Consider the following 72,089-nt stretch of genomic DNA (forward strand, 5'->3'; position numbering starts at 1 on the left):
CAGTTAATGCATGAACTGGTGCTGTGTCAATATTGCTGTCCCATTCAGAGAGGGAGCAAGAGCCTTCCAGACTCTCAGACTTTAGGCTTATCCTTCTCAACTGAGTATCCCATTGGAGAAATATAACTTGGAGCTAAATTATTTTTGGGGAGTAGCTTACTTCTCACTGAGCACCTTCCCCTAGTTTTCTCTTTTTATATCTTTTAAACTGTACTTCAAAGCAGGATCAGAGCGATTTCTTTGCTCCTACTTTCAATAATTGCATGCGTATCAGAGTACTATTTCTATTCTGTTCTATTACTGTGTAAAGAATAGGCACACCTTGTCTTCAATAAAATCCTTAATTCTGACATACTCCCTGCCAATGACAATGAAGAAATAACCACTAGCAACTTGTCTAGTTGTCTATATTCATATCCACAAACAGTTGCATACAACTACAGTTGCTGCAACAGCTAATCTGTGCTTCTGGTTGATTTTGCCTTGGGTATTTCCCAAGTATGAAAGATGTAAAGGTTAAGTAAAAAGAAATCCATGTTGTTCACAAATCTCATTTTCCTTCATGAAGCTGACAATGGAAACTACTGAAACCTGGAACCAACTCTTCCCGTGTAATATTTCCCATATATCTCTTATTGAAAAGTCCATAGATCTCTACATATTAAAGAATTAAAGATTAAAAATAGGAAATGCCACACCCAAAGGATACCTTTCCTCCCAGTCACTCATCTTTGCACTCTAAATAGCTTGCCTTTGTCTCTATTGTGTTCCTTTTTGTGAATTAGTCTTCACAAGTTCGTAACATTTTCCTAAATTTCAATTAGCTGCTGTACGGACGGTGCTTCTTGTTTTGCAAAATACATTGGGTTTTGCCATCTTTGTTAGATGTAGTTGTATGGCAAGAGTAGCTATCCATACCGCAGTTTACTTAAGTAAGAGAAAACATATGTAGAGGCTCTAATTAGAGATCCTGTGGTGAAGCACACTATTAAATAGAAAATTCTTGCCAACAGAGACTTTGTTGCAGGAAGAATTAAACAAAAGTGAACTATCAAACAAGTTTTTGTCTTTACTGAATGAAGTCAACCTTTTTTGTGGCTAAATAAGCTTTTCGTATTCAATGAATCTTAAAGAAGAGAGAATTGCCTTCTCAGATATATTATATAAATAAACACTTCAGTAGCCCAGGAGGGGGGTTTTCATCCATGAGGTGTTTAAAAAAGACCAAGTGGGTTTGTTTAGCTATTTTCACTTGATAACCTGTAGTTTCACTATTGCTTCCATTAATATTGTCTATCAGTCCTGGCTCTTCTTTAAACCTTAGTTCTGTAAACCTTGGCACAGACCTCTGTCAGTCTGTTTTTTCATCTTGGCTTCCAAAAATTATCTGTTTACCTTGTTTATGTGTGCCACAAATGCAGCTCTTATTGACCATCTCCACATATCACAAGACCATCATCAGGTGAGGGTATGGAGAAGCAGCAGCATAGAGGATATTGTGGATCTAATCTCTGCTATGTAGAAGGTAACAGAAAAATCTTTGTGTATATCTGTAATTATTTTAGATATTTTCTTCACTTAATTCTTAACAGACCCTCTATTCTCTTGCATATTTTTATTTAGTTTGATGAGCACTGTTGGCTCTGTTTTCTGATCTTAGTGTCTCAAATACTGAAACAGAAAAAAAGTTAATGATAAAAAACTTGTTCCCTATCAAAAACAGAATCTTTTCTGCCTCTGGCTAATGGATACACTAGAAAGACCTACACGTCCACCTTTTCTTTATGGACTCATTAGTTCAACCTTACTGCTATGTATTTCAAGAACACAAAGACAACATCAACTCAAATGACTTTGTCCGAAGAGCAAAACTCTCAGTGCTACAGATGAAACACTTGAAACTGGAGACTATACAGAGGATCAGATACAATCCTGTGATCTCTTCTTTATCAATGGAGTTCAGTTAGGATTCACCTGAAAGGAACACAGTAAAGATCCAAAAATTTGGCCTTGTGTTGCAAAAATGGCTAAGCACACTGGGAACATTGCCAAAATTAAAGAAGGTACGAGAGTCTGGGGGACTAGTCTATCGCTTGTCACTTGCATGTTTTATAGAGCTTACGATTTTAAAGTTTCTATCTGAATAATTTTCAGTCACATAACTTACAGGAAAAGAATAGTCTGGGGAAGAAAAGTCTTATAAACTTTAAGTACAATTATGGGTTATTCAGTGGATGCTATGCTAGAGAATGGCATCTAGGTGGGAAAGCTCAGTATTGCCTGCCTGCTTAAGTGTTACTAGCATTTTTCAACTTAGAAAAAATGACAGAGCTGATGAAGGACCGAAAGAAACAAATGCATCCTACTGCTAAATCTTGTAGTGGGAAGAACATATGCAATTTAATAAGCTGAGGTTTGAAACTGAGACTAGAAGAAGGTCAAAAGACTGGCTTCCTGCAGAGATGAATAAGTTTTTGTACAAAGCAGAAGGACTAAATAAATTGCTTGGAAAGATAGCAGTGTGCATGCTTGGTAGGAAGGAAAAAAAGGTACAAATAGGGTCACAAAGGTGCATTGAAATAAATATAAAGGCTCACATCTACACTCTGAAATAAGCCTGAGTGTTGAGCCTGTTTTTACACTGAGTCATCTCTGATCCACATCATTTATCCTCAGGTGGTTCAGAGGAGATTTAGAACTCTTTTGGAAGGGTTTCACACAAACAGATGTAAGTTTCTTACAACTTAGGTAACAAGCTGATGGCCTAGCTTGATTCTTTCTGAGCAAAATCTGTAGGTTATGACTGTGGGCACGAGCCAGGCTAGCAGTCAGCAAGGTGGCTGGAAAACATATATGATCTCTGACTACAATGTAGGTTTTCAGCAATTTCCCCACTTTGCAGTCTCAGACTAGCCAGAATGCCAGAGGAATAAGCTGAAAGCATTCTAAAGCAGTTTTGCTCCAGTGTCTGTTCAGTGTAGTAGAGGAAGTGAGAGAGGCAGAGTGAAGGAACCCTGAAGTCTCAATGCTGTTATCCAGGTAAGACTAAAAAAAACATTGAAGCTTAACCTTGTCTACACAGGTGTTTACAATGCATTACAATAGGTCACTTTGCAATAACTGCTAGTTTTGCTCTTTGTAACAAAATTTAAATTTCCCATGTGGAATAATGAGAATTTGAACTCAGTTATTGATTCCAAGTATAAGAACATGATTTATACTTTGACAGTAAAATGGTTAAATTACACTTCTGATACGAAGAAAGGTAGTGCCCTTCTTCCTTTAAAAGGCTGAAAGGTAACCTCAAGCTGGAGTTGACAAAAGGCAGTAGTTAAGTATAGCAAAACCAGCACACGTCTTGTGACATCAAGTTCATGCGTGGAACGCCTGCCCTACTGTGTTGTTTGGTGTAAGGATATCCGAACTGGCCATGCTATGGCCTGTCAGGAGATATCAGCATTGATTTGAACTGTATATATTCAGGACACACAGGACAACTTTCAATGATTGGATGTGGTGCTCTGTCATTGTTCTCAATCTGTAAATTTCTCTCCTACATGACTTGAATATAAAAATGGCAAATGAGAATTTGAACATTTTAAAGTGTAAAAACCTGAATGAAAGTCATCTATTTCTCAAGATTTTTTTAATCCTGCAGAGGAAGGGTGTTTTCATACCAAACTGACTTTAATGTTGGAATTTTGTCCTTTGTTCTACGGAGACATCAGCATTCATCCTGTCCACTGCAATCAGTGCTTTCTGTTATGAGCTGTCAGATGGTTGCAATTTCATGTGCACAAGCCCTTCCTTCCAAAGAGAAGTCAGGCTGCATTTTACATTGGTAATAAATGAGAAATTTAATTGCTACAGGAGACGTCTTGGCTAAGGACATGCTGGCGTTAAAGCAAAACATTTTGTCTTTACTCCCCCTTCATATCTTCACAGCCAACAATGCTGAATCTGAGTCACCAGCTGTTACTCTCTGTGTTGTTATTGCTACCTTTTGATTGCCCTTTCTGCCTAGTTTGTCTACATCTTTAATAAAAATTAGCCTAAACGTTAATTTTCAGATATACTGTCTCCTTTATATGTTACTGCCATTCTCTCCTTCTCTGCAATTATATCAGCTGATTTCACTGAAAGAATTAGTGACTAGACAATTTTCAAATGGTATTATAGCCTTCTTTTGCCAACATTTATATGATGGCAACAGGAAGACTCATTGAACATAATCCTAAGAAATACACATTTGAAATTGGACTTTGATATCCAGATATAAACTTAATTTTAAAAATCTTAGGATTTTTGGATTTGTTCTTGAGAAATATACTAACCTAGATCTAAGTTTTCAGTTCAAGCTTGACTTTAAAATGTGAAAATCAAAGTTTGCAGACAGAATAATCATGGTGCAATAGGATGTACAAATTACCTCCCATTTTATGACAGGCAGACAGCTGGCATGGTGCTATTTGTTACATGTGAAGACTGTGCTTGGGATCCTGTGGAGCACAGATGTGAATTGTCCCTGTTCCTGAGATCTCACAGTGAAATAAAACAAACTGTGAAAGCCACATATAAAAAAATTTAGAGTAACGGGGTCATTCAAAATGCTGTTGGGGAGGATGAGGAAAACCTGGCATGTTAGATTTGCACTGCATTTTATAAATTCTCAATTTTTTTTTTCTTTTGGAAGATACAGTGCTGTGTTTCTGTCTCATTCAGAAGACTTACTGAGCTAAATTGAAACTGTGACAAATCATAGTCATCCACCATCTTATTTCAAAAATCTGCACACACATTCGTGGCAGAAGAGTATTCTTTGAGAACTGGTCCTGATATTTCACTTTTGACTGCAGTATCTAGTGTAAATGCTGTCAACAGAAATCTCATGTCCTTCAGCAAAAAGAAAAATAAAGTTAATTTGTGATTGTACATAGTCACAAACTTATATGGTATAGCATTGTATAGATGCTAGGTATGCTGACCTTCAATCACCATGAGAGAGATTTTTCAAACAAAGATTGATATTAAATACAGACTATTAAATATCATTAAGTAGTTGTGGTTTTTATTAAAGTATGATTGAGTGAGTAAGATGCTAGTGACTGTCCTACTTGGAGGGCTTGATTCCAATTCTGAAATGTAACTCAGCTTCAGGGAGAAGATATATTTTTTCTTTTTCTGAAAGTGAAAGAAACTTGAAATTTGATAGCAGTACAATATAAAAACTCTATTAATAAAAGCTTGTAAAGGAATATTTTGAGTTAGTATAATCCTGACGAGGTCGTTCTTTGGGTCCAGTGTTTCCTATCCAGTCCTAACCAGTCAGTTCCATGTTAATTTTTTACCAAGCTTGCACAGCTTCTGCCTGAAGGAGCTGAGTTGAGGTCAGGGATGGTTTGCAGTCTATTAAGGCAGACACAGGTCTACATTTTCAGTCTATCTGGAACATTTTCTCTGAATGCTTACTGCACATTTTATAAAAAAGGAAAAAATATTTGAGTGAAGTTAAGTGAAAGACTGGAGTTTCTAGTGGGAGGCAAGACCTAATAAAAGCTAGCAGAAAATCACGTGTGACTAATCAGTGACTGAAAGTATGGTGCTAACATTGAATGTCTATCTTATCTTCCTGCTGTTCTCAATCTTCTTGCGTTGCTGGGAAGGGTCATGTCAATCTCCAGTAATGCGAATTTATAACACCTTGCAAGTTTCAAGAAATTCTGCTAAAGGTAATTAGGATAGTTTGCTGTGCCTTGAACTCATCCTCAGTTTTGCAAGCAAATGTGTTGCAGATCTTCACTTGCTAGTGCTTAATTAAAAAGAAAAAAAAATGTCCAATAAGTTAAAATTATGGTATGAATATCATTATTGCTAATGAGATTTACTTGATATTGAATGCTTGAGGCTTTATGATGATGAGATTTTCACATCAACATCCCCCCATATATTTTAAATCATTTAAATTTCTTTTCTATTCTGATGTAGACATGAACATATCTATGGGTACACCAGTGCTGAAACAGTCTTTCAAAGACACCTTTATTATGGCAACTCCTTGCAAAGTTTTGTTTTGGATCACATATTTTTTAAGACTGAATATATTTGCTACAAGCAAACTGTTAAGGAAATAATTGAAACAACACAGAGCCAGATGGCTGGTTTTGCAATGATTTCTGATTTTTTGTACCCATAAAGATTTGGGTTGTTTTTTGAAAGCTCTATGAAACACCTGTTCCAGTTTTGTCAGAAGCTCAAATTGCACCCATATGAATAGTGTAATCCTCTACCACAAAAAAATAAGGTAGTGGGTTTCCCTGCATGCAGTAATTTCTGAATTGCCTTCTTGGAATAGCCTAATGAGAATGGTTGCAATCAGAGTTTTCTACAATTATTACACAAAAGAAAAAAAAATAGGAAAAAAGAATTAAACAAAACAGATTATGCTTAAAATAGTCAATTGATACTAGTATATTTTTTTCAGCTAGGAAGTATTGCATTTATAAAATGAATGGAAGTAACAAATGATCTTGCAGACTTAACAGAAGGAATTAAGATTCTTGATTTAGTAAAGGCAATGAGAAATATATGGGCAGGAAAGGGCCTGAGGCACTTGATGGTATGACAAATAAGACCTAAATAAGGCAGTGTTTTCTCAGCTGTAAATGCAGGTGTTTGCAGAAGCAGCACAGATGCTCATCCTTCTGGATGCAGGATTTCCTGCAGTGACATATCTGAATAAAGATTCTTTTATCAGCTATTTATCTCTAATGTGCTCAGAGAAGCAAGTCTTTCTATTTATTTCCACACTCCCTTCACTCCAATATAAAAGGATATTTAAGAATAAATTCTACTTTATCAGTTGTCTCCAGTCTAACAGGGAAAATCCTCTGAAGGCAAGAAGGTTTTGTTTAAGTCATACTCTTCATGACAGTGGCTTTTTCAGCCTGTGTAAATTGGCATGCTAAAAATAAGACTCACTTCTCTACACATGTGGATGAGATTTGAGTGCATGTGTGCATCACTGGGGAGGATTTGATAATGTGCATGGAAACATCACTGGGGAAGCATTATTCCTGTCTTCTTTCCTACTTTCAAACTACTTTCTCTTTTCCCTGTCTGGCAGAGACAGCAGTATTGCGTACTGGCTATCTCCTAGCTCTTACTTCTAACAGGCACCTCTCATCAAGAAAAAGGGGGCAACCTACCCCCCTGCCTCAAACCAAAAACCCCACAAGAGACTAAGTATTGTGTTTTCACAGTTATATAGAAAACCTTGAAAACATGATGGAGGGTAACTGGATGTTATAATTCACTTGGTAATGCTGCTCAAGGTCTGAAAATAACTGGTTTGAGTTATGTAAACTGACGTACACACTGTTGTGTACCAACTTTGACACCAGCAATGACATATTCAGCATCATTGTTGTTCTTGTTTTCCTGGTTACTAGAACATTTAGGAAAAAAGGGGCAGCATTTTACTGTGACTCGCTGTTTTAGGTTAGTTCCTCTCCAGCAAGACTATGAGAGTCCCTCTTATCTATTTTAAAGAATTTATATGAAAAGAGCCAGATGGTGCACCAGGGCTGCAAAGCATGGCAGCCCAGGAGGCCATACACATGAACAGCAGTGCCCTGTGTGGTGGTGTTTCAGATATGATGTAATACTTCTGCAGGGTTCCAAACAAATAAAAGAGAAACAGCTGGATTAATTCCTTGCATAAATATTACAAACATGCATAAAGTATAACAGGTGGTGGAGCCTTTTAGCTGCAATTAGAGTAGCACACAAAAACTTGTTAGAAAATTTTCAGGGAAGGAGAACATAATTGAAACAGACTGTTCCAAAACAAGAATATTTTTCAGAGAAATTATTTTGGAGTAAATTCTTCTCCAGGACTGAAGAGGAGGTTTGTGCCCTATGGCATGGGAGCTAGATGATTTTAAGACATTTGAGTTGTCTTGTTTTACCCATAAAAATGGTAGAATAATAGAATGAATGGGGCTGAAAAGTTGTGGGCATATACTGTGGGGTCTATGGGTCCCCTGGAACCAGAGGGACCATCTAACAGCTGACCACCACTGCAGAAGACACCTTTGGAAACTTGCTCATTGTAATAAATTCCTAATAGGTCACTGTGGGTCCTGAAAGTTGAATATATTGTCTTTAAGAGAACTTAGGTCCCATACAAGCTCACTATTTTCAGTCTCTTTTTGGAGAGCTTGTAACTTCTCCTTTCTAAAAATGGTACTCCATAAAACTTCTGGCATTCTGTGAAGGCATTAGCTTAGAAGTATTAGCTTGCAGTGAGAATTACATTATCTAATTATGGATGCAGTGTGTTCTTTGCAACTGTTTATCATGAGTGTTGTTTGTTTGGATGACAAGAATAACTGTCTAAAAGGTGAGACAAAGTTGGAATACACTTCTAGAAAATGGCAAAGCCACCTACCAGGCACTAGAAGAGGTGATTCTGCTCCCAGCCCTTCCACTGCACTAGATCTCTCACTCAAGGAGTGCCAGGAGTTTCCTCAACTCAGAAAGTTCAAATGCGTTATTCAGTCCTGCTCCTACATTTCTAGTGAGTGATCGACTGGTGCAAGGGATCAGACAGTAGGAACTGAGACAGAAATTGAACTTTTGGAGGATGGCCTGTTTTCCTCCATCCAGAGTGAAAGGAAATTTGTTTCATTCCTCTTCAGAAATGTTACAATTACATTCTGGTAAATTATCCATTTGCCTGTTGCAGCATCATATCTATCTTGTCCTGGCACAGCTGATGTGCTAGAACTGCATCCCTGTTTTAAACTTACTTTTCTGGCTCAGTTTTGTCTTAGATGTTCCACTATGTGTCTGTAACATCATCTGGTATAGCACAAATGAAATGTGATGGAGGAGTAGGATAAGGGGTGTGTGTAAGAATGGGGTCTATATGACAGAGGCTGATTAAGCTGCCTGAACTAAGGTTTTCTAAGTTTAGTAGGATTTCAGTGGTATTTTAGCATCTACAAATGTCATTAATAGGAGCTTGCTATCTCAACAACTTTAAAATCACATGCCAAGGCTCTCAATTTTTTAGCGATACAATATTTTTTTTTTCCTAGACACCTTCCACTGACCTGTGTCCTCCTTCTTACGTCTATCCTACAGCAGTACCTCAAACAACTGACCCTTACCACAGATATTAATGTAAAGAAAATTCTGGACTACTATCTACTCTACTGCTTGGGATGAAATTTTACTCACCTCATTTTTCTTCAAATTTTCTTTCTAATTAAGTGTCTTATTTCATAGTCTTGTTTCATCACTTTTTTTTTTGTTCCAGTCCGTTTCGTGAATTTGGAGTGCTGGTGGCATTTTCTGTAGTTAAAATTTTTTTTCTGACCTAAATATTTTAAATCTCCCATGTCGGTCTTCCTCGCCCCCCCCTTTCTTTTCTCCTTTTAAATTATATTTTTGCCTATTGTTCTTTCCTGTATTTTCTTTGTTCATTTCCTGCTTTTTGTCTCTCTTTATATTCTATAATTGTCTGGCCCCCTAACAGGTTTTTATTCTTTGCAACATTTAAATGCAGAAAAGATGTGTTCTGTAGTGTTCAAAGCTGTAAGATAAGCTCTGATTCTAATGTTCTTGTCCTGGGTACAAAGACTTGTTTACACAAGGGAATGACTCATTCACCACTGCATTTAAATCTAGGAAGTTTAAATTACACTAATAGTTGAGCTGGAGATTAACTACTCATAAAGGAGTCAGAATAGACTCCCTATCAGCTTTGCAAAATATCTTTCTAAGATCCTTTACATTTCTACTTCAGATTAGATAGTAGTATATTCACACAAAGGTGGTATATTCTAGACCTGTCCTGTGATTGATGCCTAAATCTCTGAAGTTTAATTGTGTTTATCAAATTACCTTGAAAACTGTTAAGTGTTAGTAAAACAGTTAAGCTTTATTGATTCCAGAGTTGCCAGTCACATCATGCATTGAATGAAGAACAGCTTTTTCCCTATTTTCTGTTCTCCATACCACTCCCCCTCTCTCACTCCCCTACTGTACATATTGATAAGATCCCCCTGAGACTTCTCTTCTATGGGCTAAGTGGCCTCTGCTCTCTTGAATTCTCCTCATGTGAGGGATGTTCCAAGCTCTTACCTTATTCATCTTCGTGGCCCTTCACTGGACTCTCTCCAGTGAACTGGACTCTCCCTATATGTCTTTCTTGTTCTGGGGAGCCCAGAACTCCAAAAGTGTCTCGCTAGTGCTGAGCAGAGAAGCACCTTCTCCCTCAACCTTCTGGCAATGCTTTTCCTATTCCAACCCAGGATGCTGTTGGCCTTCCTTGCCATGAAGGTGCATTGCTGGCTTGTGGTCAGCTTGTTGTCCACCCACTGGTTTGTTTTGGCAAAGGTGCTTTTATATGATCACACTTTTCTTAACAGAGTGGTTCAGCTTATCAAATGGAAGCTTATCAGACAGGAACACAACTTGGATGTTGCCTAAACAAGGTAGGAATAGTTCATAAAATTTATTTATAATCCCTTTCTGGGGAAAGGATTACAGAGAAAAACTTCCCAACAAATATTTTAAATTATCTTTAGACACGTCTACACCCTCACAGCTGCAGCAAAACATTGTTACATTGATTGATATAACTTCTACAATGTTGTCTATAAAAGTAAAATGAAGTTTGTCTTGAAGGAAAGAAAATAGACACATTGCTGATCTGCAATTTTTTTTTACCTCTAAGGTAATTAATTTCAAAAAAATCAGCCTAGGAATTTTATCTCTGCAAATACGCTTAATAATTTCTTTACTAAGTTCTTAATTTTTCTTTAGTTAATTAAATGAAATGGTGCTGTAGAGTCTGTTATGTTATGGAGCACACCTAATTGGTCTTATTCCAGCTCCAAGCCGAGGTTAAGAAAATGATTTTTAAATTTGAATGGATAAATTTTCACTTTGAGGCTGTCATTTCAATCTTCCATATTTGTTTTTAAGACAATGAGATGGCAGGTACATCTTTCTTGTAAAACATTTTTGCAAATCACAATTTAGTATCCACACTTATTTTACACAATTATTGAAATGTGAATACAGGAACCTTAGGAAGAAGCTACAAATTAGAACATTCTTATAAAACATTTGTCATTAGGAGTTGGTGAGTATAGAGTACCCATTTTGAAGTACAAATGGAAAGTGACTCACACAAAAAGTGTGTTCAGAGGGAGATCAATGAATACAAAGTACACATATGACAAGCATGAATTGTCATGCAGTCCTCCCACTCTTCACCAGAGATTTCTTTCTCTTGATGCTGCTCAAGACATAGACCCAGGAGCCTGGAATAGCCAGTCTGCCCGTGCAGTGGGTAAGGAAATGCCAAAGAAGAGAAATCCATTGGATGGTGAATAATTGCTTGAGGCTCTGCTAGATTTTTGTGAGGATGTGGCTGGCATCAGCTTGGTTGTCTTTCACAGAATTGATTTTGATCCCTCTGTGCTGTCATGGAAACATAAGCCTCCTATCAAATGAACCTTTGTTGAGTTAGAAGTCAACTTCCCTTCCCCACAGGAAATAACACAGGAGAAGAGGAGTATTTTTTTCCACACAGAAAAGTTCAGATGATTCCCTTGACCACTCCATGTCAATTTTCAAATCTCCTCTGTGCAGTTTGGTGTTGTAATATTTCAAACATTTGGGCATATGCAGAGGGAAAGTTTTAGAAGAGTGTTTGCTGTACAGGAAAATGCACAATAGTAAGCACATAAAAAAACTCTAGTTAAACTGTATAAATAGTATATTGCATATGAATGGATATTCTTCAGAGTGCAATACTTATCAGATTTGCAATAGGTTTAAGATATTAATTAATTTTATAGCAGTTGTGAGCGTGCTATGTTCTTCTGGACACAAGGACATTATAAGAACATGTATTAAGGGCTATTATAGCACAAAGGGCTAACAGATTTTATCAAGGTGATGCTGCATCAGCCTTTTTGTTCATGTAACTACATTACGAAAACCAGAGATTTTATAGTCTGAACCAACTTTGTTATGGCAGAATGGAGTACCATGCTGTTTTTTGACATTATAAGTTACCCTGTATAGGTAACTTACATGTTAGGGCAGATGTGTCTCATCTGCCCTAGGGTAGCAAAAATACTTCTGGTTTATAAGCTATTATGTTTGAAGTTATCTCTTGTATCTATAATAGATACACAGAGGACTTTCATAAACGAGAAAATATTTAGTAAACACTGGGAATGACTGAAAAGATGAGTTTTCAGGAATAATTCTGGGCTGGTATTCATTTTCTTAAAGATAGCACAGTAAAATGAATATGAGAGCGCGGAACAACTTGATGGAAATCCAGCTAATGCGTGAAACTTGGCCATCACAGTGGTGAGTTAGCTGATGACAGCCAAATCTGTGTGTGAAATAAATATGTAAGAGAAAGACATATACTGAGGAAGAGATACAATTTCTGAGATTAAAAATGATGACTCCCTTATCTAATCAATGGAAAGATAAGGGAAGAAACAATTGAAGACTTCAGGGATCCTTGATAAGAGGGTGAGCCTCTGCAGAGGAGGTGTGAAGGACAGCAGACTCAAAGAAGAAAGATTCTGTTTTCTTTAATGTAGATATAAAGGAGAAATCACAGAAAAAATAGTCACAAGACTTGTTCATTTAAAAGATAAAATAAAATGAAATAAAGAGTCAGTAGAGCCTGTCTTTCTACCCAAGCCAAAAAGCTATGTAAGCTGAAACAAGGTGGGACTATTTTTAATGCTTTCTTCATGGAAAATGTCACATGATGGTGGAGCACAGGCAGTTGCTGTAGAAAACTAGAATTTATGTTTGGCAAATATACCATCTCCTTTAATACATTTCTATCAACTGTCATTTAATGTTAAAGGCATTTTTGTCTCCAGCAGAGCATGTCTAAATGGTGCATTGCAGCTAGAGGCTTTCTTTTTGAAAAAAAAAAATCTGTCTGGCAATTTCTGTCTAAAAAAAAAGCTGTCTGGCATTTTCTGTCTATTACTTGGTTATAGAAAAATAGAGGGGATGAAGCAAAATGTGATAAATAAAACATTCAGTAAACTAATATGACAGCTGTGAAATCAAGATTCCCTTTATGTTGTTACAGTTGCTGTAAAGGAAATAAAATTAATACCTTAAATAATTTAAACTATGGATAATTAAAATATTAACGTACCCCTTTTAGATACAACTTCTGTGCAAGTTTGTTGATTAACAACTTGAAGCTTATGTGTGAAAAGTTCTACATCAACAGGATCTTGCTGTGGATTCTTTTTTTTTATATTATCATTACTGTGTGAGCTGAGGAGGGACAGAGCTGTTAAACAGCACTGGTCCTAACGCCAATCCTTGCAGAATGCCACTCATCATGGATCCCTACTTGGACATAGATCAGTTGACTGTAACTCTTCTAGTTCAACCATCCAGCCAATTCCCTAACCATCAAGTGGTCCATTCATCAAAATCCATGTGTCTCATGACAAGAATGTTGTGTGTGGCAGCATCAAATGCTTTGCACAAGTTCAGGTATGTGACATCAGCTGCTCTTCCCTTATCCACCAATGCTGATGTAGAAGGCCCCCAAGTTTGTCATGCATGATTTGCAATTATTGAAGGGCAATCACATCCTTATTTTTCATGTGAATTATCATAGTTTCCAGAAGGATCTGCTCCATGATCTAGCCAGGCACAGAGTTGAGACTGACTGGCCTGTAGTTCCCTACGTCTTCCTTCTTTCCCTTTTTAAAAAATGGGAGTAATGTTTCCCCTTTTCCAGTCAGTGGGAACTCCACCAGACCGCCATGCCTTCTCAAACCTGATGGACAGTGGCTTAACAACTTTCTCTGCAAGTTCCATCAGGACCCGAGGATTCATCTCATCAGGTCTCACAGACTTCTGCACCTTCAGGTTGCTTAGGTGGTCTCAAATATGATCCTCTTCTACAAGTGGGTGGTATTTCTTTCTCCCAGTCCCCGCCTTTGTCTTCTGTGACTTGGGCGGTGTGGCTAGAGCACTTGCTGGTGAAGACCGAGTTAAAAAAGTTGTCAAGTACCTCTGCCTTCTCCATATCTTAGGTAACAAGATCTCCTGTCTCCTTCTGGAGAGGGCCCTCATTCTCCCTAGTCTTTCTTTTATCACCAATGTGCCTATAGAAGCTTTTCTTGCACCCCTTAAAGTTCTTGGCCAGATTTAATTCTATCAGGGCTTTAGCTTTCCTAACCTGATCCCTGGAGGCTTGGGCAATTTCTTTGCCTTCCTTTCTTTGCATTCCAAGGCTACTTGTCCTTGCCTCCGCCTTCTGTGGGCTTCCTTTTTGTGCTTAATTTTGTCCAAGAGTTTGTTGTTCATACAAGCAGGTCTCCTGATTTTTTTGCCTGACTTCCCCTTTGTTGGGACGCATCACTCCTCAGCTTGGAGGAGGTGATCCTTGAATATTAACTAGCTTTCTTGGGCTCCTCTTCCCTCCAGGACTTTATCCCGTGATGTTCTACCAAGCAGATCCCTGAAGAGGCTGACATCTGTTATCATGAAGTCCAGGGCAGTGAGCTTGTGGTATGCCTTCCTTGCTGCTCTAAGGAGCCTAAACTCCATCATTTAATGGTCACTGCAGCCAGGGCTGTCTTTGAGTTTCACATTTTCCAACAGCCTCTCCTTGGTGAGAACAAGGTTTAGCACAGCATCTCTCCTCATTTTCTCCTCTATTGCTTGGAAGTGGAAGTTCTTATCAAAGCATTCCAGGAACCTCCTGGATTGCGTTTGCTTCACTGTGTGAACATATGAGGGTGGTTGAAGTGTCCCATAAGGAACAAGGCTTGTGAGTATGAGGCTACTCCTATCTTACTATAGAGGGCCTCATCTGGTTAGTCTTCCTGGCTGGGTGTTCTGTAGCAGATTCCCACTATAATGTCACCTGACCCTGCCCTCCCTTTAATCCTGACCCATAAGATCTCAGCTAGCACCTCATCTATCCCCAGGTGGAGCTCCATGCTCTCCCGTTCACCGTTGACATAGAGGGCAACACCTCCTCCTGATCTCCCCTGCCTATTATAGAAGCATAGAGTCATAGAATAGTTTGGGTTGAAAGGGACATTAAAGATCATCCAGTTCCAACCTGCTTGCCAAGGGCAGGGACACATCCCACTAGATCAGGCTGCTCAAGGCCCCATCCAACCTGACCTTGAACACTTCCAGGGAGAAGACATCAAGAACTTCCCTAGACAACCTGTTCTAGTGCCTCACCACTCTCATTGTGAGAATTTCTTCCTAATATCTGATCTAAATCTTTCACCTTCCAGTCTAAAGTCATCACCCCTCATCCTATTACTACATGCCCAGCTTTCTTTTATGTCCCCTTTAGGTACTGGAAGGTTCTATAAGATCTCCTCAGAGCCTTCTCTTCTCCAGGCTGCACAACCCCAACTCTCTCAGCCTATCTTCATATGGGAGGTGTTCCAGCCCTCTGATCATCTTTGTCGCCCTCCTCTGGACCTGTTTCAACAATTCCATATCCTTACATTGAAAATTCCAGAACTGGACACAGTACTCCAGGTGGGATCTCATGAGAGCAGAGTAGAGGGGGAGAACCATCTCCCTCGACCCGCCGGCCACGCTTTTGATGCAGCCTGAGATACAGCTAGTCTTCTGGGCTGCGACCATACATTGCCAGCTCATGTTGAGCTTCTCATCAATCACCCCTTCCAAGTTCTTCTCCACAGGGCTGCTCTCAATCACATTGTCCCCCATTCTGTTTTGAAACCACGGAATGCCCTGACCCAGGTGTAGGATATTGCACTTGGCCATATTGAACCTCATGATGTTCACGCAGGACAGCTTCTCCAGCATGTCTAGGTGCCTCTGGATGACATCCCATCCTTCTGGTTTGCCAACTTCACCACTCAGCTTAGTGTCATCTGCAAACTTGCTGAGGGTACACTCAATTTTGCTGTCTGTATAATCAATATTAAGCAGCACTGTCCTTCCTAAAGACTCTATATCCTTTCATATCAACCCTCCAGTCATAGCAGCCATTCCACCAAGTCTCTGTGATGCCAATAGGATCATTGCTGTGAAGGCACGCTTGCATCTTTAAGTCCTCCTGCTAATTTCCCATGCTATGTGCATCTGCATAGAGACATTTCAGTTGGACACCCAGTGAAGATGACTTATTGGCTGGAACAGCCAGATTTCTTTTGTGCTGCTCTTCAGGTGCTCTTCTGTTCACCTGTGTTCCTTCTCCAGGCTTTGGGCATTTGTTTTGGCACTGGTACCATACAGGTAGGAGTGGGATGGATTGAGGTTCCCCTTTCCAGCAACTGTAGTTTAAAGCCCTCTTCACCAGCTTGCAAGCATCTGACCAAAGATGTTCTTCCCCTTCTCTCACAGACAGACCTCACGAGCTCCTAGAGTCCCATGGTCTTAGTAGCTGAATCCCTGGCTGTGGCACAAGTCATGTAACTGTTTGTTGATTCACTAGATTCAACTGTCCCTTTTAAACTCCCTTCTTTTGACTAGCAGAATTGATTAAAAAATAATGCCCATGTTCCAGAGTCCTTTACCACTGCTCCCAGGGCTCTGTAATCCTTCTTGATACACCTCAGACTGCTCCTGGCTGTATCACTGGTGTTTATGCGAAACAACAGCAGCAGAAAATAGCCAGTGGGCTCTACCAGGCTTGGTAGTCTTTCAGTGATATCCTTGGTATGAGCGCCCAGTAAGTAGCACACATCTCTAGGGAGTGCATCAGGTCAACAGGTGGGTGCTTCAATGACTCTCAGAGGAGAGTCACCCAGTACTATCACCCATCATCTTTTTTCACTTGTACTGGTTGTTATATGGGGAGCAGACTGGTCTGCCTTAGCCCCAGAGTCTCTGATGTGAAATATCAACAGAGTTTTTTGTTTTAATTAATATTTATAAAGCAATTTGGGCACAATGAACTGCAATGAAGTTTCAAATGCAGTCAAGTTCATCAATTTTAGGGCTATTTTATTATGGGTTAAATCCTGCATCTTTAGTACGTGTTAATGGAACCCTGATCAGTAACTAGCACATTTATGATATGGACCACTGATATTTCCAGAAGTTTCCAGACGTTGTGCTGAAAGTGTGGAAGAACGGCTGACTGGCCCAAATTTTCAAAATTGTCACACTATGCTTGAAATACGGAATGGAGAGTGAACTCACAGATTTCGCTCAGTTTCAGTCAAGATGCCTTATGAGCAGTATCCAACAAAAGCAGAAGAATATGTGACATCCTTATAAAAGAGTTTCCCTAAGGCTGTTTTGAAAGCAGCAAGTTTAATAATTGAAGACGTCATTCATTCTCTACCCCTTCCTCCCTTCCAGTTTGATAAGCAGAGGGGATGTACCAAAAGAAGCCTCAAAGGATGAATAAGCATGTTTAAGGTCAGTGTGATCTAGCTAATTTGGATAACGTCTGAGCTCAGATGCCTGTGTCCACTACATGGTCCAACGCTGTCATCTCAAATGGCTAAAGAGATCAGCAGGCTGTGCTGAAGCTAGGCTGCAGCAATAGCATGAGCCAGCCCATGTAAAACGTGTAAACAGCTACAGTTAGGGTGCGCACATAGTTAGGGACACATACAGCTGGGATCTGAAAGGGTTTGGGTGGCAAGAACTGGGGCTGCACATTCATATGTTGTGCCCATTGACTGGACTAGAGTACTGTCAAGAAAAAGTAAAAGTATTTTGAATTTAGATAGTATGTATTATGTTTGCTTGGGCTTTATTTCTGCTCCTTCTACGCTGGCTTTCAGTCAAGAAAATTTTTAATAAGAACTCTTTAATAAGAGTAAGAGTTTTCAATGGGATACTCCTTTGCCAGTGTGTTAGATATTTGCCTTAATAGTGTGGTTGAAATAAATTTAACTAATTTTAACCTTTACAGACATTCCTTTCATTAACAGTAGCAGTGAACAAATTATTCTGTTCTAACTCTAATTTGACTTCATTGTTCTAGGCAGCTGACCCCTTGATGGAGGCATGAACATTCCCAAGAATACCACCTGAATCACTGGAAAAGTAAACACAAATTTAATTAGGAAAAGATAGAACTGTTTTGACTTCAGAACTTGCGAAGGTCTTTCTATTCTATGCTTGACTACCAGGTTCAAATATACTGTGTCTGATAATACCACTTAAAGCATACCTTATAAAAAGAAAGCTGGTTTTTTTTTTTTTGATTCAAGAGCCTGAGTGTGCCCTTTTCACTAGTAGCTCTGGGCCTAACTGAGTATAACAATTACATGTGACCACAAGCAGGAAATCTGTCAGCTATTTCAGGAGCTTAGTGCTGTAGTGGGAGGATGATGGGTAGTGTTGCTGTTGAGAAGCCAACAGAAACAATGGATTCCTCCTTCAAGCACAGTCTAAAATGTCAATATGAGCTGTTTTGCCGCTTGCTTTCTTCTCTGATTGAAAGAAATCTGAGGGGCAATGGAGTTAAAAAGTCCATTTCATGGTCAGAAAAGTCAGAGCTTTCTGACTAAAATAGCCTTTAGGATCAAAGTACATTCCTCAAGACATTATTTTCCATCCCATTTTAGTATGAAACTCCTCTCCCATCTGATTCAACTCTCGGGCTTCTGAAATACATCATAACTAATGCTGAAGAGTTTAAGTCTGTGTACAGAGTAAGCCCGTCTATCTTAAAAAGCGTCTTGTAAAGCCAGCCCCTATGATGAATCACCTTGCCCCTGTGGGTCATCAGTCTTTATCACAGCTACAGTCCACTTGACTACTGAAACTATCAGCCTAGCAAGAAGACATTGCTAGAACAGAGATCAGCTGGATGATACATTTGACAATGGATCCCAAAGGGTAAGTAACACCATTATTTTGAATTTGGTGCCTTTAAAACAAAACACACTTAATTCAGGCCATCCCTCAGGAACGTGTCCAAAATTGGATTTTGCTCAAAACTTTTAGCTTCATCAGGTTAGCAGAAGGTTGGCAGAAAAGGAAGGAAATGTTTTAGTTTGTTTGGAGAGGAGGAGGAAAGTTGAGATATCACTGTTATTGAAAGATTCTACTAGGAGATCAACAAAACTCAATAAAAGTTTTCTTTGAGCAGTCAGACTGGTTTTTTTTTTTTTATCCTTATGAAAGTAAATATTATCATCACTTCTTCAAAAGAACAATTTTCCGGGATGATCAAAATGATTGCAGGTAATACCGTGTTTTATTTTGCATTACAGTGTTATGATAGTGTTTCTATAATATCACGGTAAAAATTTCTTCAACTAGTTTCTCAGTGTCATGAAATTTATTCCATAAAGCATATTGAAGTGAAGAAAAGTAAATCCAAGGAAACTCAGGGGGCTTTGAAGTACAGATTATTGATAGCAATCATACAGGCTGCTTCAGTATGAGTGAGGACACAGTCCTATTTGTTAGTATGAGATCCACACTTGCAGAAGGTCTGCTACTGACAGACTGTTGCTGTTGAGACACGACACAGTGATGTGGAAGCAAGTTTCTTTATTGAAGTTACAGGGCTGACCGGCCCGTGCTTGATCTTACGCGCGCCTCTTATACCCTTGATTAACACACGCGTCTCCGCATGATTGGATTAGCTTATACATAAACAATCTGTGAATGGATAGTACTACTTTCATGCATGGTCCTATATTGTCTGCCCACTTCCCGTCCCATGATCTCCTTCCGGGTGCATTAATCAGGGGTCCTCAGCCCGCTGTGGACCCCACAACAGACTAAAATCAAACCTGCTGAGGTGCCTTCATGTCTCAGCCTTATCCTCATTACATCAAAATTCCTGAAAGTGATGCATGACTGAGTCCAGCCCCAAAGATGTTGTGCTTCTAAAGATGTCAGCAGGCACACTGTGTCTTCCAAAAAAAACCTAGGCTTGAAAAGATCACTTTTTTCCCCATTTTTCTATTTTGATATTAATTTAGTTGTATGCAGCTTTCCTAGGAAATTTCTCTGTAAGAGAATAGTACCATAGGGAATAGCAAAAAAAAAAAAAAAAAGAACAAGAAAAAAACAAACCCCAAAAACCAAAACCAAAACCAAACCAAAAGACATATAACAAGTTTTCTCACCTTGTCCTCTGCAGACTGATAACATTTCTATGACAGCCTATATCATAATATCTATTATGAAAAGTGATAAAAAACTTTTCCACCATAACCTTTTTTTCGCTGAAGACTCTTTCTTGAATGATTATGAGGTATTTCCATGGAATATTTCTAAATGAAATAAAAATAAATTGTTCAATTTCTTTTACACTTGCAGGAAAACCTTTAAAAAAGGTCACTTGTTAACTCAAAAAAGCGAGAGAGGAATTTAGAAGCTTTGACAGAAAATCCAAAGATGTAAGTGGAAACCAGAAAGGATGTCTGTTTCCGAAGATGCAGAAGTCTTAAGCTGAAACATCATGAACTGACTTGCCAGTGATGGGAGAATCACTTCACATTTCTGTTTTCACGCAGATTTGCAAACAGTATTAGGAATAAATATTAGAGTCACAGAGTAGTTATTTAAGAAATAATTCTGTTCACCAGAATTATAGCAATAGTATCAATTCAAGTACGTTTACTCCCTTATCTGCATCTCTACAACTATTGGAGTAGTTGACTGCAGAAATAGTTGCAGCTTCAAAAATTAAAGGAAATACATAACACCTTACAGATTTTTCTTTTGTTTTAGCTGATGTTGTATAAAAAGGGCAGTTTCATCTTTCTGTTCTTAATAAATAGGTGTTGTTGAATCCATCAGCTGATATATCTACATAGAGAAATTACCAGATAATACTGGTAGTTGACCTGTGAGGTCCTTATTTCTCTGCTACCTGATGACTAATTCCTGGCTAAAACAGCATGTGCTACTTTGAACTCCAGTTTTGCACGTGAACGTTTGATGCCTTAGTGACTTGTTATAGAAACCTACCTGTCTCCATCAAGACTCCAAATATGGGGTACACAGTTTCCGTGCATGTTGTCAGAGATGAAGACAGTTCGGAAGCTACCTTATCTTCACAGTCACTGAAATACAAAGCAAGAGAAATTGAGTGCATTTAGAAATATGCACCCTTTCTCTCCAAACTCTCTTCAGAAAAGAATAAAATTTCTTAATGTTGTCATGTTTAATGTAATAGTATTGGTTGCATTTTGGAGAATTTTTCAGTGGAGGATTTTCTTAATTTGAACTCTTTTTGTCAAGTCTTTTGAGGTCTTACATGCAATTTTTTTCTTTAATTGCAATGAACACTGCATATGTAATGAACATTTCTTTAAATAAGAAGAAAAGGAAAAATACAAATCAGAAACTGGGCACCATTACATTTATAGGTACAGTTCTGGTATGTGGCTGAGGGAGGCCCTCCTATTGAGTCATGCAGTTTGGGACAGGTTCCCTTGCTTTCTAAGCTCCTGCTCAGAGAGGAGCATAGGTGCTGATGGACCTAACCTTAGTCCCAGCCTAGCTATGTCCCCTTTAGTTTATGCCTAAAGCATTATCTGACTCTTCCTACTGCCAATTTAGAAGGGTAGTAGTGAAGATATATGAGTTAGTCAGTTAGCATGACCTGTGAGACTCTCTTCATGGACTGTCACCTGCAGGTCTGCCTGTCAGAGCCTCCTCATCAGCTTTTCACAAACAGGTTAATATTTTCTGCCAGAGCACCTCATGGGCTGACACCAGAGCAGCCTGTTCTGATTGCTCACCTTAGAAACGAAATCATAGCACTGCTGTGGTGTTCTATGCATTTATCTTCATACTCAGCTCAGGTGGTCATATACCTGTCTTTGTGACTTTGAAGTTAAAGGAATATGCACTCATGTCTATGCACAGGCACAGAAATCTGCCTTTTCTGTTATGCATTTCCTAACATGTTGTGGTACTAGTCTTCATGCCAGGGTGTGCATTTTCTGCATTTAGTCCAAAAGGCAGACAAAGGTCAGAAAGATTTTGCTGAGGATTATTAAGTTCTGGTGTTGATGGACACCGCTATCCTCAAGGTAAGAGCTGCTCCTACTTAAAAAGAAGCCCATGATATAGTGAGTATCCAAATGACATAGCACAGAGCATCCTTTAGACTTTTTGTTCAGAAATTAATACTCTTTTCTGATGAGCTTGCACTAGTGCTTAGCTGAGATTTAAATTCTTATCCCTATAGAATCATAGAATAGTTAGGGTTGGAAGGGATCTTAAAGATCATCTAGTTCCAACCCCCCTGCCATGGGCAGGGACATCCCACTAGATCAGGCTGCCCAAGGCCCCATCCAGCCTGGCCTTGAACACCTCCAAGGATGGGGCAGCCACAACCTCCCTGGGCAACATGTTCCAGTGTCTCACCACTCTCATGGTGAAGAAATTCTTATTAATGTCCAGTCTAAATCTACACCTCTCCAGTTTATATCCATTCCCTCTGGTCCTGTCCCCACAAGCTGTTATGAATAGCCCCTCTGCAACTTTCCTGGAGGCCCCTTCAGGTACTGGAAGGTTGCTATAAGATCTCCTCTAAATCTTCTTTTCTCCAGCCTGAACAAGCCCAACTCTCTCATCCCGTCCTTGTAGGGAAGGTGCTCCAGCCTTCTGATCATCTTTATAGCCCTCCTCTGACCCGTTCCAACAGTTCCATATCCTTCTTATGTTGAGGATTCCAGAACTGGACACAATATTCCAGATGAGGTCTCACAAGAGAGGAATAGAGGGCCATAAGCAGCTCCCTCAACCTGCTGGCCATGCTTCTTTTGATGCGTCGCAGGATATGGTTGGCCTTCTGGGCTGTGAGCACACATTGCCAGCTCATGTCGAGCTTCTCATTGACCAGCACCCCCAAGTCCTTCTCTGCAGGGCTGCTCTCAAGTATGTCATCCCCCACTGTGTACTGAAAGCGGAGATTGCCCCAACCCAGGTGTAGAACCTTGCACTTGGCCTTGTTGAACCTCATGATGTTCCCACAGGCCCAATTCTCCATCCTGTCCAGATCCCTCTGGATGACATCCTGTCCTTCTGGTGTGGCAACTACACCACTCAGCTTGGCATCATCCGCAAACTTGCTTTGAGCCATTGACCACTACTCTCTGAATACGATCATCCAACCAGTTTTTTATCCACCTTACTGTCCACCCATCAAATTAATTTCTCTCCAATTTAAAGACAAAGATGTTGTGGAGGACCGTGTCAAAGGCTTTACAGAAGTCTAGATAGATCACAGCCACTGGTTTACCCGGGTCCACTGCTGCAGTTACCCCATCATAGAAAGGCACCAAGCTGGCCAGACAAGACTTGCCCCTGCTGAAGCCATCCTGGCTGCCATTAACCACCTCCCTGCCCTCCATGTGCTTTAGCATAGCTTCACGAACCTGATCCGCCTCTACTGTGGGAGGGGTCTAACCCCTGGTCACCATCTTGCTGTCGCATGACACAGCAGGGACAATGAGAACAGTTATCGGTGAAGATTGAGGCAAAAAGGTTGTTGAGTACCTCAGCGTTTTCTTCATCTGTTGTTACACGATCCCCATTTCCAGTCATCAGTGGCGGTATGTTCTCTTTGATCTTCCTCTTTTGATTGATGTACCTGTAAAAGCCCTTCTTGTTAGTCTTTACTTTCCTTGCCAAGGTCAGCTCCAGCTGTGTCTTGGCCTTCCTGACTTCATCCCTATACAACCGGGCAGCATCTCTATACACGTCCCAGGTTCCCTGTCCCTGCCTGCACTGCCTGTGCAGTTCCTTCTCCTTTTTCATTTTTTTAGTTTAACCAGCAGGTCTAAACTCAGCCATGCCAGTCTCTTCCCTTTCCTGCCTGATTTTCTACATACAGGGACTGAGCACTCTTGTGCCTTGTGGAAAGCTTCCTTAAATATTTTCCAGCTCTTTTCTGCTCCCTTGTCTCGGAGGACCACCTCTCAGGGGGTCTTACCGAGTAGTTCCTTGAAGAGCTGGAAGTCTGCTTTCCTGAAATTTAGTGTCCTGACTATACTCCTCACCTGTCCCATATCCCTCTGGACCTTGAACTCCACCAGTGCATGATCACTGTAGCCCAGGCTGTCACTGATCCTAACATCACTGATGAGTTGGCTTGTAACGGTGACCGTAAGGTCCAGTATTGCCTCTCCTCGAGTGGGAGTCTCTGTCAGCTGGACTAAGAAATTATCTTCAATGCACTCCAGGAGTCTCCTGGATTGCCTACAGCTTGCTGTGCTACTTCTGTGTTACTTCTCCAGCATATGTGCTGCGCTACTTCTCCAGCATATGTCCCCAAGTAGAATAAGAACTTGCGAGTGCAAAGACTTCTGTAGCTGGAGGAAGAAGCCTTCATCAGTTGTCTCTCCTTGATCAGGTGGCCTGTAGTATACACCAACCACAAGGCTCCTGCTGGTTCTTTCATCTTTAATTTTTACTCACAAGCTTTCATCCTGTTCATGGCTACTCTTCAACGACAGCTCTTCACATTCTATCCCCTTCCTGAGACAGAGGGCAACACCCTCCTTCGTGGTCTGTCTCTCCTGAACAGCCTGTAGCTGTCGAGAGTCACATTCCAGTCATGGGACTTGTCCCACCACATTTCCATGACGGCAATCAGGTCATAGCTTTAGTAGCACGGTAGCTTCCAGCTCCTCCTGCTTGTTACCCAAGCTATGTACATTAGTGTAAAGGCACTTCAGCTGGGCTGCCGGTTGCATCACCTTCAAAGTGGACCTTCTATTACCTATAAGGTGTTTTGGAGAAGTATCCTCCATAACATCTGACCCCTGACACCCATCCTTCCACCTCTTGTTAAGGGCTAGCTCAGTGTTATCCCCTGAGCAACAGACACTTTGATGAATATTTAACATTCATGGGTTTTAAAGGGGTGACTTGCATGCTTAAAGTAAGAATATTTTTAGATTAATTGACAACTTATTTCATGAAATATCTTCCAGTAGGTTCAAATATTGAAAAATTAATGTATAGGTATATTGTCTCTAAATATTTATGAAAATAAATATCTTTCAATTTATCTCACCTCTTACACTGCGGTTCCTGAAAAACTATTTTAGAGGACTATATAAAACATAACGAATTACATGTTTGGGATATATCTAGATATTAAATTTGTGCTAAGTTTGAGTTTTAATTCTTTGAAAGGTGAATAACAGCCTAGAGTTTTTATTTTCTTTAATCCTTTTTACTACATCCGTATCTCCTTTCTCTATCTACTGGTTTTCATTTGGAGTAATTACACAAAGAAAATATAATGTATCTCTGCTACAAGTGTTCAGGCATATAAATATTCCTCTTTTGTTTGTTCTTTTCCATGAATAACAATTTGCTCTTTTATACATGAAAGGCAAATAGAAGTGAAAGCAAAAATTAGGTAATTATGTCCTTAATAACAAACATATCAGATTTGTTTTGCATTTAATATTCAGAGTTAATATGGCAAAAATCCTGATTTATCTTTTATAGATTCATTATAAGGCAGGAGTGAAAGTACACAAAACTATTTCCAGTTCCTGCTTGTGAGGCGTCTATTGGATCTGTCCACTGACCAAAGAGATCATCATGGGACTTGCAGTGGAGAGCCTTTTACTACCACAAATCCTGACATTCAAAGCACCAAGGAGGGAAGTTCTGAGTAGCAGGAAAAATAAGAGCATGCCTATTTTCTTTCAAAAATTCAGCTTTTGTTGGCAAAATTATTCCACTCACCCATACCTACCTCATATGTTGTATGTTATATTCACTGATCTGGCAAGGAAAAAAACCGCAGACTTTTGAAGCATACATAGATGCACTAATGAAAAAAATAAAACCCAAATATGAGTGATAAACTAAAGAGATAAGTTTAGTAAATAAATATATTTGTAATAGCTAAAGTGTACAGTTGAGTCTGCAAAATAGATAGTATTAGAGATTTAGTTCATGGGGTGTTGTTTCTCACTTTTTTATTCTAAGTAGAGGTGTCTGATCCTTGAAAATATTATTTCAACAAGACAACTCAGCTTTCATTCATGTACCCAGAAATGAAAATGGCTGCCCCAAAAGTATCAACAAAATTCTCAAGACCAGATTCTGAAGATATTCTGGGTATGCAGGCTTCATCCTGAATGTTATAGAAGCAGTCCTATTGAAATTGGTGGCTTACACCAAAAGGATGAATTTGACTTAATCTCTCTGCAAGAATTGTTATGTTATGAAGACTTTCTGGCTGCAGGAGAAGATCCCAACGAAGTCTGTCTTCATCCTCATGCAACGTATTCTTTGTCAAATGGTAGCACTGTTTGTCAACATTGCTGGCTGTTACAACACGATCTGAAAAGCAAGAGACATAAAGCTTGTCACATCCTTTGACCCTAACTATGGACAGGTACTCTTAGGCCTTCAGAGACCTTTGTGTGATTTCTTTATGGGCTCTTCTGTTTCTCTTTAAATAGACCAAAGTCTATTTTCTCCGCTTACGTAAAGTAGGACTTAAAATGAACTTATATTGTAGCCAAATCCCTGTCTACACTGCAAGATGTCTATATGCTTAACAACATGAAGAAATATCAACATTATTTGCTGTTTCCCATGCAAGAAAAGAAGCAACTCTGTCTACTGACCTTCACTTCTCTATTGGTACAGCCATTCCTTCTACGTCCTCCCTCAGGACTTTTTTCCAAAGTTTCTTCTCTCTGCATTGGGGTGTCATGTTTCTCAGAGGTGGTCTCAAAGAGACATCTTAAAACAATAATATTAATGTGAAGACAGTTTTTTTTAAGCTTCCCTCTTAGTTTTAAAGCTTTTTTTCCCCTTCAAGGACATTTACATCTTCTCTTTTTCTTTTTTCGTACTGAAAATTTGTGTTTTAGTCATTGAGACCATAGTCTTAATCTTGCTGTTGATATTATAATCTATTTTATCAGCAGTACTTTTCTATTTTCTTTTAAATTCCCTCTACAAACTCTCTGCATTGCTATTGCACTCCTAATAAAGCCAGAAGTTAATGTTGATTATACTAGTTTGATTCTAATAGCCCAGAAAATGACATTGATTTATTTAAGCACTAACAACTCTCATTCAAGAATCTGTGTTGGGTCTTAATTCAAGTGCTTACATACTTCCATGTTTAGCTTCAACTCTTGCAATAAGATAAAGCCATAGCAAGACAGATGATCCATTAATTTACATTCTAGTAGCTCTCAGAACACCTATCTAAGACTCAAGCTCTTGTATGCTAGTTATTTATTTGAAATTAAATGTGGCTCTTCTAACTGTAAAAGAAGTAATTTTTTTTTACCATCAGTTAGGAATTCATGTGAAGTCTTTCATTTAACAAAATTGTGAATTTGTAATTTTGAAAATCATAATAGGAATAAAATGTTGATCATTTCCCTAGCCTGGAAACTTTCTGGCAGAAAACTCTTCATGTTCGCTTTTTTTCCCCACATTAATTTTTTACAAAAATCCATTTGAAAATTTCAGTGTTAGGTGTGACTCACTAATAGCTGCCACGAGAAAAACCTCGAACTTTAGTGGTGTGTAAACTTATTTCATGCCCTTATTCATATCTTTTATGATGCTTGTTTTAATAACATTAGGAATTAGCAACAATAAAATAACAGAAAATATAATAATATAGCCCAAGAAATATAGACATTCACACTTTTTCCTTTTATGAAGCCCTTAATAAATGCCATCAATTTAGGTTACTGTTAAATTATAGCCAGAACTGCGGCTAATCAAAGTATCACGTGCCTGCACTGGTGAGAAGTAGAGGGGAATTCTATTATCCTTGCGCTAAAATAGTTTTTCTAAGTCTTGTATCCAAACAAGTCCAAATTAGTTTTTGTCATGATATGTAAAATAGTCAGAGAATTTACAAGGGATTACAATCTGAGAGAAACATGTCAGGGAATTTGAGACCATGTTTACCAAATTTTGCACCGTTCTGTGATCCACCAAATTTGACGATGAAATATATTTTAGCTACATCATGGCTGCAAACGATGTAAGCCATTATTCAAGTGACACTGTTTAGTTCTCTGAGTAAACAGATTCATTCCTCTTGTCCCATGACTTATATCAAAAGTACTAAATAAATTCTTACTGCAAAAAGGAGGAGTTATTGTAGGCTTCTTGGTATCCATAGAGATTGTGTTTAACCAGAAATCCCTCCACACATGGCAGAAGGTTTAAGTTAGCCTGTTATCCTGTGTCAGCAAGTAAACATGTAGGTCACTTGTCTCCAAAGCGACATTCTTTGGATAAAAAGGTATTATTTAGATGACATTTCAGAATAAGATCTGATGTTCAAGCTTATGAAAACTATACTTCTCAGATATTCCTACATCAAAGTTTAAATAATTTTGGAATATTTTGCAGTTGTAGATGAAAACTCTTGAAACAAAATCAGTCATGACTTTAATCTTTTTTTAATAGATATATATCCTACACAGTGCAACCTTAGTACTAATGAATTCTGTGGTCCACTTTCCCTCCTCTTCTTTGAGAACTACACAGGTACCTTAAGATCTATCAGCATCTATTAACATCTTATCTAACAGCATCTTGGGACTTGGGCAAACTAGCAATGAAAATAAATAAATAAATAAATATATATATTATTTTATATATATATAGTCTGTCCCCACCTTTTTCATCAAAAAGGCTCTGTTTAGAACGTGATATCTGATAGAAGCGCAGCCTTGACCTCATTTATGTAGAGAAAATCTCTGTGTGGTCTTCATGAATGGACAGTTCCTAAGCAAGATATGCTCTGCTGCATAAACAAGTATTTTTACAGAATAATACGAAAGCCTTTGTTTTCTTCACAACACAGAGGAAACCTCACCCCTCAGCTCCCCACTCCTCAGCTTTCTAAACTTTAAACTTTAGTGTTGAATGTTATTTATTGTAGTGTTATATCAATAAAGGGAGCATATGGAATAGATTTCTAAACGTGAGAAGAAAACTTGAGCATGAAGTAAAAACAAAACTTGAACCCTAGATAGAACTTGATGCCATGGCATGTACAAATGCCACCAGGAAGAGAAAATGAATAGGAATGCTCTTTCAATGAGGAGTACTTTTGAAAAGGAACAGTTTAAAATGGACTGATGAATAGTCCCCACTTCCACGTTCTAAATATAACTATATTAGTACACAGTGCTGAAGTACTTATTAACAAAAACCTACATCACTTAGTTATAAGTATTTAGGTGGGATGCTCTCCTAGACATTATAGTTCCTCTTTAAGATTCAACAATTTTTTTTGCCAGTCAAGACACAAGAAACTAGACATTACAAAGAGATACCCCCCCCAACAAAATTAAATTAAAACCTTTCTTGGGGCTTACCACTATTTCTGAGTTTATTTTTCCTCAAAGTAATTCAATTGTAAACTTTTCAGGACAGAGATTAAAGACTATCATAGCTATATAATACCAAAATATCTTAGTATATTAATGAGATATTTAAACACTTGTAATGGAACTCTTTTCCAGGCAGTAATTACATATGTAATATGAGAAAAAAGAAATTTCATGACATGATATTAGTTGTATCTTTTTAAATATCTTAGCTGCTTACAAATAGAAGCATTGTTGAGGAATATTAATCATTTTAGTCTGAGATATAACCAGTTCAATATTTTAGAGTTAGTTGCTTAGCATGAGGCTGTAGAAAATGAGCTATAGATGAAACCTCTTGAAATTGCAGAGAAACACAACACAGTAGAACTTGCTTAGCATAAGTATCTGAATTTGTGAAGCCTTAGGCTGCAAACCATAAACTTTTCATCTACATTGAACTTATGCTGAACTTTTATTTAGTTACACAGGAGAAGGCCCTGACCCTGTTTAAGCCATGTATAAACCTTAAAGATAGGGAAAGAATCAATCTTCCAAGGAAGGACTAGGAAGGAACCTGATAAAGAATGAGAAAACTCCAGTCCCTAAAACACCATTGGACTAACTGTTGCATGGATAGCATGTGAAGAGCATATGGTGGCTGGGAAATTAGATTGTAGGGGAATTATTGCCAGGGATGTTTTTGTTTGCAGTCCATCTTTGAAGGTACAGTGCTTGAGCTGTAACCTGGTGCTGTATCATCAATAAAGTTGCTTGAAGTATTCAGAATGTGAGAATCTGCCTTGGGAATCTTATAATCAAGGAAACAAACTTCTTTAACGGTACTGACTGTGAAACCATGTAATTTCTTTCAGCAGAGGGCAAGAACTTTGGGAAGCTGATATTCTCTGTGTTGACTACAGTATTTAATTTTCTTTGGGTACAAACTACAGCCTTCATTTTTGCTGTTAACCAGGGGTAATAGTCATCTATGAGTCCAAACATGTCAATGTTTTCTTGTCTTTGAAGAGCAGGCTGCTCACTAACTGAATACTGAGGAGTGTGTGCAAAGCAGAAAAACTACTTACCTTTGAGAGTTCAGGTAATATCTATTACCTAAATGGACACACTGACATTCTAGTGAAAGCTGACTCTCAAACAGTGCTTTTAAACGTTATCTTTTCCTGTGATAATAAATGTACCTCAGACTTCTAAATAATTTTATTTCTGTGTTAAATTCTGTCTTAGAACAAACGATAAGATTCTGTTCTTGTTTGTTAGGTGAGAATTTATGGAACACATGAAAGACGTTGAAGTTTAACTTCACAAAATTCTTCCTGGAAAGCCTCTGCTTTACAAGCAGGGGGTAGAAAAGAATTGCATGTAAGGTGTACTTAGCACTTTCCAGCTGGTCATTCTAAGTTTCCCTCACTCAGTTGACTTTCCTTTTAATTTTTTTGTGGTTTATGAAAGATTAACAATTGATAGAGCTTAAAATTCTCCTACAGTTCAGTTCTCATCACGAGTTCTCATCACTTCCCAATGTTAGAGAGTTGCTGAGGTTTCTTTCCAGGGCACTATTCCTATTTCTGTACTTCGTTTAAAGAGTTACTTCCATGTCTTTGTTTTCTAAGGAAAGTGTCCTGCCGTGTGCTAGTTTCTCCTTGTTCAGGACTTGAAAGCTCATTATTTTGATGCCTTCTTCCATTTTGTTTTATTCTTTAAAAAACCCAAATCAACAACCGTTCCATCCCAAATCTACTGCCAGAACTTAATCCCACATATCTGAACTACTGGTAAGCCAATGGAAGTCAGCATCAAAAGGAGGTCAGTTTCAAGCTTTACTCAGAAAACTACCCTCCTTAGGTCTGTGAAAGTGCACGATGAACTTCATTCACATTATCCTTTTTACTTTTGCCTGTGTTTTGAATACCAGTTGCAAAACCAGGCTGATGATCTTCTCTCAACATTTAGTATTCCTGTAGACCGCAATATCTAAGAGTCCCTGGAGTAAAGATATATGTGGCAATCTTGACTTTCCTCCAAAACTAACCCTCATAGAAAACAAAAAAAATGCCTATCTCCTAAAAAATAAAGTGAAAAAATCCCTCAAAATGATAAGATGACCCGGATGCACTGAACTGAGGCTGTAATGCATTCATAAGTGAAGGCTGAACTTTCAAAACTTTTGGATGCCTGCCCAGGAGAGGTAAATCAAACCCACACATTTGGAAAAATAGTAAATAAATGATTACCCAAGAGGATATATTTGTTAGTTTCTGAGTGTTGGGCTTCTGAGAAAAATTAAAAACCAAAATAAAACCCAAAAATGAACAAAAAACCCAAACCACCATGAAAAGAATTCCCAGGGTAGGGGGTGAGGGCAGAGAATATTAACTACCTGTACTCTCAGTGCCAGAGAGGAAAGATTGTTTGGCTTAGTGAATTAATTTCCAAAGTTCCTATTTTCTACAATCTAAGGCATGCATAATCTTCATAGTCTAAACACAGAGGTCCAAGTAAGAGGTTCCTTACATACTGCATGTATAACAGTAATTAGAATCCATTCTTTAAATGTCCACCAAGATATAGCTTATTACGTTATACTGAAGTTCCTTCCTATACAGTTAGGTGAGACTTTGAGAATGTAAGATTTTCACAGTTTTTTCCGTATGTAACATGTTTGCATTCTGCCTTCCACAACAAAAAGAAATCTTGCATTTTTCATGATGAAGTATTCATAATTTCACTGTAAAATATTCATGGACACGAACTCTATTAAAATTCTTCTATTCAGGGACCAAGTCATGTATGTGAGATAGATGTAAGACTTTTAGAAGGCGGTGGAGGAGGATCTTCTGCTCTGTGCTAATAATTTTTATTTTCCTGATTGGTTAATTTTATTTTGTCAAACTGTTTTTCAAGTTCTGTTATTGTTGGATGCTTTAGACTAACCTGTTATGTGTTTTTCATTTCAATAAAGATTTTAATTTGGAACAATTTTTCAGGCAAGGAATTATCATACTTCTATCTTGTAGGTCACTCATACTCTATTTTGCAAATGTGCCCATTGATAAAATTGGCAAAATTGATTTTAAAGGAATGTAGACTATTGATGTTTTTGGAAGGCTGTTTTAAAGATTTCCTGTCTTAAATGACTGAAAACCTTTATTTTCAATCTATATGTTCAATTCATAGCTATCTGACTTTGAACCAATACATATCCTAATTCCTCTTTTCATTGGTGTTTAATCTGAGTTGAGGTTATTGGAAAAATCATGTTTTCTCTCAGCCTTCAAAATTAATATTTTCTTGACTAACCATTTATTTTCAGTCTGTTATTACTTTTCTGTGTATTTTCCAGGCACTTCTTACTAGGCACGCATTTCCTTCTCAATGGTCTCTTAAGCTTATTTCTGGACAGGTGAAAACACATAATCAATAATTTCCATTCTGTCCATATAACAGCAATATACATTCCTCCTATTAAAGAACAAATTTTGGGCCTACAAAAATAATAAAAAAAACCCAACTTAGTCTTATTGTCAGATGTTTTAATAGTACCTACAGCCTTCAGAAACACAATAATTATTTCTTTCATCATAAGTGAGTTTAGAATATTTCTCTCTAAACAAAAAACTTTCTTCCAGGACATGTGATTAAGCATTTTACTTCAGATGATTTTTTTTTGTTTGATGTGAAGTAGTGCAACAATAAAGTTTCCCATAGATCTCCATGCAGCATATGACTGCAGACTAATGCTAGAACTTTATTTGTTCTTGCTATTTTTAAAAATGATCAGGACAATGAAAAAGAGACTAGCTGTGAGTAAAAGCTGAGAGGCAGTTGCTTTATACACACTTCTAAAGTAACATGAGAGAAGTAAAAAAAGGGTTATTTAATTGCAATTATAGAAATGAGTGCAAACTTGCAGACTCAAAAGGCTATAAGCTGCCTATAATGAAATTCATTCTAGTAAAGTATTGAGAGATGTGAAACAGTTTCCTTGTAGAACTAATAAGAACAAAATACTCAGCTTGTGTCTTTGATCATCAGGAACTAGATTTGCTGAGCTATGAGGTCCCCTCATCCTAAATTCAAACATTCCTTTAAACTATCAAAAGACTCCTTTATAATTGCAAGCATATGGACATCTGACAAAACATTCATTATATTTTGTATTCTCCTAGAAAATGTGCCATCACAGTTTTTCTGTTATATATATTTACAAACATGTGCCTCCAATGTATCTATCTCTATAGAACGCATAATGCGATTTCAGAGTTTTCCAGGTGTGAAACTCTCTTTTAAGCTGTTTTGCCTAAACACTGGTTCTCAAATTTGCAGGAGCTACAACTTAATCTGTTCTAATGTCAAATACAGTTGATGAAATTTATTACTGAGCCTGTGCAATACTGTAGAATAGTAATGCTTTTTACATTTTACACAGTCTTTTATATATATATAGCTACCTGAAAGTTTTAGGTTGATATGCACAATTTTGCAAGTTTTTCCTAATGATTTAACTAACTTTAGGCTTCTGTGCTTTCACTTGTTCTCTCCAAGCCAGAGCTCCCTGCACCCCTGACTGTGTCAGCAGTAGCACTCACATGAGTCCTCTCTTTTCGGTTTTTTTTTCTAGTTTTAGCTTTCATTTTCCTAAATCAGCTCTCTACAGTTTCATTGGAAGTAATCAGGAAGTGACAGCAGTATGTAGCCAGTGCTCAGGAACGAAGGGCAGGGCTGGCCTCAATTGTCATCAAATTGCATATATTGAGAAATATAGTGATAAACTAATGCATAGTAAGGATGGATCCAGGTGGGTGTTTGGGCAGCGAAAAATAGAACTGTGGAAGTTTTGCTCAGAGAAGGTCATCTCTATTTTCAAGTACTGTCTTTTGGGTTGAAGTATGACCTTGGCAAACAGTTTTTACAGGAAGTTGCTGTTAGACTTAGGAATTTCTGAACACTTATTATCACACTATGTGAAGAGACGGAAAATGGAAAGTTCCACACTGAGGAAAAAATAAAATTAAAAAAAGATGAAACAAAATAGTCTAAGATCCCTTATAAAGCTATCTTCAGATGCAAGTGCTTTTATTTTTGAGTCTGTGAGTGTCACAGTCCAAGGAACTGTTATCAGGAGTGTTTTGTCCTCAAAAATATCCTGAGGGAATCAGTGGTAGGAATATTGTGACAGCAGCTGTTCCTAAAACGTGGCAGGTATCATGTTGGGAACAAACAAGAGAGGCATTTTCTAGTTCTGGATCCAACAGAAACCAAAAATGACATTTTATATGTGAACCAGATTGTGGCAGGCTAATTTTCAAGGATGTTATTTCTATAGAGTTGTCACAAACTGGGGCTCTAAAACGTTTACTGAGAAACAAGTATAATTTGGTTATTATATAAAACAAGTCCATGGGACCTGATGAGATGCATCCCAGTGTTGTGAGAGAATTGGCTGATGTAGTTGCCAAGCCACTCTCCATGATATTTGAAAAGTCATAGCAGTCAGGAGAAGTCCCTGGTGACTGGAAGAAGGGTAACATTGTCCCCATTTTTTAAAAAGGGTAGAAAAGACGATCCTGGGAACTACTGACCTTTCAGCCTCACCTCTGTGCCTGGGAATATCATGGAACAGGTCCTCCTAGAAGCTATTCTAAAGCACATGGAGGATGGGGAGGTGATTGCCCAGGGAAGTTACGGATGCCCCATCCCTGGAGGTGTTCAAAGCTGGGTTGGATGGGGCCTTGGGCAGCCTGGTCTCGTGGGAGGTGTCCCTGCCCATGGCAGAGGCGTTGGAACTAGATCGTCTTTAAGGTCCCTTCTAACTCATATAATTCTATGATTCTATGATTCTTTTTATGCAAATGGTAGTAACTTGGCAGTCTGAAACCCCTTACCCCATGGAAGCAAAGTTATTCACATTATTCCACAAGGTTATAACATGCTACTATGGGCAGGAAATCTGGCATTCAGTTTCTTGGTCCTCATGCTTCTTGATTGATGCAGTAACCTTTTCCACTACCGGGCTTTTGAAGAAAAGGATATTCAAGATGAAGGAGGAAAGTATTAAAGAATTCAAAAGAAAAGGAATAAAGGATAATGAATGATTCAACATATCTTTTTGTGGCCTTATATCTAGAACTTTGGCTTTTTTCTGTGTGTGCGTGGAAATACGGAAAACAATACTTAGACTGAGGAGCTTTCAAGACCACCTAATCATGCTGACTCCTGTCTTCAGCTGGCATTGTTTTCAGCTCCTTTAGCAGATAATTAATGGCAAAAATAAATTTTCAGTACTCTGGGGCATGGGTTCAGGAGAAGAAGAAAAATATATTCAGGAAATACAGTGTTTAATGACACAAAGAGAAAATCAAATTCCTGCAAGCATGTGCATCCATTTCTTCAGATCTTTGGGTGGAAACTAGAAAGAACTTCGGCTTTCCTTCAAACACAAACAGGAAATTTCCAGTCTTAGTGCCCTTCTTGACAGCAAGCTTTGTGGTCAGTAACCTGAAAAAAATTATACAGGGTTGCAATAAATGTCTGTTTGTTTCCAAAACATAAGAAAAAATAGAGACTCTTTGTTACCATTGCATTGTTTTAAGAACAAAATTATTGAATCTCTGTACCATGGAAAAAATGCAATTGAATCTACTAAATTGCATTAGAACAAGGGTAAATTTGTAGTTCATCTGGAACAGGAGTTCTGAATCTCACCAAGGACACTCCTGTTACTGACGTCTTTACTGTTCTGAGCCTTGTAAGAAAGATTCACTTTTACAGAGGCATATGTATGAGATTTTGTTTTATTTTTAATTTTTCTTCTTTGGGACAGGAAGTGGACAGAAAGAATAGTGATACAAAAAATGGTTTTTTTTGTTTTTTTTTTTTTCTTTTTGAGTTCAACAGAATCGAGCTCTTCACATGTGAATGTAGAAGGAAAAAGACATCACGATGATGCCTTCTGCCACCACCAATCCTTCCATCACTGGAGAAAGATCCCCTCTGGAGATGTGCAGCACAACTATGACAACGTGCTTGCCTACTGCCCTACCCTCCCTCTACAGCTGAGCAGCTGTCAGCTTACGAACACCAGCGGAAAAAAAATACAAAGATTAAGGAAAAGAACTCTGCATCACATGGTAATGACTTTGTACTTAATATCTTACTTATATTTTTGGGCCACAGAAAGCTGAATGTTGCTATTTAAACAATGTATTGAAAAAAGGGATTATAAGGCTGTGATTCTACAAATGCTTGGACTTGTGCCAAGCTTAAGATATACTTTGCACAGATGTCAGCCTAAATTCATGTGGTGCTTACTGAAAGTCTTAGTATGAGACTTTGATCATAGGATTTGTATTATGCTGCACATTTGCTGAGCCTGCATGGAGTCCTGCAGGCTGGTATCAATATCTGACGACTGTAAAAAAAAGGAAAAAAAAGAGATATGTTTCCAAGATCTTTTTACTCTTTCCTCTAGGCATCTATGCTTCTGTCATGAAGCACGATACATGAATGGACATGTGTAGTAACAAATATATAGGAATGCATATTAAGACAGATGCACTTTACTGGCAGTAACCTTATGCAAAGTGTTCATTTTTGTTACACCTTTTCTTCCTTTCTTTATATTTAAGGACAAATTTATTCTGTAGTTCCTGTAGTCTGATTGTAAAGCGGTGACTAGTGTTTAGCTATCACACAATACAACTCTTGCCTCTACTGGATAAACTTCAACTATCTTTGTGGGGCTGTTATATCACCATTAAAATGTCTCATTTCCTTTTCCTGTAGATTTTATTACCTCTGCAACTGAAATGCCTTCAATTATATTTGAGAAAATATTCTCTGGACATCATATGTGATTTTTATCAATCTTTCCAGCCCAGTCCTCTGCAGACTGCATAGGATTTGTATTCAGTGTCAGTTATGCAGGATGGTTTCTGGAAAACCTCATGAAGGTTGAATTTGCCATTAGAGGCATTGTAAATAAGGGGAAATATTAATCAGTTTCTGAAAAAATTCTCTACTGCAAGAAACATGAAAATAGTACCGAATATAGTCACGAAACAAGAAGACAGACAGGGGTAGAGAACTGGAAAATAAAATATCTGATAAGACAGCATCATCATAGCCTTATTTTTCTTTCAGTCACTGGTCACATTTCACCTCTCTGAGGAAGCACAGCCTTCTGGGTAGTAACAGTGAGGAAAATGCAAGGACAATGCAAAAAAATGTATTGAGGCATCACTTCAGTACAGGTTGACCATAACGAGCATTAAGCTTATGACTTCTCAGCAAAATGCAAGAAAAACATTTGCAAAATCTTTTTTTTGCCTTGCACCATTGCCAAGGGAGGTGAAATTGGAAGTAGCTGTCTGCTCAGCCTCTCCTCACTAATTTCTATGTCACAAGCAAGACTCACCAGATGTATTCCAGTTGTTTGTCTTACAAAACAAATTGTTATTTCTGAGAAAAAATAACCTATGTGAGGTGAACAGTTATGAGAAAACCTCTGAGGGGAACAATGGAAGCAAACACCACAGAGTTCTCTCATAGGCAAAATGTCCTTTTCAGTATCTCATCTCATACTTTAAAACTTGCTAGGCCTCCTCTTTTTCTTACTGCTGCTAGATGCTATTCCAAAGTCTCACCTGCTAGAAATGGTGTGACTTCCATTGTTGATGCTTTCTTAAGCTTATATTCTTGGGAGAGCAGTGACTTTTAGCTTATGCACGTCCTCTTTCTTGGTGGTGGGAACTCAGCCAGCCCCCCCCCCCCCCTTTTTTTTATAGCTCATAAATGTGTGAACTCACTGTCTTCATTCTAGTAAAGGTAGAAAAGTTTAGCACCCCCTTATAAAACATGCTTGGAACCTGATTTTCTCCATACACTTTGCTGTGTGATTTAATGTGGAGTCTGCATGGGCCAGGCAGTGGAGTGACAGCCTGCTGTGCTCCTGCTGTGTCTCCTTCCACCCCAGGGGTTGCTCTACTTCCTATAAACATTTCAAACTTATTGTTTCTAACATCCTATATAAAACTATTTATTTTCAGTGAAAAAGCTCAGCAGTGTTTCTGCAGAACTCTTGCACTACCTCACTGCAGCAATGTGTTTTGAGAGCTGAACTCCGCAAATATTGACTGTCTTTATGTTCTCCTGCCCCTGGTTCAAGATGGATTAATACTTTCCTAGTTTTATCAGTGCATCTTGAAGACATAGCTGAGGTGTGCACACAACTAGCAAATTAAAACAATGACTATCACAGAAGGTAGCTGTATTTTTGTTTTTGTTGTTGAGAGCCAAACATCTTTTCCCAACATAAATTTTCTTTTAGAGAAATATGCTGGAGGCTTGCTGGATTTTTGTTATTTTTTATAGCTTTTTTTTCTGTTGGGAAATCCTCCCTGGCTTATTGCTATTTCCAGAACCCTTTATTTCAATCTAGAATTCCTTCTAATCAAAGAATTTGAGGTTGAAAAGTCTGAGGAGAAAAGAACAGCTGGATTTTATTTTTTCAGCTAGTCTGACACAACAGATAAAGGCTGAATCACTGAGAGGTCAAAAATCTCTTCAAAGAGAATAAGACATCAAGACAGAAGGCCTTCCAAGTAAGCAAGTGCATAACTTTGATGCTTGTTAAAAAAGTGAAGCAAAAAATTCTTTGGAAGAAAGGTAGAAAAAATGATACATTGCCTCATGCCCAGGGCTACTGTCCAGAGATGAAGCAAAAATCTCATTCATTACTGGGTTGTCCACGTTAGAATGACAAGAAGAGGAAGTTGAAGAAATAAGTGGACTGGATTATAGTGATCATTGCAATAAGGTGCAATACACAGACAGGGTGTCATAAATGAGTTTTTTACGATTCTACTGACTATGTCAATTTGTCGTGAATCTGTATTTAGATAATAAGTGCAATTTAACAGAATTTGATGGCAAGGTCACTCTTACTACAGTGAGGAAATATAGAGAGGGAAAATTGGTAATAGACATCATAATGTCCCAGCATATATACAAGACGGTTATGGGACACAATGTTAAAAACTATGCTAAATGCAAAGTAAATCCAGTTGGTCAGCTATGATTTGCTCTTACCAATCTCTGCTTACTATTCCCAGTCACCTCCTTCTCCACATGCACAGAAATGTGCTGAAGAAGGATTCACTCCACTAATCGTGTGAAACTCATACATCAAGATGTTATGCCCAACACTCACCAGAAATCCTTTGACTGCTTGGGTTTCTCCTTGTTGCCCTTCCTGGAGCTGGCAGACCCCTGCAAGGACCAGGGTCTGTGGTGCAGAGACTTCCAGGAGTTGTCTAAAGATGTAATAAACTTTGTCTCTCAGATTGGGTGGTTTGTAACAAAATCGCACCACAATAACACCTTTACTGGACTCCCTGCTGACCCTGACCTGCAAGCTCTCCCAGATACTGCTGTTCGTCATGTACAACAGCCCCATGTATCTGAGCTGCTTCTCCTTGTAGACATCCTACCTGTGCCCTTTCCCTACTGGTCTTGCCTAAAGAGATTACGTCTTTCCTTTGCCTCATGCTTCTGTGACAGCACACACATCTCTAGCTCCTCCTGCTTGTTTCCCAGGATGCATGCGGTTCTGTACACACACTAGAGGCTGGTGTTCCTTCATTCACTTTTACTACTTCTGAACGTGAGCCAGCACTGAACAAGAGCCAGCAGTGTGCCCAGGTGGCCAAGAAGGCCAACGGCATCTTGGCTTGTATCAGAAATGGGGTCACCAGCAGGTCCAGGGAGGTTATTCTCCCTCTGTACTCGGCACTGGTGATATTGCACCTCGAATACTGTGTTCAGTTCTGGACCCCTCACCACAAGAAGGATGTTGAGGCTCTGGAGCGTGTCCAGAGAAGAGCAACGAAGCTGATGAAGGGGTTGGAGAACAAGTCTTATGAGGAGCGGCTGAGAGAGCTGGGGTTGTTTAGCCTGGAGAAGAGGAGGCTGAGGGGAGACCTTATTGCTCTCTACAACTACCTGAAAGGAGGTTGTGGAGAGGAGGGAGCTGGCTTCTTCTCCCAAGTGACAGGGGTCAGGACGAGAGGGAATGGCCTGAAGCTCCGTCAGGGGAGGTTCAGGTTGGATATCAGAAAAAAACTCTTCACGGAAAGAGTCATTGGGCACTGGAACAGGCTGCCCAGGGAGGTGGTCGAGTCACCTTCCCTGGAGGTGTTTAAAGAACGGGCGGATGAAGTTCTGAGGGACATGGTTTAGGGAGTGTTAGGAATGGTTGGACTCGATGATCCAGTGGGTCCTTTCCAACCTGGTGATTCTGTGATTCTGTGATTCTGTGATTCTGAGATCTCCCTTGTTCTCATGTCATTAATTTTTGTTTTCTACCTGTCTACTGTTTCTTTTTTAACTGTGCTCTGCAATCTCCCTCCCCCATCATTCCTGGTTTAAATCTCTCCTGAGCATGTTGGTCAGGCTGTTAGCAAAGATACTCTTGCTCCACTTTGTCAGGAGGATCCTGTCTCTTCCTAGCAGTCCTCAATCTTCAGAAGGATCCCATGACTCTAGAAGTGAACTCCCTGATGTTGACACCTCCTGTGTGAGCAGGTGCTGACCTGCAGAGCTGGATTCCCTTTCAGATCTTGTTTTGGGTCAAAGCTTCTGCTGTGCTGGAGTAGTTGGTCCTGTGTGTGACGGGCACTGTACCCTGTGGGGCATCAAGGATGTGGTAGTGATGCCTAACTGCCTTCACCCATTTCCAGTCCCCTCAAGGGCATCTGTTTGTGGATGCTGCAGTTCCTGTCTGCTGTATTAACCAGCAGATGTCTTCTATCCATGTGAATGATGCTCTAGAATCCAATTATTTGTGGATAGATTATCATAAATTATCTCCGTTTTAAGTTTGATTTAGCTTGAAGTCAATTAAGTTTCTACATTTCTGCTTTGGTCATGTATTTAATTTAAAGTGCTTAATTTCAAGCTCTTGCTTTGGTTATTAGAATAATGAGTAGCATTAGGTCCATGTTTCTGAGGGAAGAATAACTCTCAAAATGCACCTATTGGCTGTCAAAATACGTCCTGTGATTTATTAACAGAAAACAGGTTTCATTTGTGGAAGTTCACATTCTTTCTGAGATATAATTGTAACAGTCTGGATGTACAACAGACCCCTTAAAAACACAAATTCAAGGTGATAAATACATTCTGTAGCTAATTCTATATACAAAGAGAAATGGATTTATTACACACACTGAGTTTGAATAGGGATCTAAATGGTCTGTCTTCCTGTGAAGCTCGGTTTGATACTTGAGTTTGGGAAATTTAGTTGGCAACACCAAAAGAAAAGAAACAGTGTAGGAGTGACTTCCTAGCTTGGAAACAGAGGATAAAGTACATGTTTTTCAAGGACAAAGAAGAAAAAAGTAAAAAGAAATGTATGAAGTTTTTTTCAGTTTTATGTAGAAAGATCAGATTTGTGACTGTTACTTTCTCATGCAAATAACTTACATAGCTGTGCAGGAGGCAGAAGATGATAAAAGGCTTCTTATATACATATAAATTAGCATGAAATAATAAGATAATGTTTTCTGAAAAGGAAAGGCATGAATGAAGCCAATTTTCGTTACTCATGCAGATCAGATGTTTTAATAACTATACAAACACTACCAATGATGACTCTTGGACAATGATTTTCTTATTTTGTGAGACCTTAACACATTCTAGCAGATCACAAAAAGAGAAGATCAATATAGGCTTCATGGAGAATGTTGCTTCCTTTTCCTTTTTGCATTTTCCGTAAAAGAGACTTCTTGTTAATTTTCAGTCTTGTTCACCTTTTGCCCCCTTCAGAGCACCCTATTCTTAAACAAAACTTAAACAGTAGCAAGGTCATTAAAATAGACATTTGAATCCAAGCTTGATTGTCTTTCATAATCTGGTTCATTTGGTCTGAGAACATACACAAGAGTATTTAAGAAAAATCTTAGTAGGACCGAACTCTTGTAAGTGCTGATTACAACATGTTTTCCTCTGTGGTGGTGCATCTTCTACGTGATATAAGCCACAACATACATTTCACTCTTTTTTTTTGTTTAAAAAAAACCCTGTTAGTTTCCTTGCTAATCAGTCATTTTCTAGCTCATTCATCTTTTGTGTTTTGAAAACATCCTTTCTATTCATCGGGCTGCTAAGTTCAACATAATCAAATACAGTTATAATTGGTGTGAATACCTTTCATAACCAAGGAGGAGGAAATGAACATAAACTGTCAGCTAGATGAATCTGAATATAATCCTTTGAAGACTGGAAACTTTTGCCATTGTAATGTAGAATTTCTGTTTAGTAACCACTATCCATCAGAGAGCTCAGGAAAGTTTCACTGTGTTTTCTTTATAAGAGGACTCTGGTAGCTTCACTTTTGCCTGAAACACAACTTCTTCTTACCAATTCAATTTCTCTTCTCTTTCTTTCTTAAAAAATACAGCTTAGTGCTTGTTAAGTAGAGTTTGGTACTGGATAAGTAGAGTGCATGTACAACATAAGCATTTATATATGGAGTACTTGATTTTTGCCTGAGCTGTTTTGGATCACTGTGCTGTGGTGGCACTGGGGGCCAGAACGGAGCCAAGGGTTGTATTGGGATATACATTTTACAAAATGCATTTTAAGTGATGAGTACCACTTCAGAGAATCTAGTCTTCTATTAAATTCTATAGGTAATATAGACTCAGTGCTGTATAATGAAACTGGATATTGTAAACTGATAAATAAGATTTTAATAGCATCCCATCTCCTGAATCTTTTGTAATTTGTGCTTGTTTGTAAAATAGTAAATACCTCATTTATAGTAAAAATAATGGTACTTTTAAAAACAAAAATCAGAGATATGGAAAATTACAAAAAAATAAAAAATGAAATGAATATGTTATTAATAACATTATTAATGTTTAATGCAAGAATGTTTAATGAATATGTTATTAATAACATTATTAATGTTTAATGCAAGAAAGGAACACAGCACATATATGGATCAAAGAATTTATTTTTAACTTAGTTGAAATATCAGCAGTCTCATCAGAAGATAATTAATAACTGTTATCAGTCCAACTACAATAATATTAATGCAATTACAATATACATAAGCACAAAAATCCTCACTAATATTAACCTTAGAATTGTTATGCAGGAAAGCTAACTGACTGTTATCTCCCTCTTTTGTCTTGTGTGATGCTCATCCTTCCCATGTGCCTCTAGTGTGGGACAATGACAGCTTCAGTCCCTTCAAGGCAGGGGGAGGATTACAAAAGATTATTGATGTCCTGGGGTCCGGCTGGGAGGAGTATGGTGTTCAAGCTCAGGTGCTCCTTACTAAAGCCAGAGGCACAGTTGCCTCCTACAGCCTCAGATGCCCTCAAGGAGCTGTTTTTTGTCAGCTGTTGACTCCCCACTGTGGTCAGTTGGATCAGTGCCACAACCAGAGATCATAGGATGGAGATAAAACAGGAGAACCAACAGGCAGTGTTCCTTTTGGGAACTGCCAAACCAAGCAGCAGCCACAGCAAGCCTGGACGAGCCCAGAGTTGCTGTGCTGCCAACGTGATACAAGGTCTGCAGCTCATTACTAGTCATGGCAAGAAATCATACTGGGATATATGTAAAAAAATTCCTCTGTCCAATTATCAAAATTCAGAGCAGGTAAATAGGAACTGTGAAGACAATGGTTTCTCTTAAGACCAGAAATTTTATTATCATTACATCTTTTTCCCACAAAGAAAACCTGAACTAATGTCTACAATTTTCATTATATCCAAGAAGATACCTTTCGCCTAATAATGGCTTGCAGGTTCCCATCCTGTCTTTAGAACATATTTAAGTACTCAGCTGTAAGTATTACACTTAAACTTGATGACTAATACAAAATTAGCAGAAAGGCAGTAAGCAGCTCTCAAGACAGGGCCTCCAACCAAGAGCTGTATTTTCTCTTATATCACTAAATTAGTAAATTCATGTTCTCAGAACTCCAAATATGTTTTCATGTTCTCATAAATTGGCATAAAGGAAGGTACATTAACAAAGAAAGTTAGTTTTATACAGTTTTAATGCACTTCTCTTTCTGTTGGAGAAAAACAATGTGTTTGTCTTTCTGAGGCTGTGTTTAATATACTATGACTGAAAAAAAGCTGACACCCCTCAAATTACAATCTCAGTTTCTCATACATTTAGTCTCAATGCATTGTTTACTCCTCTGGAGAGTCTGTTTCTTTGGATTGCCCTTCATGTAGATGAACACATATACACACACACAAATTCTTGTTCCCTGCTTCTTGGCATTCACCACTATTCCCTCTGCATCTGAAGTAATCCAGCTTAAAAAAAAGATTCAGTTATGGAGAGAATATTTTCAGCATGTAGCATGCAACAGTAATTTTGACAGCTTTTGTGAGCTGTTTCCATAAAGGAAGATTAGTAAGTGATGGTGATTACTGCCCACTGTTCTAGAGATGGGTGAAATAATTCAAAATTTCCTACAGAAGGAATAGATGACATTTTAGATGAACACAAAATACTCAGAAATTCAGGCTTAGGCAGAAGAAAATAGAAAGCAAAAATATACATAATAAAAGGGGAAAACAAAAATGTGAAGAAAATCCTTCCAGAAGTAAGAACATTTCCTGGAACATTAACTCAGCTAATTTCTTTCTGGTGCTTTTCACATTTTCTTAAACTGCAGAATGATTTCAAAAGCACTGTTATGTTCCTTCTCTCCAACTTTGGTGTAGGTGGTGTTCATAAGGTTGAAAAGAGCCTGGTAGGATTTGCTGTATGAAACTGATTTGAAAGAGAGAAGGGAGATAAATGTCCTTACTATGGTGTTCTTCACTTCCTTAAGTCACTGGAAATCACAGGACAGATTCCCAGGAACAGCTAATGCCGTGAGTTAGACGACCAATATCCTCCTAAGTAACTCTGTTTTGTTTGTATGTATCCATATCAAAATCCCTGTTCTGTACTGAAAACACAAAATTACTTTCACAGGGACTCCTTTTATTTTTGCCTTTTACAAGGACTCTTTTTTTTTTCAGCTAAAGAAGGATAGGCAGTCCAACAATTTTTTGAGGCTAATCACTAACTACAAAACCGATATTCTCCTTCTCCATTTTGGACAGTGATTTAGTGATTTCTCGGCATCCCAAAAGGTCAGAAATAGCCACTGTATATGTACAATGTCTCAATCAGACATGCAGAGTGAATTCGGTGTGTATCAAATACAAATCTGGTAGTCATGGAGTGATCTACTTTATCAGGGAAAATTGTTGAGCACAAAAAATTAAAGTAGAATTATTTAAGCTAGTCAACAACTCTTTCTGGAGCTCCCCAAACCTATGAACTGTGGAGAAATTAAACCTGGTTCAACCAAGGTACTGTGTGTGAGTAATGCAGGCGATTCTCTCTTGCTGGTTCTTCATTAACAGTAACACTGGCAATGCCAGTTCCTCGCTATAACTGTTGAGACTTCTGCTACAGCTTATGCACACTGTAGCAGAGACTACTATATGATAAAAACCACATGAAAGAACATTCTGAGAAGAACTTCAAAGTGGACTAGAATAAGCTAAAAGACTATTGTTAGATTTGTAGTAGTTTATACATTTTATATGTTTTCTTTTCAAGCAGCCCCAGCTCCCCTCCAGGGGCTGTCTCTTGGATTGGCTGGCTTTTTTACCTACATGACATTCACAAATCTTGCACTAAATTGGGTGGAGCAACAGTCACCTCAGTAGTAGACAAATAATAAAAAACTCAGGCCATGACATGTCCCAAGAGCCCTGTCTCTCTCTGTCAGGTCAGTTCAAAGCTGTGGGTTTTTCTTGTATTAGCTACCTCACAAATTTTATGCTTTGTAAACATCATTAACTTTTCAGGAAAGGAACAAAAAGATACGGATAAAATAGAATGGGTTCAAATTATTTGAGCTTTGACAATACCTCCCTGTGAGATACGTAGTATGTTGGGGCCAGCGAGTCTAGAGATGAGAAATAGAGCTGGGCTTATTTCAGGTTTGTGGTATAGGTGAAATGAAAGAAAAATACTCTATATTATCTTAGTTGCTGTAGAAAAGACATCCAATAGAATTTTTCTGAAAATAAGAAAATGCAATATACAAACTAACCAAATTCCATGTCCTTGTTTTAATCACAGTGACATGAAGTACAGTTCCAAAAGAATCAAATCTTACAAAACAAAGCGCAAGAAGAAAATTTATCTTACAACAAGGTAGAGATGAAGATAAGAGTATAGAAAAAAAGGAAGGGTAATGTTCCATATTTGGTGAAAATTGAAATACCAGAGAATTTAAGGGAAATAAAGGCACATGCACATTGTCTCATTTTCTCAGGCTTCTCCCTAAACAAAATCTACTGCAATGGAATGTGCAGCTTGTAGGAGGCAGTCTAGCCCATAGAGGATGTTTGAATAATGAAATGTAGCTCTGTTGGTCATAAGAATAATATTTTCTGATTAATACATTTCAGTTTTCATCCCAATATTTGCACAACTCTAGTTTACACTAAACAGTGCCATGAATCAGAATTTTCTGTGGAAATCAGAAATTTTTCATAGATACTAAGTGAGAATAATCTTCCACGTACAGGAAAGTTATTTCACAGTAATAGAGGTTGTTTCCTCAAAAGTCACTGGATATCATCAGTGGGTTCATACGAGTCAGATGCAGCATAGTAATTTATGCACGTAAATGTGCACTATTTATATCTCAACCAGTGTTGCTAGAAGTCAGCATTCACAAGAGGTCTGTGGGGAGTAAGATTTTCATGTTACTGACATTCAATGAATTTGGAGCTGACAATTCTTAGACACCTAAGATGACAGCTTTTAGTTTTCTATGGAGAGAAGCAAACACTACTGTCAGCCAGCTACATTCTTCAATTTTTGTCTTGTCTGTACCCCTATTGTCTTTTTCTTTTTTGCACAGTCAACGTTTAGGCTGCACTCAAGTGACTAAATTAAGGTAATATCTTCCTCCTCACTAACGATAATCTCATACTCCTCATTATGCCTTGAGAGTGACACATAATCCATCAAGAAGCTTAACACTTCTGAAACCACACTTCTGAAAAGCTTTCTCCTGATCTCCTTTAAATAGGGATGTGCCACTACTGCATGAGCTATTAATCTGTGCCTTGATTTGAACATCTTAGTTTCAGTCCTGTGTCCTGAGATGTAGGTAAGAGCCAGTGGCTGGGGTTTGGCCCTCCACATGTCTGATGCAATTTGTGATGCCACCTGGCAGTCAAGAACCTGCCTTACATCACTAAGGAAAAAAATTCTTCACAGAAAGGGTTATCAAGCACTGGAACAGGCTGCCCAGGGATGTGGTTGAGTCACCATCCTGGAGGTATTTAAAAGATAAGTCCCTTCCAACCCAAACTATTCTATGATTCAGTGAAGTACTTAGAGATATGATTTAATGGTAGACATCTATGGCCGGACTCAATGATCTCAAAAGTCTTTTCCAACCAAACAATTCTACGAGTCTATGAAAAATAATCTTTGTGTCATACCTGGCTCCTTTGTGGCAGGAGGAAGGAAAATGGTAGTCCCATTGCAAGAGAAGTAGACCAATGCTTCCCAACTTTGAGTAATCTTGGTGTAAACCAAGCCCAGCACAGTCTATCTATCTGTAATTATTAACAGAATATGTTAGTTTCCCTGAGTTTCTAAGAGGTGCCTTCCCAGGTATCTTTTGTGAATGAGTCACAATTCAGAGTCTCATGAAAACAACTGATCAAAACTTGCATTTTTACTCAGTCAGATCCCTTATTAAGTGTGCCACCATCTATTTTCGTTCTTCTGTTAGAGAACATACTTTGTATACTGAGTATACAGGGAGGTGGATGTGACTGCTTCTTTGAAAATGAAGGGCATTATCTGTGAGCAGGAACTACTTGATATCTTTCGAGACTGGGACCCATCGTCATTTGCCTCCTGTCTGTAAGCCAAATTTACTTTTGTCTTTCACAGTTTTCTAGTCAAAGGTTCATAAACCAGTTCAAATTGCTTTGTTCAAGAATAGCTGTCAGACACACGGTCAAAATAGATTGCTGTATTTTTATTATATTGAATCCATCTACGGCAGCAAAGCATACCTGCCTGTGGCAGCAGTCTTGGTGCTCTTTTTAGCATATTTACTAGTGGTACAATGTCTCTACATTTCAAATCTTATTTTATTATCTCTGAGATGTCAGTCATTCACCATCCGTAGGCCTCATTTATATTATACAGTGTAGGCCTCTCGTGAAGCTGAGACATCCAGCTCTTCCAAGCTATAGCTTGTATCCGTTGCGCAGCCAAAATGTAACCCTTCTATGTCAGATTCTTTCACAGAGTAAATATTTTCCTCTGAAACTATATATCTTCCCTGATCTTATCATCTATATTTTTAAATGACAACAGCTTTGGCCTTTCCCACGTGAGTTGTACTACATTCCTCTCAAGGAAGAAACCTACACCTGCTGCATACTACAAGTGTCCTGAAGCAGGAAGTCCATATTCAAGCAACTTTCTTCATCTCAGAGCCTTTTCTGATTTGTTCATCATCTACTTTCTGCCTGGTTCCTCAAGGACCTTGGCTTACCTGATTTGATTTGTCCACAGCTTTTCTGGGTCTTCCTAGGACTTTATAATCCCTATTCTGAATGATGTATCATGCCTGTTACAGCATTTGTGCTTTTCTTGGCAAACAAGCTTTAAATAACTCTTTCCCTGCGCACTACACCTTTTCTTGCTTGCTTTTATTTCTGGGATATGGTCTTTTTCTGTTTCCTTAGTACATTTTCTTTTACCCAATCACAGTATAGTGCTGGGGTCTTTTATGACGCTTTGAGTGATGGAAAGAACTCAAACACCCTTGTTTGCACAAGAATTCTATTTATCTCTTTATGTATTTCTTTCTTCTGCTCTGGAAGCAATTTAGCAATCAGTTCTGACTCAGAAGGGTATAGTGCTGTGCAGTTAGTGTGGGAAGAGCACAAAACATACCTATCACTGGTGAAGAATTAATACAGATATTCCATAAATTAGTAACCAAAATACAGTTCCACTGCTGTTACGTAGTTGAAAATAAACTGACTTTAATCACCTAAGTGTTCATGGAGAAGTTGACCAATCAATACAAATTTCTACAGCTACTATTGTGTCTTTTTTGTGTTGTGTATGCTGGCCCATGTGCCGCGCATCAGTGTGTTCCCTTTTACTGCTGAAGCGCTTGACTGCTGATGCTTTTGCAAGGCCTCTGATTTCCTTGATAAGAGACAATTCTATTGCTTTTAAATTCCAAAATCCTTTATTGGATATGATATACACATAAAACTTCAGTCATTATCTGACTTTTTGTTTTCTGGCAAGTGTATCTTTCCTCAGCAATGAAACATGGAATAAGTTCCATGGTGAAGACAGTTGTCCTAAAAATTGTGCCTGTTTTTCCACCCTCTATGTTGGATGATTACTACAGATAGCAATATGGACATAGCAATAATTATGTGACATTAAAAAGCTGTTTCTAGAACTGCACTTGATGGACAAAGCTTTTAATTTGATGTCATATTTGATGTCATCTCAGCTTATTTTGCCATCATATCAGTTCTCACTGATTCTAGTGGCTATAAACTTGAATGTGCACACTTAGAGGAGGTTGTAAAGTAATAGAATTTAACTCACCATGGATGGTTTCCCTCATTTGTTGCAGGCAACTAATATGAAAAACTTCATGACAATACTTCAGAGCTTGAAAATAGGAATGGCTAGTCTTTTTCCTCTCCTATGACAGTCCTCTTGCCTTCATCTACATTCTGAAGCAGTGTACTGAACATGGTCTGGTCTCTCACAGCTGCATTTATACTAGTAATTTAAAATGCCCAGAAAAAGAAACCTTTTTTTTTTGGTATACTAATGTGATCATATACACTGTTGAACTGTAACAGGCAGGCTATAAACCCCACTTTTTTCCCCCAAGGATCTTATTGGTGTGCATGTGGTCAACCTATGCCAGTTGGCTTCAGTGTCTCAGAGTGATGTTGATCATATTTCATTTCTGGCTAGATACTTTTCCTGGTGGGAAAATATTGAATGTGTGAACATATTAGGTGTTTCTCTGAGTACTTACTGACTGTTCATTTGATTTCAGGTCCATTCAAAAATATGTTGTGTTCCAACCCTTAGGAGGAATGAGGGATGTGGTTTGCTGAAGTGGAGTTCTGGGAAGTGAACTGATGTGAATTGTTAACAAGAACTTATTTATTAATTCTAAGACAGCTTGCAAATATTCAGTCATGCATTAGAATAAAATGAGTATCAATTTATGGTGAAGGCAAAGTTATGTACATATATAAACCGTATAATGTGCCTCTTTGAAACAGAAAGCGAGGGAGACAGATCAAAAAAGGAAATAGAGAATTAGTGGAAAAATAGTTTCACCTCCCTGATGGATCCCACAAAAAATATGATGCTGAAATCCTTGAAAAGATGGGAACTTTCATTTCAAATAGGGAGACTTCCCTCTTTGTGCAATTTGGTGCCGGCCAGTCAGAGCTACATACACCCGCCAGGTGTTTCTTTAGGAGGAGATTTTTGTTGCGTAAGCTGTCATGTTGTTTCCAGATGGATGTGCGCAATCTGTGTGCAGGAGTGCAGGCCCCTGAACCCCTCCCAAAAATTGCAGTGACCTATGTGTGACCTCTCTTGCTGTGGTTGTACAAAGAATATTTTAAAAGGTGCAAAAAGCAAACCACATTTTGGTCCTGTTGAGCTAGTTTCAATCTCCTAGTCTCAACAACATGGCTCAAAAACAGTGTTTGAGACAAAATAAAAGGAATAGTTTGTCAGTGGTTTGTAACACAGTCCTTGACACAATAATAGACAAAATCTTGTCAAACACTTTTCAAAAAAGAGGATTGTACCTACCTGGTTGTTTTTTAAGCATTGCAGAAGTTTTACTGTGGCCATGATTGCTGATGTTTAAAACATGAATAAGGTGAATGATATTGAAAGCCCATATTTAATATGTGCTGGTATTTATATATTTTAATTTTCATTGGCTCATTTAAGTGCATATGTACCATGTACAGCCAGAAGAACAGGATAAAAAGCATTGTAAATGGATACATGTACATATACAATGTATAACCCACCACATTTTATTATATTTGTATGTCAATAACAGGCATTTCAAATTAGAACTCATATTGGTAAAAGATCCACTCATGACATGCTCTTTACCTAACTAGTCTCATAATTCCTTTATAGTATGATTACCACTATCTATAGTCCAGTTATTCAGTCACTTTAGGATTTTACTTGGCAGTAGAAGATAGGCTGTTTGAGAACAGTTTGCAGCTAACAGTTACAGAATTTAAGATGGGATGTGAGGATGATGTTGGTCACCTGGGGTGTGTGGATCCATTTATATGGTAATGAAGGCAATCTTGAGGTTTTTTTGGTGATATCTGCAGCAATGTCTTAAAAATCATTAGACATTTTTGTCCTCATTATTCCTTCTGTTCATGAGCCTTATTTAGCTCACAAATGGAAGCCCTGTATAAATGCAAGTGTACAATGCCCAGATTATGCCACCTTGCTCCTGTAATAGTATTATCTTGAGTGTAAACGACTCTTGCTTTTCTGACATATTTACAGGGAGCAATAATTTCTTGTGTGTTCATTTTGCTGTATGGAAAAAGCCTCTTCCAATCTCAGGCCATTTAGTTTTCCTCTTAATGCTGCTTATCTTATGACTAATGCCTGTTCCTCAAATATGAAAATATGCAGTTCTTTGCTGTTTCCACTAAACATGTTATATTCATTACCTTATTAAGATACTGTGCTATAATATTGTTGATGTAGTTTAACAGATAATATGTCCATTTCCTATGCAACTTAGTGGCTGATTCTGCTGTAGAGGCCTTTTTCCCACCCAAAATATTTCATTCCCTCTCATGAAGTCCTCCAAGGGACATACTGTTTCTCCAGTTTTGTAACTGCATGATCTAGTAATCCTGTAGAAACTCACAGATATGACAGAGGTCAAAAAGATTTTTTCATTCCATTGTATTTCACAAATATCTGTTATGTCACGACTTTTCAGGCTGTAGTCTGAAATTGCAGATAACACACATGACCTTGCAAGTGTTCTCTATTGTCCTTGAAAAACTTTAGTTGTCATTTTTTGTTGCTACTTTTTTATTAAAATTCTTAACTTGTGCCAGAATCTGAAATCAGCCCTTTTCTAATTCAGGTGACGTTTCTCTTCTAAATTTGATTACACACACAGATGAAGAGTAAATTAAGGGAAACACAGAGATACTGACAATGTAGAAAATTATTAGTTTCCCTGAAGCTAGCCGAGCTTCAATGTCACTGAGGTCAAATGGAAGCTGTACAATTTCAGTTGTACACACCCAGGATGCCTTTCAAATGGCAAATTTTAGTCCAGGTTTTCTAGGAGAACAGGAAACGGTACTTGTTTTTTGGGAAAAAAAAGATTATTTTTGCTTAATTTAATGTATTGCTTATCAGAGTAAAGAAGGAAATACCAGCAAGATAGAGAAAAAAGAAGTAACAGAAAAAGTTGTAATGAATTCTTAAAAAAGAGAGAAAAAAGTATTCTTGGAATATACTCTACAGCAGTGAATTTTATCCATGTAAGAAGTCTGCTGAATCTGTGCCATATCATGACACAACATGACTGAATTTCTTTTAAAGCAATTTTGACTTAAATCAAGATTTTTATTTAGGTTCTCATTATATTAATTTTGTCCCCCAAAGAGATTAAAATCTGTAATTCTTATGAATGTATGCTTTGCTCTCTATGTGTATCACAGCTGTTCAGATCATAACTTCAAGACTTTAACGTCACTTTAATCATGAAACTGTGAATAGAACTGTCCATGCACTGCATAAGTTCAAAGATTAAAGTTTAAAGGCTATTTACATTCATTACTTTGAATATATATTTTCATTAATCAGTGAAAGTTCTCTTGTGAAACGCATCTATTGCTTTTACGATTTTATTGTCTTAGAAAAACTTTAAACTGAATACTTTTTAACTAAAGTTGACTGATATTGATTCAAGATGTAGTGTCCTTTAGGGACTATATTTAGGTTAGCTTGTTCCTAAGTCCGCTCTCTAGCACAGACATTTGGACTAAGCTACATTCTAATGTGAGGTACCTTTGCCAGAGATTTCCATAATATTTTGCTTTTCCTCATGAGTGGAGAAGACATTTGTCTCCTCAGCGGTATGTTCGGACAGGTAGAATTGACCAAAAGAGAAGCAGAATGAAAAGTACCTGAACTATACTTATCGGATAAATGGAGCAATGTTTCTCAATAGCAGTATTTTGGCTTTTAGGTAAATTTCCATGGAATAATTAAACATTTACTTGGAGGGAGAGTCTACTGTCCAGACAACTCTTGCTGGTAATTTTCTGTGCCAACAAACAAGGTCAATTTTGGTTAAATTTAAGGTCATCCCTGTTCCCAAAGAGCTTCCTTTTAACCAGAATTCCTCCAGTTTCCCAATGTATGTACGTCTTCCTCTTGCTTTTTGTTTCTTACTTGTTCAGATATGTTTATAACTTCCATGTTACTTTGTTGGTTTATGTAATGATTTTCATAGAGGCTTTTGGTTTAGTTTTCCCCCTTTTCTAAATTTCCATGGATCCTTTCTTTACCTCCTTTAGTCATCTGTACCTATGTGAAGAAATTTTTGGACTCTTTCTTAACAGCCATTCTTGGGCTGCATTTGTATTTCTTATCAGATACAATACTTCACCTCTGACTTTCATCCAGAGGATCATGAAAGAGTCCAATTGACTACTGTACACACAATAGTTAATGTTCAAAATGTCAAAATAAATCCAGACAGACCGATTATTTATTTCAAGTGCCATAGTCATACTCTTGCTTGTTTCTTTCATACTTCCTCCTAAGGCTGTCTTGCTTATAAGACACTATGCTACTTCAAATCTTCCCTCTCCATAGCTAGATTGAAATATGTTTCATTTGTGCAACATGCTTCTCTTGGTGTTATTGATTTTCTGCACTCCGTTCATTCATAAGTAATTTAAAAGTCTCTGTCCTCTAATGTCAAATGTCAGCCACCTTGTGCTCATCTCTCTCCTTCTGTCCTTTCTCACAGGCTCTGAAGTGAATGACTCATGAATATACTCTCACAACTTTCAAGTGAGCAGGGACAACTTATAGCTTTAGCAAGATGTCTGAATGGGACCTGAAGGCACCTACAAGGGGCTCAGAATGCCTCTTCCTGTTACTCCATACTTCAAAGTATTCCTCCCTTTCCTCCCTGTTGAGGTCTCAGCTGTACTATTCAAAAGCTTCAGTCCTTCCAGAGGTCACGAACACCTCACAACACACAGCTCCAATATCCTCAAACTTTTGTCCTAAAGCCTCTTCAATTGCAAAAGTCCCTTCATGCTTCCAAAATACTTCCTTTTTTTTTTTTTCTTATCATCTTCTGTCCTGCCCCTAAATAGTGGAAAACACAGAAATATTGGTGCATGTGACCAAAGTCACTGTCCTTTTTTGGATTGAAATTTCAAATTAATTATTCAAGAATTCCCTACTCATAGTTCTTAAATTGTCTTTCCTTTTCTTTATAGACTAATATATTCATTTTCCACTTTTCATTCTTCTGATATAGTTTCTCATAAATTTATAGATGCCCACAGAGAGTTAGCTTTCATAACACTTAGTCCTTTTTTTTCCAAGGTACAGAATTATCAAATAGTTTGCATGACTGTGGCTAATTGCAAGCCCATATCATTCTCATTTCAAATTTCAGGACTGACTATTTTCAAAGAATATAGACCATAAGTACGGATAACCCCAGTTAAGTGGTATTTACTACAACAATAAGCATGAAAACAGGAAAATTTTTGCAGAATTAAGTAGCATTATTCAGGGCTTAAAATCCATCCAGTGGGTCCCTGGAACTGACTCTAAATAAAGAATTGCCCTTTGATTTTAATACTTTCTCTATACTCAGAGAGTGAAACACATTGTAACAGATTTAGGTGGGAATATGTTTCTACTAATGTTAAAAAAAAAAAGTCAAGAAAAAAAGATGAAGGCTATTAGAATTGATGTGGAAAAACATACATGCAATAAAATAAATTTTGTGTAGGATAAATACAAATATACACATAAGGATTAAGTAATGGTGAGAAAAACCAACTGAAACCTAACATCCAGAACAGCACAAATGATGATAGAATTCCTCTATTGTTAGAAAGAAAGAGTAAAACTGTTTAGTAATATATGTAGCTCTAATTTTCAGCATCTCAGGCAGAAACATGTTGCAAACTTAGTGTGACATCTGATTCTTTCAAAGGAAAACTAATACTACTGTATTCTCAACACTCTTCAGCTAAGGAAGATATGTTTATAGTTCACTATTGCCCTCTCGTGGAAAGAAAGAAAACCAAGTATGTGTAACACAAGTATGAAATCCAAACTAAGATCTGGTTACTTAGAATCCAGTTCAGAAACGTTCATTCATATTGTGCCTGAGTAAATAAGCAGTGTTTGTGGCACTAGATGGTATGTAGTACAAACAAGGGGATTACTCTTTGGTCCTATATTAATAGTTTTTGAGTTTGGTGTTTTATATACAATCACCCATGGGACTCACCCCTGTGCCATTTAATTCTCCAGAGTATCAAGAAAGACTTCAACTCAATATCAGAAAGTCTATTCTAATAAGGGTGACTTTGAAAAATAAGTTCTGCTGTGACTCTGACATGTTCAGCAGCTCTAACGAGGATCTGCAACCGATGTAAAGAAAATTAGAGGCAGGATTATTAGGAAAGTCAGGTAGAAAAAAGGAATTGTTGAGCTACCACAGAGTTAAAAGTAGAAATATATCTAAACGTCACCTATGCATTCAGTATACCTGAGAAGACATACTTTGAAAATGTCACAAAAATATCACAGAATTTTCTGGATTTACTTTGCAATATCACTTTTACTTTTTAAGATCATGCAAGAATGTTTCAGGCATTAGGACATGAAAATGTTAATCTTGCTAGTGCTTCTTCATGCTTTTTTGCTCATGTACCCCTCCTGGCAACATGTCAAGGTCTTTATAATTAGGACAGATAGTGTTGTATTTCTAGGGCTCAGTCCATTGTGGTGCCTTTTCACATCACATTGAATGCCATAGAAATTCTCTCCAGATATCTAATGAAAATTGATGTTCATTGTTGAATATCTCTTACTCTCTTCTTTGTCTATGCAAATTTGGCAATTGCATATTTAAGTGCCACCATGCACTTAAGTTTTCTTGTGCTCCTTTTTTTAGACAGTGGCTTATTTATGTCTGGATCCACCGTTCTGAGAAAAGAGTATTTCCTCATAAAGATGGCATAAAGCCTATATTTAATGTGAGGGCTATTTAGTGATCCACATATGAGTCTTTTCTAGGACTTCATATCTTCTTTTTGGTGAATTGTTGTCAGTGGTCAAAGAAACCGCACGAAGGAGGGTTTGCATATTATTTAAGTCCCATTTTCAACCTTGGACATAGGACTTAAAGGGTACATGAATTTTGGGATACTTTTTTCCCCACAGATAAATTTATTCTATCACTTCATTTCCATTTTACATTACTCACTAAAAGAGATAATGGGGATCAGAGGTTTGGCACTGTGATTTCAGATGTCTTCTCTACCTTCCAGACAAATCTTCCATGGATGTAAGATTATATGGAGGATTTTGGAGATTATGCCAGATCCCTTTTAACCACCTGACAGTATTCCTGTTAGAAACACCTTCCCCTTCATGTTCCACCATCTGCAGAGTACAGCACAAGGCTTTGCTAGTTGCCCCAGGGATCTAATGCTCTCATGGTCAGACCTGCAGGTGTGTTACTACAATAGATTAACCTTAGGGGAGAAATCCATAGGCAACAATGAACTCCACACTACTGGTTTAGATAGACACTAGTCATGGACTAATCATGTGCTGAAACTGACCAAATATTCCACCGTTTTAAATGGAAGGAAACTGCCTTTTGCTGAAGTTGAAGCTGTTGCACGTCGGCGAGTTTTGTGGAACGTAATAAATGAGTCTGCTTTGAAATTCAGTTCCTCCAGGCTGCAACCTTATGCTATGTCTTCTCTTAATGAAACACATTCAGTAATAACTGATTCTGGTAACAATTGTCCCATTGTCTCTCAATATTTTTTATTGTTAGAAATGTTTAGAAAATATTTTTTCCTAGGGAAAAATGGATGCAAATACTTTGAGAAGAGACACTTTTAAAGAAAGGTTAATTGGGAGTGCTTGAGAAGAATGAACCAAGGCATGAACCAAGCCTTATGAAAACAGGCTGATGAACCTCAGTCTCAAATATTTACTCAAGAGAAAGATAAAAACAACTTGGCCACCCTCCCCATGAAGGTATACTGGAATAGATTTTGGCTGGCAGATGGCTATTTAATACAGCGGAAAAGGATGTAATGAAATTCTACAGAGGGAAGCTGAAAACAGAGATAAGGGGTATTCAGTCTAGAATAAAGAACACATTTCTAGCAATTAAGGCAACAGGAGTTAGCACTTTATCTCAGGGCTTTGTGGGCTAATCCTCGTGATATAAATTTGATCAGATGTTTCCATTACATTAGTCAAGCGTTAGTAAAAATCTTCTAAATCTTCCACAGAGAATTCTATGCTTTCTCATCATTTTTGTATATCTCTTCAGTTAATTTCTATCTCAATTTGCTATGTTACTAATACTTAAACACAAATAAAGCAAAACAGAGAGTATAGGTACTGATAAACTGACTCAGTTGGATATCACTAAATCCAGAATAGTCACTGACTTTGACCATGTCTCCAGGCCAAATGTAATAAAATACCTAGTGAGGCAATCATCGCTGAAGGCTGGGAGCGCTTCTTGTGGCTTGATCAACTCTGGTGCTATTCATAAGCATAAATGACTTTGTTTCATCCCTCTTCACACCTCCTGCTAAGACACACAGTTCTTGTGTTGTCACAAAGAGTGATTTTATCCTCACAAAAGATTTTGTTTGGTGCTTCAGAAACTGGGCTCCAACTTTTCTTTCAAGCAGGTAACTAATTTGCTATGAGAGCAGTAGCCATGACTGGCACGCAAGTTGCATACAGGGTCATTTCTAGGTGCATTTTCACAGTCAGACTGACATTCTAGCACTGGAAGCTTCCTAACACTCTGCTCTGAATTAAAAAAAAAAAAGCAAACCAAATGAAAAAAAAAACAAGGCCAAACCTTTGAAATTTGTTTTTAATGAATACATTTTGCTGCAATTATTTATGCTTTTTTTTTTTTTCCCAAAAAAATGGTTCCAGATTGAGATGTTTCATGCTGTTGCGAATTTCAAGCCTAATTATGCACTGCAGTATGAATTCACAAGGATTTTATTCGGATCAATGTGATTCCTTTTTAAGTTTTAGAGGAAAATAATTATAGCTGTTTATGCTGTACTGCCATAAGAGTAAGGCCCTTGGAAAAGGAGCTATTGAAAGGATGGAGAGGAACATAGAACAACATTTACTCTGTAACAAAAAGCTCATCAGGTCATCTGTACAGAGAAGAAGCTCCTAAAACCTAAACTATGCAATTACTACACTCCTGTGTTTTCAGGCTGTGGCTGCTATTTCTTTCCATGGCCTATGATCACTGACAGAATCCAATTTGCTACTTACAACATTAAAAAGCCTGGAAAATATTTTACTTGTTTAAATGTGAAGTCTTTGTGGTAATACGTTTTGTTATTAGCTGATAAGACTAGTATTTGATATTGAATCAAATTAGAAAGAAATAAGGTATCCTTTTAATACTAATGAGGAGTAGTATACTGCTGGAGTGTGCATAAAGCACAGCTTTAGAAGTCCTGACATTTCTGAACTTAATCATCCTGTAGCGCTTTATTAGGAAGTGCCAGTAGGAAGTGCAAGCAAATCCTGCCTAAGTTAGCCTCTTTTGACCACTTATTGTGTTAAAATTACATAATATTTAGGATTAAAAAGATCACATACCCTCCAGATTTCTCATTTAACTCAGAACCTGAATGAGGGAAAGAAGAGACTTTCACATGTCAGAAATGAAATACTTAGCTGAATACTACATTTTAATTTATCCATGATAATCTCCAGTTGTCACATTTGCTGTAGCAGGGATGACCTCATCAAAATATACACTATGTTCTTGGGACACAGTCATCCTTCAGGCTGGCTGGTATTTAGAATTTTCCAATGGGTGATTCAGAACAGAAAATATACATAAAAGCAGAAAATGGAAAAAAAAAAAATCAAGAAAATTCTGCTGTTTTTTAACCCTGACTCAGTAACCAAACATAGATAAAGTAATTTTCTGAGAAATTAATTTATCACTACAGAAAAAACTCTGAGGAAGTCTTTCATTACATTGCCACTGTGATTATTCTCAAATACAGTTAAAGTATAAATCACCACTTGATGTCACCATTGGTCTGTACCTGTGCAGCTCTTCAAGAAATCACAAAGAAATTAAAAGTTAAATTAAAATATTTAGAGATCTATTTTGAAAGCATTCTTTATGAGGTTATGGAGTTAAATAATCACTGTCCAGTTGTTGGTCCTGTCCAAAATGCTGGAAGTGCAGTCTCACTGAACTCAAAGTACCATAAAGGTCTTCTGAGTAGTCATTTGAAAAGGTGCTGTGTACGCATAAAATCTCTCTACTTTAGTAAGGAAATTTACCTTAGTAGAGTAAATATAGTCAATACAGAGTGATTTGTAAAGTTTACTAACAACCAACAGCAGAATGAATAGTAAAGGAAGAAAATACACAAATAGAAAAGAGACTATCTCCAGAAACAAGAAATCAAGAGCTATAAGAGTAAATAAAGGTACAAGAAAGATGATGGGAATCTGCTGAAAAAGCTGAGACCCTGTTTCCCAAGTTAGGCATAAAGAAAAGTATTCTGTTTTCAGATTCCCTTGAATTCTAACAAGCATGATGAGGCTGACCTGCAGTGTGTTGATTCTGAACATCTGTTCATTTATTTAGCACCTCGAGATGAGGCATAATTTTAAAGGAATTTCCTCATTTACAAAATCTTGGTTGCCATGGCTTTTGTTAGTAGTTGCCACACTGTGAAACTAGAATTGTGTCTAAAATGAGTGGAACATATGAATTGTGGAATCCTTAATGTGGACAGTACTGTATATAATGAGAACATTTTGTATAGGAGATCAAGTAGCATTCAGTGGGGTTGAACTTCCCAGCATCTTGAAATGCGAGAATACAAGCTACAACTCTTTCTTAGCATGAGTTTTATCAGTTCTTTACATACATTCTCATGACGTGAATTCTCTTATTGGCAGTTTCCCTGGACTTTTAAACTGCTTAGTTTTTTTTACCAATTAGTTAGATGTACTCTCAAGTTCCAAGCACCAGTCGAACCATGTGTCCAGTTAATATAATGCATCCTTACTGCTCTATTTGGAAGCTTATCAGGCTGCACATTCTTCCCTCTACAATAGTGCATGTGGCTCATATAGACCTGCATATCAAGAAGAAATAAATTATTTTAGGCTACATAATAAAATTAGCAATTCTAGGCTTCCATTCTAGTTTCTAATTGCTCATCGGTTATAGGCTAATATAGCCTGTTTCTTCATTTGTACAGTTGAAACCAATACGGTATTTCTTTTTCATGTCTGGATAGCAATGACTTGGCTCATAGACTAGAAAACTGTTTTCCAGGGAAGTTCCCAAGCAATTCTAGTGATGGGTACATGCTGGATATGTGAATTTTTCTCTGAAATAAATGGGAATTGGAAGCGCCCAGGAATCACAAGTGTTTGTCCTTTTGCAGTGCTGAATGAATAAGCTAATTCTACGAAATTTCAAGCTTCTTTCAGCATAATAGTTTCAAAATTACAGCTCAGAGTTTATCACTTGGCTCTCATTTCAATAAATAAAGGCTTAAAAATCAAAATGGACAAGGAGCAGTATGAGTAAATTTAGTGAGAAAGCAAAAATAGAAATATTAATTAGAGAGAAAAAACAAATCCAGAGATAATTTGAAAACATAGCTAGAAGAAAAATGGAATAAAAATATAGTACAATACACACACACACTTCCTGTAGTACACAGGACACATATAAACTGTCCCTTTGGTAAAAAAGTTGGTTTTTTAGTCCCAATATGTCAGTGCATTGGCTTGTCTTTTATATTTTTTCCTGCATTTTTGTCATGCCCTTGCTTGATACTGTGTCATAGCATAATAGAACAGGTGCAGTAATTCACATAAATCTGGAGTTTGGGAGCGACTATCACAGAGATGTTATATACCCACAGTTTTTTCACATTGTCCCATTACATTGTTAAAAAGTCTTAGATGCTTGGATTCAGTGTATGTCTTTCTATACGTAGATTCATGTAGATTTATATACGGGTACATGTATGTGTGTTTTTATGTGTATGGACACAGATATGTCCACATATAGAAAGCTTTAGTAGTCACAGGGGCAAAGTCGCAATTCTAGTTTTTTGGTATTTTTTTTTAACAGATTTTTCACTTGCTGATAATTCTTTCAGCAGACTCAGCCAGAGAGAAATTTGTCTTTTTGACTGTGCAACAAAACTACACTATGGGGAATCTGAACATTTATGACTCTTAAAGAAAACAGTTCTCCAGTGGTGAATCAGAAACATGAAGAATGACATGAGGTTTGAACTAAGATTTTCCATCGTCAGCCACTTCAGTGAACAAGTCATTGTGGACTGGAGAGTCATTGACTGGGATAAGCATCCTCAGTTCGAGTGCTTTTGATGGGGAATCAATCCTGTCATCTCAGCAGCTTCCAAAGGACTCATTTCCCAAGGAGTGGGTGTGCCTGGCTTTGCAAATGTCACCCAGAAAACCCCAGCATCTACATTCTAATTTCTAATAAGATCATTAAAATGAAAAGTGAAGACAACTTGGCTGCACTACTCCCTCTGTAAGTGTTCATGTGAACAGGCTTGGTTATGGTTTGCTGTTTGTTATTTATGTGCTGTCTGTGAAGAGTCAGAAAAACAAAGTTTGGTCATACAACTATTTGACAAAAGTCAGCATTAGTTCATAGAGGAGAATAAAGAAAGGAAAATCCTCTGCTTTCTGGAGGATTTCAAAATTTTGAAATCTCTTTTGATTCGAGTGGAGAACAAGGAAGATCCAGCTATTTTGATTCACACAGAGTCTGTACGAACTTTCCAATTGCAGCAGACCTTTATGTGCTTCTAGAAATAAATCAAGCCACAGGAGCATTTGAATTTATTTTTGCCAGAGACTAACAAGACAGCAGGAGGTTACAGAACAGAAAGGACATGCACACAGTATGCTAAAGGCAGAGCCCGTGTACCTAAATGCCATCTCTAACTCCTGTGAAGAAGTGATGTGCTGACCCAGGCAAATCTCAGGCCACGCATCAGCACGAGTGGATTATATGCGTTATACAACATAGGTTGTTTTTCAGGTTCTATTGACTAAGTACGTGTCGCAGGACCAGAGCCGGTTACTGGAAATTCAGATCACTTTGTGACATACCAATTCAAGCAGATAAAGCATAAAAGATACAGATTCTTGCTATAGGCTCAGATCTTTTCATGTAATCCCATGGCAAACAAGTGATATGTTGGGTGCAGGACTGACTGACACGTTGCCGCTTACCATGTATTTAAAGAAAAACAGAGTTGGGTAGGCAACATATTTGGCATAAAATGGAAATGCCATAGGGTTGGGATGTCAAAAGCATTCCAGATACTACTCCCTAGTGGGAAAAAGCATAAAATTTTATCCTGAAAAAACCTGTGAATGAAGATGGAATGAAAAAAATCTGAGATAGTCAGTCCATTCTTTTGTTCTTAGAACAACATTCTTAGTTCTTCAGGACATATTAGAAAGGTCCATACAAGAATATTATCAGCAAACACAATTACCTTATTCAGAACATTTTACCAACCCTATGTGAGAATATGGGTATGAGAAAGTATATCTGACAGAAGCTAGCTGAAAGTAAGAAAAGAGACATGATAACCATACAACTGCCAGTAAGGAAACCAATGATAAGTGAAAATGAATAACTCAGTTTCTGTGGAACCTTGAGCAGCAAGAGGTTTTCTATATACTTCAAAACATAAGGGAAAGCTTTAAACATTCTGAATAGACTTGATCAATAAATCCAGCCTAAAAAGAGTCTGACATCCAATAGTCACACACCCTGTCAGGCATGCCAACAGCAAAATAAAAATCATTGATTTGTTTGTCACAAGGCTTTGCCAGCTAGCAAAAATTTCTGAGCCTTAGAGGCATACAGATGACTTTATACAGGGACCAAACAACTGACAAATGCATTTCAACTGTGGACAATTTCTGTGAACAGGAAATGTCAGAGAATTCTCTGTTAACTACACTGCACATGATACCACGTGCCATTTTTTTTTCCGGAGCATCTTTCAGAAGTTAAGAGGAAGAAGATAAAGTAAATCACTTGCGGCTGGATAAAGGACTTCCTGAAGTTATGCAAATATTTTCACTAATTTTAAGGAAAGTTACATTTAACCTTTAACAGAAATTTTAATTACTGACAAAGACTGTTCTGTCTTATCAGGGCAACTGTAGAGCCACTTCTACCTGAGCATTTCGAAGTGAACATGCTGAGTATTTGAAGCAGTTTTTCTGTTAGGTGGAGATAGCTTTCACAGTGCTTGTACTTTAGTAGAAATGACTCTGTGGGATATGAAATTCTCAACATTTTTAATAAAGCTCAGTGCATCATTATTAGAAGTTGTAGTTAATTTAGATCTCAAACTCTGTGTTTGCAGTGTTTAAGGTAGTTCTAAATTTATCCAGGTTAACCTTTTTTCTCTGTCAGATGACTGTCAAACTTAGATACTTCATAAAGGAGCAACTTATCAGCAGTAGTTCTTTTCTGTGTTTGATAATCTGAAAACAGGGTTTCCTAAGGTGTAGCATTATCTATCTTTATGTAACTTCAGTTTGTCATAACCATGCAATTTATTTATCTATTTGAGCCCAGGCCAATAAGCTGTATTTGCAGCAAGCTTTCACAAGTGCATCTGATAAATCACCATTAACTTTACTTCTGTTATCCATGCATTTTGCATCACATGATCTTTGCCTTGAATCTAATGTCTGCAAAACAACCTAACAGCAGTGATATTACTTAGTGATGAAGTAATTACTTAACTAGGATTTTCGGAGCTACTGTTCTGGGAAAGAGTTGTTCCTGACAATCAGCCATGAAAGCCTTTTCAGGGGCAGAAACAAGAGGGGATAGTGTTTTAGAGGCTACCTGTGACATCTTTCATTGACTTGGCCAATCTGAGCTCTAGTTGGGCTTTAGCCCTCCTGTTTTTTCCTCTGCATGATCTAACTTCCTCCCTGTAGTCTATCCAAGATGCCTGTCCCTTCTTCCAAAGTTCATAGACATTCCTCTTCTTTTTGATGTCCACCCACATCTCCCTGCTCAACCAGGCTGGATTTTTTCTCCTATGGCTCATTTTCCGGCACATGGGGACAGCTTGCTCCTGTGCTGCCAGGATTTCCTTCTTGAAGAGTACCCAGATCTCTTGGGCTCCCTTGCCCTTAAGGACTGTCTCCCATGGGATTTTATCAACTAGCCTTCTGAACAGTCCAAAATCTGCCCTCTGGAAGTTTAATATGGTCGTACTGCTAACCCCCCTCCTCACCTCACCTTGAATTGGGACTTCTACCATGTCATGATCACTTTGCCCCAGGCATCCTCCAGCTGTCACATCCCCCACAAGGCCTTCTCTGTTCACAAACAGGAGGTCCAGGAGGGCGCCTTCCCTTGTTAACTCTTTCACCAGCTGTGTGAGGAAGTTGTCATCCACACTCCAGAAACTTCCTAGACTGCTTCGTCTCTGCTGTATTGTACCTCCAGCAGACATCAGGAAGATTAAAGTCTCTGACAAGGACAAGAGCTAGTGATCTTCAGACTTCTCCCAGTGGTTTATAGAAGAGCTGCTTCTTCTTCTTGGCTGGGTGGTCTATAACAGACTCCCATCACAATATCTGCCTTCTTGTGGGCTCCTCTGATTTTCATCCACAGGCACTCAATCCTGTCATTACCATAACTGAGCTCGAGGATATCAAAGCACTCTCTAACACAGATGGCTACCTCATCACCTCTCCTACCTTTCCTGTCCCGCCTGAAGAGTTTATATGCCACCATAGCAGCACTCCAGTTATATAAGCTGTCCCACCATGTTTCCATGATGGCAACTGCGTAGTAGACTCCTTGCCCTACAATAGCTTCCAATTCCTCCTGTTTATTGCCTATGCTGCATGCAATGGTGTAAATGCACTTCAGCTGGGCCTTTATTCCCTCAGCTCTCGTAAAGTGAATAGTGTTCATTCCCAAATGACTAGTACTTCGATTATCTAATCCATCAGTGCCAATTACATCTTTTCCTTCACTGGATGTACTTGCCCCCACTCGCTCTGAGTTGATATACTGGAGGTCCTTACCTGTACACCATCTCTTAGGCACTGGAGTGCCACTTCCAGTCTCACTCCTGACTAACCTGACTAGTGTCCGCCTTCCCACCCTCCCCCCCTCAAATCTAGTTTAAAACTCTATTAATGAGTCTTACTAGATTTTGGTGAGGGTTTTTGTACCCCTAGAAGACAGGTGTGCCCCGTATCTGGTAAGGGAAGCTGGAGGTGCATAGGCCAGTCCACAACTGAAAAACCCAAAGTTTTGCTCCTCACACCAGGTTTGGAGCCAGGTATTAATAGACTGTTATTTCTTGATCTCTCCATCTTTGTTCCTTGTTGTTGGAATGGAGGTAAACATTATATTTGTTCCCCAGAGCCCTTCATCATTTTCCCCAGAGCCCTGAAATCCCCCTTAATTGTCCTCAGCTTCCTCCACTGGATGTCATTTTATAGAATTGTGTTGATTTTTATCAACAACAAGAGGAACCCGTATGTCTGCTAAGCTGTGTAAACCTGAGATCTGAAGATGGAACTATTTCTATTACTTCCACACTCCCTCTTTAGCTAGAGGACTATCCTTGCAATTAAATGCCTTTAAAAATAACGAATTTAAAATCTGCTTGTTTCTGTGAACGTGAAAACTTGCAATTGATATCTGAGGTTCAAATGGAGTGCTGAAATTCTTTTCTGCTTTGGTTTTGGTTCAGGTGTATTTAAGTATCTGGTGCATAGTTACTTATGCTGAGATTATACTTTAAGTCCAAAACTTTAAACCCTTTTTAAAATGAAGTGTGTTCAAATAATGGCATAGAAAAGGATGAAATTGAGCAACTAATACTATCCTTCCTCATTGTATGGGTTTCTAAAATAAATATAAGAATGACACTTATTCTACTATACTTGCAAGAAATAGTATGACACCAAAAGCAGTAATTAGAAAGAGGTGGTGTAGAAGTCATGTCAAGATGAGTCGACCACATTCATTTGGAAGAATAAAATATGCTACAGAAAAAAGAATCCAGCAAAGCACTGTAGGAACTTATTAAGGGAAAATTGCTAGAGGGGAATAAATAATGAGAAGAGGTAAAATCCAATACTAGTATAGTGTATGGTCTTGTTACACTTTGTCTTTTAGATTCTTTGGAAACCAACGATTATACTTTCTGGAAGTGGATCAATTACCCCCAAGGCAACCTATTGCATGTGAAGAAAACCATTCAGTGAGCAGCTGCAGTAGGATATAGACTACCCTTTTCTATGCTAATCATTTTAATTGGACTATATATTTTCCTCAATATTGCGTTTTCCCTCTGACTTTCCATTGCATTTACATTTTTTCATTATTTCTCAAACATCATTAGTAGGGAAAGAAATTTTTTGAAGCTGTGATTAGGCATAACTTTGGAGATAAAAATTCCATTTTATTTTCATGAGTATTTTAAGTAGGTCAGCTCTGTAAACTAGCAAGCTTGGCAAAGCAGACTTTGCTATGGCTAGGCTATGTTTTCCTTAGTACATGAAATTTCATGATCCCATCTGCACAGACAGGAATGTTGAACTGGAGCTGATGAATTGGGAGTGCTCCATGTCGCTCAATAACATCTTTGGTGTTTCAGCAAAGAACTCATGAAGAGTGGGTTCAGAACTGGATATTGTAATGGAAAAAGATCCAGTATTTCCTTAGTCAATGTCACAAGGAAATCAATTACAGCTCTGAGCTAACTAACAATGAAGAATTTCAATATACTTTCTATGGGACTTGGGGAAACACTTCACCCTCTTCAGTTTGTGAATGATCAGATTTAGAATCTGGACTTCAGGCTCTTAACACATTTCAGTCAGACAACTCATTTATTAATTTACTGAGCCGTGGTAAATTCCTTTAATCTTTCATCACAATTGGATTCTCATTAGGAAATGAAGCTATATTTGGTTTAACCGAAAATAATATTTCAATGTGCCCATGGTGAGAACAGTAATTGTACAAAATTTGTCCTTTTTGTTTAATAACCGCCCCATGGTTCTGTGGGCTATCATGTAATGGTGAAAGAGTTTTATTGAAAGTCACTATATTGCTGGTCTTATTGCTCTGCCTACTTCATCTCTTTATGCTGAAAAGATAAAGGAAAAAAACCCTCTGTATCTAAATTTTAAGCAGATTATGCATTTCTTCAGATCTGTTAAAATTCAGATGGAGCCTTCCAATTCACATTAATTGCATCGATTAAAACACTTAGGAGGATCACAAATCATTAGCTACACGTACCGGACTACTCAAAATATTTCCAAGTAATGCAGATTAGCACAGCTTTAGTCAAAATGTCAAGAAAAATACCAAAAGTGATGTACTGAAAACAATTCTTAGAAAAAATTCTTGCACAATAAATCACACCTAATCTACAATAAAATCATTAACCACTGTTCTCTTCCTTTGCTCAGAAGTTTAAATCACCCATAATGCTGACTTGAAATAAGTCAGTTTGCATATAAAGTGGAAAAAAAAAGATTTAGTGAAAGTCTGTTGAGAATGGAAATAAATGCTTATCTAGATCATTATTCATTTGATAGAATGCATATATGTTGCAAGACTACATAAAATGTAAAACCAAGGAGACAGATCTATCTAGGAATGACTTCTTATGATCTGTTACTTATTTTATGTACATACTAAAATAGAAGCTTTACAAAACTCTTTAAGATAATCTTGAAAGCATGTAATTTCTTCACTAAAATAAAACATAACATTCATTTAGCCTGACAATGTTAGCTCAGGACTCTGGAACATTACTTTCAGTAAGAATACATTGGTTTCACTGTAAAATATAGGTTTCTTTGGTATCAGCCCTGGAGAAACATATTGGTTTCAGCTAAAATATATTGCCATGCTTTCACTAAAACATACAGACATTATAAAACTATATATTGGTTTCAGTAAAAATGTATTCTTTCCAATGGATTCATGAGGCTTTCAGCAAGAATGTATTGATTTCATTAAAATGTGCTGCTTGAGATAAACAAAAATTCAGTTAAAATGCATTGGTTTCTGTTAAAGCTCATTGACTGAAGTGAAGAACATTACATACTGGTTTTGGGCAACCTTAGGGTTTTTTAAACAGTGAGCAGAGGAGTACATATCACTAATTGTGAATGCAACTGAAAACAAAGTCTATTATGTAACCTCTAAAGATATAAGTTAAATAAATTAGATTTTTATATCTTCATCCTTATTTGCATCTGTTGCTAGACACAGAGATAAATGTTCATACAGAAAAAGTATGATATTCTTCATTATAATGAATGCTCTTCTAATCAGGTGTAGACTGTAAGCTGTGATATTTCTTATCCTGCAATCATTTGTTTTCACACAACTGGTTTTTGATCAGTTTGCTTTAAATCAAATTCAGCATTTCCCTGCTTCATTGGCAACAGACTCTTTCTGCCTTTTCAGCACCACAAGGCATTCAATGTCAATGACACCCTTATATATTAGGAAGCTCTCCTATTGCCAGTCTATGAAGTCAGTAACATTATATTTGATTACTGTGATTTCTTTTTTTTTTGAGAAGGATTGCATTTTTCAATAATTTTTAGTGTCTTTGCATTTTGATTCCACTCATTTTATACAGAAGTGATCCCACTGACTTAATGAAACTATGAAATATGCCTGAAAAGAACTAAACAACCCTTGTTACATGGAAGAGACTGTGGTCCATCTTTGGAGCATTATCCTTTCCCTGTAATGATGTAGAATTTACATGCAAAATCTGTGCAAGCGTACTTGAAGTGTAAATACGAATAAAGATTCAGATACTAAAAATTACTTTTGTAAGTCAAAAGAAGAAAGTAGGAACAATCATGCTGGACTAAATAACTAGTTATTCTTGCGTGAGTCCTGCCTGCAACTGTAGGGAGTGACAAATGCCTGGACGCTGCTAGAAGAACAACCTCCAATAAGTCAGGCATAAGAGACTTCTGGAGAGGATGATGATGTTATTTTTGGATGTTTTTTGTGGATTTTTCCCATCATTTTGGACAAATTCTGCTGTAGAAGCAGAATCCACAGCATGCAGTGGCAAAGAGTTCCACAGTTGACCTCCACCCATGCAAAGAAGTCTCTTAGGATGTTGACTTGAACTGGCTGCTTGTTGGTTTTGCGTGTTGCTCATAAGTTTGTACTAGAAGAGGTAATGAATAACCATTTCTTTCCGGTTACTCACAGTTTTGCAGATCTTTGCCACATATGGCTTTAGCTGTCCTTTTTCTAGGAAGGAGAGACCTGTTTTTCTTAGTCATTCCTCATATGAAAGCTGTTTCATGCCTCTGATTTTAATTGTTGCTCTGCATCTTTTGGTTCTGCTATCTCATTTTAAGTGATGTGAAGACTGGAACTGTACATTGCACTCAAAATGCATTGGCACCATAGGTTTATCGAGTATCTTAGCAAATTGCCTCACACTGTTTTCTTAAAACTCAGACTCATGACTCTTGAAAAGGAATGGACCATCTTATTAGTTTTTCAAATGTATTTTATTTTCAAATTCTTTCTCATACACAGCTTCATAACACTGTAAGACTACCCTAAGTATTTAGATTTTAGGTATTTCTTATCATCTTTCTTGGTGGAGCCAGACAAATAAAATCTCATGTGGTGGTAAAAATGCTCCAGCTGCCTCCATGCAAGATGCAAGTTTTTTTCCTGTTCAAATCTTCTACAGCAACATGATGGAACTGATTGTTTCATGAATCAATTCATTTCATCAACACTTTTATGCATTGCTCTGACGTCAAGGGTCAGCAATTCACTCTATGAAACAGTATTTTTCCAGCCTCTAGGAAGAATGTGTCAATACTTGCTGCTCCTTATTGCCCAAATGCTGGCTTGCTACAGAGCTTTTGGAGACCGAGAAGCACAATATGTAACTTCTAAGAAGAGAACAGTATACACGTGGATGATGCCAGAAGATATTTTCCATGTGTTGGATCATGTGGAATCTGTGAAAACAGACTGAACTGAATTGCCATTATGAACATTATTAGTAGCAGAGCAAAATCAGAGCCAGGAAAGGGCAGTGCTGAAGGGTATATTTTCAAGCTCAGTTTCTGACTGTCACCGGACTCCCTTTTTGCTATTTTATCACCTATGCAAGGATCATCCCAGTGATAAATGGTTCACATGGCAATTGTCACAAAAGTTCAGGTGCTGTCAGTGTTGACCTGCACAACCCTGTTCCAGTCTCCTTGTGGTTATTTTATCTGTTGAGAAAATAGGTTTATTTTATTTATTAGTATGTTATTTTTTTATTGATCTAAAATGTTGTAATCTAAATACTTGTGGCTAAGTAACAGTCATATCACTTCTTAATACCAAGGCATATCTCTCGCTTTGTTAAAGAATGTTGAAAGTTTCACGAGAACCTGGATTTTTTCCCACTCATAAAAAAGTAATAGATGATACTCCAGTGCTTTATAGACTAGTGAAGTGAACTGGAATGAAAGAACTAAAGTACAGAAACACACACAAGATGCTTTCTCCATGAAAGCTACTTTTGCTAGGCTGAAGCTCTCATTCGCTAATCTTTCTAAAGTAAGAATGAGCCCACCTTGCCGAGCAACCCAGAATGATTATTTCCTAGGCCAGCAGATGCACTAAAAATCAGATTCAGAGCAGCTTTTCATTCACAAAACTGTTGCAGGTAAATGCTTTCAAGTATATTTACAATTTGACTTTGAATGAGATTACCCTTACACAAGAACTTTGCTATTTTCCAAAGGACATGTCCTTAGACATTTCTTACTCTGCTTCTTATTGTTGAAGGGTATGTGACTCCAAATAAGTGTGAGTATTTCCAAAATTTTTTTGCATGGCAGGTGTTCATATAATTAGTCTAACAGTGTCAATGCTTTATACTGTCTCTCTGTAGACATCTTTGAAGTTAGTATTTCTGTTTTGCTAGCAAGTGTAAAACTGTGCTCTAAAACTGATGGAAACTGTGGTTGCCGAAATAAGGTCAGATAAAGCAAACTCTAATTAAATCTGCTTACATCTGCCCAAAATTTTAAGCTACATGCTTTGAGATCCTAACCTACTTAAAATATCAAGTTCATTCAATCCTAGAAAGGTTTTTAAAATGTGGACTAGTTTGTCAATTTTTGATTAGTTGTGCA

Source organism: Cuculus canorus, chromosome 2, assembly GCF_017976375.1.
Source record: "Cuculus canorus isolate bCucCan1 chromosome 2, bCucCan1.pri, whole genome shotgun sequence".
In the NCBI taxonomy this organism is placed as follows: Eukaryota; Metazoa; Chordata; class Aves; order Cuculiformes; family Cuculidae; genus Cuculus; species Cuculus canorus.